The 72089-nt window shown below is 34.9% G+C and overlaps 3 long non-coding RNA genes across 14 annotated transcripts; 2 read left to right on the forward strand and 1 right to left on the reverse strand.

The window, feature by feature from the left end:
• Positions 1–1450: 1450 nt before the first annotated feature.
• Positions 1451–59061, forward strand: LOC141555637 (uncharacterized). Of its 2 annotated transcripts, none has more exons than XR_012486285.1 (4): positions 1451–1517; positions 44217–44309; positions 57731–57827; positions 58985–59061. It is a non-coding gene; the product is annotated as an uncharacterized LOC141555637 (long non-coding RNA). The 2 variants fall into 2 exon arrangements; XR_012486287.1 differs by lacking the exon at positions 1451–1517 and adding an exon at positions 28873–29108.
• On the reverse strand, positions 22502–26564 carry LOC141551408 (uncharacterized). The gene is made up of 2 exons (XR_012484864.1): positions 26505–26564; positions 22502–23085 (listed from the first exon to the last, which is right to left on the reverse strand). It is a non-coding gene; the product is annotated as an uncharacterized LOC141551408 (long non-coding RNA).
• Positions 24341–26581, forward strand: LOC141551407 (uncharacterized). Of its 11 annotated transcripts, none has more exons than XR_012484863.1 (3): positions 24341–25321; positions 25376–25620; positions 25651–26581. It is a non-coding gene; the product is annotated as an uncharacterized LOC141551407 (long non-coding RNA). The 11 variants fall into 11 exon arrangements; XR_012484858.1 differs by having other exon boundaries at positions 25376–25429; positions 25502–26581; XR_012484861.1 differs by having other exon boundaries at positions 25376–25429; positions 25526–26581.
• Positions 59062–72089: the final 13028 nt, after the last annotated feature.

Here is a 72089-nt window from a genome sequence, read left to right on the forward strand (position 1 = left end):
ATTTGGAGTTGCTCTAGGGGAACCACTGCATGGTTGTGATAATAAAGCTATTCACTGTTATAGGGGTAGATAATTCCTTGGAAGCCATACCTCAAAAGGAAGCAGAAAAAGTCAGTTTTGTAAGACTTCCACCAATAATTGTAAAATTACAAAGTCCATCCAAAGACTTTGTTGAACTCGCTGCTATAATGGTGTTATGGAGTTAGTATGTTTCCCTAAGACTCTAGAAAACATCTGCCAGTTCTTCAGCAGGAAATATGGTTATTTCTCAAGGGAAAATGCACTTTATTTCTTCACTTATGCAGTTAATATACTGACTCTTACAATCCATGTGTTCCAAAAGAGTAGTACTTGACTTCTTTAGCATCCTTATATTTTAAATAATTGCTGTTACTTGTATTAAACTCCATATTTTATTTTGTTCTCTATAAGGCAAATTTTTTTCTAGCTTGCCCAGAGGTAACTCTGTTAGGATACACTTTCAGCTATGGATGCCTCACATTTTAAAGAAGACAATGAGCATCTTTCTTGAGTGTCTAAACCTGTGAGACTCTAGTCTCTGCTGTGGCTCACCCTGTTACTTCTATATCTGTTTCTGTATGGTATATACTATTGTTGTTGCTATTGTTGTTATAGTATATCCTAGATGCAATATATGTGTGCAGAACCGAACAGTTCTCTTGTTGCACAGGAAGAACTGGATTCAGAAGGTAAAAATAACCTGAGAAGAAGAACAAAAATGCAAACAGTTCACACTCATTTCCCAGTAGAACTTTGCCTTTTAAGTTCTTTCCCACTCAGTGATTAAAGGTAGGTAAGAAATGAAACAAAGAATGACTTCTTTTATCTAGTCAAAAAAAATCAATTTGGGAGGGGAAGCTCCTCAGGGTTTCTGTCAAACTATATATGGGTGTATATGTTGTTCAAGGGAACATATACACCCATATATACAGTTCTATAGTTCTGAAAAGGGCTTGGCAAGCTCTCATACCAAAGGTGCTAGTTGAGAGCTTACCAAGTCCTTTTCAGAACTGTAGAGCCACCTTTAATGTTCACCTTCATCCAACTCTCACCTGTGGCTTCAAGTAGCTGTAACACGTGTAATGATCACAACCTGACAAAACTGTCTTGGCAGACAAGCTAAACCAGGTTAAGGGTAACTGAAACACCTCAAATACAAATAATTCACGCAAAGTAAAGATGTCACTCCTATCGTTCATCCTTTTTGAAAAAATAAAGGATAAACAACATCACCTTGTAATTGTGGCAGGTGTCTTTAAGAGAGTGAGCTCTGTGTTCCAGGGCAGTGACCAATGAGTAAGAAACAGTCCCATGCCCCACTTTCTGTTTTGGGTACTATGACACGAGTTGTACAATTGTGATATCATGGCAGATCTCATAATTTTACCTTTCCTCCAAATCCATTCCTCTTACAAAGTTCTCTATTACTCTCAAGGATATAGTCCCCGTTTACAACTTCAGTGACATCTTTAACTCTTCTTCATTCCACAACTGCTGTGAGTTGACTTTTTTGGCTATTTCTATTTCCATAACAGCTCTCACATTTGTCTCTTCTCTACTCATAGCCTCCATCTTAGTTTTAGCCAACTTCTTGACTTCTTGGTCTTCTTGCCTAAGTCATGTCTCACCCACACCAATCTGTTTTCCAAAAAAACTGACAAAGTGATTTTAAAAATTAATAGTTATAATTATGTCATTCCCCTACTCAATAAATTCCCTTTTGATTCTAGGATCAAATATTATTGCTTATTTGCTTCAGTTTTTAATTTTATTTTTGTTTTATTATGTTCATAATCATATGTTCACAATCACAATACATATCATTTCTAAATAAGTAACTAATTTACTAAATAAGTAAGTAATCTATATGCATATGGACACATAGAAAAATTTAGAGAGCATGGCCCTTTACAATATCACTTGCAACCCAAACTCAGCAATTATAGTCAGAGAATTAAGTTACTTGCACTTGCTTTCACTTTTATTCACTAGAATAAAAAGGCAATCTAAGTCTGCTATCAGTTTCAGGAAGTATAATACTAAGTACCACTTTGATCTGGTCTTTTCTTCAAACACAACTGATTTTAAAAGGAAGCCCTAGGAAAAATATTCTATTCTATCATTCCAGAACAAGCACCTGGTGTTGGTTAGAAACCCATTGTGAAAAGCTGGCACCAGTTGCCTCTGGAGAGCTGTATTCTTCATAATTCAGATATTATCTGAGGAATAGGAATTATATGGTTTTTCCCCATCCCCCACATCCATTTACTTAATTTCTAGTATCTAAGGTGATCAATCCATCTACAGTTCTGAGTGGAAAGGGAATTTAACTTTTAAAATACATTCATTGCTTTTAACCCTACTCAATCTTTTTGAATGCTGAAGTATCAAATGTTTTTGAAACTTAATCATAGCTCCATTTTAGCACTGGAGGGAATGTCACTTTTCAGACAAAGTTCTATTCCTTAATTCCCTAAAGACAAGTCACTTTTTTGCTACTCTTAGACTGGACCTGTATATAGCCTAGAGAGACTTGACCTGAAGCCATCATCAGCATATTAAGAAACCAAAACATGTCAATCACTTTAGTACCAGATTTCTTTCCATCCAGAAATGGATAGCCATTCAAATATTTGAAGTACAAATTAGTTCTGAGTATCTATAATGCACACAAAACCATGTTAGGTGCTATGGGATAAATTTTTTTAAGCAGGTCTTTTACCAAAGAAAAAAAAGGAGATAATGCTGGAAAAAAGCCATTACACACTGAAATCAGGTCTGGGAGTCATAATTGCCTTAGAATGTTTTGGCCAATGAAAAGTAAAATGATCAGAATCAAGAGAATATTGTATGTAGGAACAGTAATACTGTTTAAGAATGACTTTGAAGTCATTTTGTTATTTTGATTATTGTAATATACAAATTAATCATGAAGGATATATGAAGAAAAATGCTATCTACATTCAGAGAAAGAACTGATAAATAATGTATAGAATAATTTTACACATATACACACCCCATGTATCAGTATGTATATATATATATATATATATATTTATACATATTTGTATATGTAGATCTATATCCAATATATACACATAGACATACACACATACATACCTATTTGTGTCTAATAGAGGCCATTTCAGGGAGAAAGAAAGGAAAGAAGAAAAAAAAAAGAAATTTCCATAATAACTTTTTTGTATATTTAAAAAGAATAGTAAGTTGTACATAAAGAATTATATATTTCACATGCAATCATCTTTTTTATTATACCATGTTATAAAAATACTTGCTTTGTTCCATAAATTAAAAATAAAATAAATTCTAAAATAAACATTAAAATATAAATGTTGAATATTATTTTTACATGAAACTTTTCTCAATTCTTAAAAAGAAAAAGAATGTCTTTACCAAACTCAGGCTGAATATAAAGGAGAGAAATATCTGGAGAGCAACATATTCTTTCTTTCCAGTCCTTCTGTCACCACTGCTCAGTGTCCAGAGTGTCCATTCATTCTCCAAAGCTATTGCAAGCTTTCGAATTTGCTATGGAAAAATAATCCTGTTGTTGGCTGAGCTTTAGATAAATTCAGGGTATCAGACACTTTCCATTGGCTCCTTCTTTGCAGTTTCTTGGCCAAAAAAAGACCTGTACAATTAAGAAGTAAAGAAAATTTTGTTTAGAATCCAAACATGTTAGTATGAATCCAAACTTAGCTTTTTGCAACTGTGCAACTTTGAGTAAGTCACTTAACCCTCTCTCTGCTTTAGTACTTTGATTATAAAATGATGAGATTAGACTAAATTTCCTTTTCATTTTAAATTCCATGTTCCTATCTGGCTCCTTCTTGGCTACTTGGGGCTTCCTGAGATCTCTCTAATTGATGCAGTTGGGTTAGTCTCAATATAGTTTTCCAAGTTTTATTTTTCTTGGGATTTTTGGGGAGGGGTAGTTTCTTTCATAACATGATTAATATAAAAATATGTTTTGCATGACTATATATATAAAAAAGAAAATGGTCATTAGTAATGTGAGAATCAATTTTATCATTTGTGATACCACTTATTATTTACAATAAAGGACAGAAGTTCTACTAATACTAAAATAGGAAGATAATGGACACTAACTTGAATTGTTAAACAAATTTTTGAACAGAAAAATAGAAAATGAATAAAAGAAATGACAGTGAATTTTACCATTTCTTACAGAATTCTAATAAATAAAAAGCAATGACCATAGGGAGAACTGTATAAGCCTCCTCAGCTACCCCAATATGCCACAGGCAACAAATATTTGATCTCCTTTCCAAGCATAGAGACATGAAAACAAAGGACAATGCTGATTTAGAATATAAACCCATTTTCAAAACATCATAGAGAAGGATACTTGCCAAAGTATCTAGTTTTGCAAGCCATATGATTAATTCTTTGGCCACCGAGAGAAAACTAGCATTTGACCTTCCCCTCTGTAGGACGCCTTTTGTCTTCTGCAATGATACCTGCTAATTGGTGAAAATGGGCATAGATAATAACAAGACTCATGTTTTTAAACAGTTTGCAACTTAATGGCTGCTGTGAATATGAAATTCTTGTCCTGGGTCGTTTGGGTAGATTTACTACTGGATGAGCTAAATTAAATCAAGCTTGAATTGTTACTATAAATCAGAAGAGAGAGACAGAGACAGAGACAGAGAGACAGACAGACAGAGACAAAAACAGAGACACAGAGAGAAGCTAAATGGAATGATGGAAATTTTACGGAGAAGAAAATTAAGGCACTGGTGGATATTAGTTTCATTATGTGCTTAAAGGTAACATGAAACATCATTTCACAGGAAATTTGGTCATCTTATATAGTGCTTAGAGTTTCCATGCAGGAACTCCTCCCAGCATTTCTTGGGAAATTTATGTTTTCCCAAATCTCAAGAAAAATTAGTTGAGAAATAAGAAAAAAGTATTATAATTCTCTTACTAATTGTAAAGGCTAACAGTTACTGTAGAAACATTATGGATTCAAAGGAACCCACTTATGTCAAGTTAAAAAGCAAGAGTGGTAAATTATGATAGCATTCATTTAAAAACAAAACCACCATGGATGATATTGCAACTTCTATTCCAACATCTATTGAAGCGATTAATGAAGCAGAATAATTATGAAGAATTTTATAAAACTCTCTTATTTAAATACATATCTTGGTATTTGGTGACTGATGTATAATGGCAGTCATATGAGAAGATGGTAAAAAATGTTTAAAATATGGTTCAGAATTGAGATTTTAAAAGGTCAAAGACATATTAGATACATCTACACAAAAGTATCATACTATATTATAAAGAATTTCCTCAAGAAGGATCCAGAAATGCTCAATATAATGAGAACCAAAGAACATACAAAAGATTAAATCAGCCATAATTTAACAGACAGAAAGCAACTAGTAGTTATTTATGTAGTAATCATTTATGAACTGCTTGTCTGTATAAGTCAAGATCTGGAGTCAGGAAGACATGAATTCAAATATGACCTCAGAAACTTGATATCTTGAGATTCTAAGCAATTCCCTTAATCTCTGTTCATCTTAGTGATTCCTCATCTATAAAACAGGGATGATAATACCTATCTCCTAGTGTTACTAGAAGGATCAAATGAGATATTTATCAAGACTCAGCAAAGTGTCTGACACACTATTAGTGCTATATAAATGTTAATTATAAATTTAAAAACAAAGAGAAGAGTAAATCAGGATGAATTAAAAAACTAAAAGATATGCCATGCAATCTGACCTGTTCAATGAACCAAAAAGTAGAAATGAATAAAAGAACAGACATCAACACACTACTGTAACTTACTAATGAAGTTTAATTAATGAAAATTAAGAATATGAGAGGAACAAAAGAATCTAAAAGCTACTTTAGCCAGGAAACATTTAATCTCCTTCCCAAGCAGGTAGATGTGAAAATAATATTTTATTTGGAATTTAAACCATTTGTCAAAATTTTACAAAGTAGTATGATATAAGACCCACAAGTACTAGCATCTCATAAAATAGCAAATGATAGGAGGAAAAATAATTTTGCAAAAAACTTGCTAAGAAAACAAATTATACCAAGTCATCCCAAGATGCTGAAGAATGAAGCTTGAAATAAAATAAAAATAAAATATCTTTCAAGATTATTAAAATAATTCTTTCTCCATCAGTGATATGTGACCACCAAATTTTGTCTCTGGCATTATAACCTCAACATGCTATGTGAGTATTTGGAAATGACCTTTAAGAAAATGAAACTGGGAAAACAACTGGACTAGATCAAATATATAAAAAAGGCATGTGTGCTAAGGAAGCAACCACATTGGAGAACATCTCAGGATAGGTCATCAAGATATTTGAAAAGCAGAATAAAGAGATAACTAATGGTTAATTAGACCTATAATTTCTGCAGATAGTAGAACTCAAGGAAGACATATAGACATAGACACTATAGATTCCCTGTGGCAAATTAATGGGAGAAAACAGACAAAGGTTATATGAGATGGGCAGGCATGGTTGGTTATAATCATTAGAAGGAGGAATGCCTATTGATGATTGACACATTGAATTTTATTAAAAGAACAGACTTTCAGTCCCATGATGAATTAGTCATTGTTTCACATATGAATCCTTTTTCATCCTTTATGATTTCCTTGGAATATTGGCCCAGGCCATCTATAGTCAAATGAAAAAAATGCTCCAAATTACTATTGATTAGAGAAGTGCAAATTAAAACAACTCTGAGGCAACACCTCAGACTTCTCAGATTGGCTAAGATGACAGGAAAAGATAATGATAAATGTTGGAAGGGATGTGATAAAACTGGGATACTAATGCATAGTTGGTGGAGTTGTAAACTGATCCAACCGGTTCTGGAGATAAATTTGGAACTATGCCCAAAGGGCTATAAAACTAGATATACCCTTTGACCCAGGAGTGCCACTACTTCCAAGGAAATCATAAAGGATGAAAAAGGATTCATATGTGAAACAATGTTTGTAGCAGCTTTTTTGTGGTAGCAAAGAATTGGCCAATGAGTAGATGCCCATTACTTGGGGAATGACTGAATAACCTATGGTATATGAAGGGAATGAATATTATTATTCTATAAAAAAAATGATTATTTTAGAAAAGCCTGGACTTATTTACATGAACTGATGCTAGATGAAACAAGCAGAACCAGGAATACATTGTACACAGTAACAGCAAGATTGTGCTATAATCAACTATGAAAGACTTGGTTCTTCTCAGTGCTTCAGTGATCCAAAGCAATTCTTACAGACTTTGGACAGAAAATGCCATCTGCTAGCAGAAAAAGAACTATGGAGACTGAATGTAAATCAACACATACTGTGTTCACTTCTCTTTTCCTGGTTTTTTTTTTTCCTCTCCCATGGTTTTTTCCTTTTCTTCTGATTTTCCTCTCCCAACATGAATCATAAAGCAATGTATATTAAAATAAATATATTTTTAAAAGGCATACTCATCTCTGTGACTCTAGCAATGTTGCAGAGTGGATAGAGAGCCAGTCTTGAGGACAGGAAGACCTTGTTCAAGTCCTACCTTTGAGATATACTAACCTATGCCCACCTTGTACTTCTCCAAGTTGGAAACTGAAGACTTTCCTGAGAATCCTATATTCTGGGTAACCTGGTGCAATCTATGAATAAAAACCTCATGCCTACAAGAAATTTTCCAGACACACAAAGATCCCTTTCACTGCTAGTTTAAGTAACAATAATACAGATTAATTTTCTTTAATTATCACCATGAGATTCACATCTACATAGTTTGTGAAGCCTCCAAATGTAGAAACTGCCAGATACGTAGATCTCTGATCTTTTAAATTTTTCTACATTCAAAATAGTCACTGATGCATACATGAGTACACATGCACATACACACATTTATACTCTCTGCATTTAAAGACATGCAAAAATCAAAATAAAAATTATTCTTCCCTTTATCTAGAGAAAATTACTTTTGAAGTACTAATTAAATTAGCAAATAAGTAACTTTTAAAATGAATAGAAGAAAATGGATTTAAATATCTGTCCTTTCATATGAAAAAGGGAAAGAGGAGAAAGGAGAAGGAAGCATTTCACTAGCCTCCTGGTTTCCTGGCCAGGCAAAAGTCCTCTAATGACCAATCATTGTCCATATGCTGATCACCTCTGTCCTATAACAGACAAAGTTGCTACCTATCCTTTTCATCATTCCAGTAAAGCCCTCTACTACTAGTAAAGTATTCCTCTTCCACTCAACCTGTGCATTTGCATCCATCTCTGTCCACTCTCCTAAATAGTGATTTAAAATCTCTTACTCCAATATGAAAACTCCACTTCATTGTCCCCTCTATATGCCTGGTCTCTCCCATTTTGGGGAGAGAATGCTCCTCTCTCTCCAGAACTACAAATATGAAGCTCCTTACCTGGCCTCTGGACATTTCTCTCTGAAGAATAATTAATCCTACTCAAAGGTACTATAATGTACACATATAAATAAATACATATATAAATATTAATTTGTTATAAAATTAATCTGCTTCCCCATCTGCACTTCATTTTCTTCTGCATATTTTGGATATTTTTATGCTCTTTTCCATATATTTATCTGTGAACATTAATCTACCTCTCCCCCATATATATTTTTCAATCACTTTAATTTTCCAATGTGGATCACTAAATCTATTTGGTTTGAATTACTATGCATTTCACTGGGGTAACTTTGTGCCATTTAAGAGTTTTGCCCAAATAATGTAAAATCTTATATTAAAAGAAGCATTTAAATCAGTGGTTTTTCCAGCATAGGGCATTATCACCAAAGATATTACTTGCATCCTATCAGATTCTCACATTAGCTCACTTCTACTTTGCTGCCTGTTCTGCTACAGAAGCAAAGAAGATGAAGAGGAACTGGAAAGGGGAAAGAAAAGGAACGGATCTAAAGACCAAATAATGGGAATCCAATTGATAAGGAACCCTTTTTTGTTGTCATTTTACATTATATTTTACTGTGATTCTTCCCAGCAAAAAAAGAGGGGGAAAAAGTTTGAGAATCACTGATTTTAAAAACCTCATCATTTGTAGTTCCCCAAAATATGAATGGATAGCCCTATCATTAATTCACAGAGGAAATGTCAGGATTTCACTTTCATGGCCAACTTGGTTGTGAGATTTAGGTTTGGATTAGGTCATGGCTCCTACTAAAAACTCAGCTGCAATATTAGGTGCTCCATCCAGCACAGGAAGAGAAAAAAAGGGATCTACAAATTGAAGATACATTCCAGAAGCCTAAAAAACTAACCACCTGAACTAGCTGCCAAACATATTTCCAAAAAGTTTGTACTGAAACCATCTTGGTAAAGTAGCCTAAAGCTTTCATAACCAGCAAAGTGAACCCTTTTAAAGGTTAAAAACCTTTAAAGTATTTAACAAACCCTGAGGCCTTTAGATGAGAACTCAGTGTTAAAATGCATTAACATTTTATTACTTCTCATTTAATGAGTTTTCCTTTTATGCTTTAAGTGACCTCTATTTACTTTTCAGATATAAATTGCTTCTAGTACCCTAAAGCTAATACATAGCTAATTGAATACTTACCTAAATTTCAAATATAGAATCTCTGATTAAAGAATAAAAGGAAAGGTCAATACAATTTGTTTTGGAAGTCTCATCCTGAGTTTACAAGTCAACTGTTGATTTACTAAGAGCTATTAAAAGATTCACTCATATATAATGAGTGTCTTAATTGAACTTACCAAAATGAAGCCAAATACATCCACTTTTGAAATAGATTAGGCCATGTGAGTGGTTAAACTTTTAGACTTTTAAAGCAAAGATAATTGATAGTGAGAACATTTCAAAAGTTTTAAAACACTTAAAAGAACTATTAAAAGCAGAACCAGAAATACATTGTACTCAATAACAGCAAGATTGTCTGATGATCAACTTTGAAATATTTGATTCTTCTCAGTGGTTCAGTGATCCAAGACAATCCCAATAGACTTTGGATAGAAAATGCCATCTTCATCCAAAAAAAGAACTACGAAGACTGAATATAAATCAACACAGGACATGTTTACTTATTTTATTCTGTTGTCTTTTTTTCTTTCCCATGATTTTTTCCATTTTGTTCTTATTTTTCTTTTTCAATGTGATTCATAAAGCAATGTGTATTTGAAAAAAAACAAAAAATCTCCCTCCTCTTGTAGTGGAAAGTTAGATGTAGAATTAAAAGAGCTGGTTTCAAGGTCAAACTCTAATGCATCCTAGAAGAGCTTGGGTTTATAACTTACTAATATAACCTACTCTGGCCCATCATGACCTCAACAACTATAAAATGAGGAGCTTAGGCCTAACATCTCCAAAGTCTCTTTCACCTTTAAATTTGATTTCTATATGATCTTATGACTAATAGAAAAATCACTCAGGCTTTCTGAACCCCAGTTTCCTCATACATAAAAATAGTACTAACAAGGTGGTGTATAAAGTACTTATAAACTTTTAAGTCATATATTATGTATATTCATATATCAGATACTAGGAAAAATTATTATGATATGGATAATATTGCACTTGGAGTTAGGAAGATGAGTTTAAATAACTAAATTGACACTTATTATGTGTGTGATCTTGGTCAAGTTACTTAGCTTTATGTTTCTCAAACAATTCCATAGAAAGTAAATAATTCCTAAATAGTCCCAATAGTATAATAACTAAGGATGGATATATTTTTTTCAATTCTTTTTAACCATTTAATTCATTTTAACATTTCAATGCATCTTATTCAAAAGAAGAAATACTTCATTCCTGTCACATTTATGGAAGGTTGAGCTAAATGTACAATTGCCTTTTAAAACTTCTAATAAAGACTAATTTAAATATACTAAGAAAATTCTAGAGAATCAACTTAAAAACTATTTGAAATTGACAACTTTAGCAAAGTTACAGGATACAAAATAAACCTCAGAAAACATCAGCATTTCTATATATTACAACAAAGTTAAGTAGCAAGAAATAAAGAGAAATTCCATTTAAAATAACTATAGACAATATAAAATATTGGGTGTCTAATTTGCCAAGATAAAACTCTAGGAGCTGTATGAAGATAAGCATAAAACATTTTTATGCATATAAATTTAGATCTAAACAATTGTAAAAATAGTGCTCATGGGTAGGTCAAGCCAACAAAATAAAAATGACAATTCTACCTAAATTAATTTATTCAGGACCACCATATCAATGAAACTATTAAAAATGTATAGAGCTAGAAAAAATATCAAAATTGATTTGCAAGATGAAAACAAAATTTTGCTTGAAGATATCAAGGGAATCAACAACAAAAAAAAATGCATAAGAAGGTGCTTCTGATGTAATATAGCATTTGTGGTTTCCTGATTTTGGTGGGGGAGCTTCTGTTCTAACAATAAATCAGTAGTACTAAATCTTCTGGCTTTGGAGTCTGCCTCAAGAAACTCCCACACTCAATCTATCAGATTCTGAATAGACTATTCCTCAATTAGGTAACTTCTGGCTTCAGGATAGTCCCACAGATCCTCTTGAAGCAATAATGAATAGAACATTCATCAGTTCATTGCTGACTGTCAGATCTGTTGGTCAGTAATAATCAAATTACAGAGAATATTCTTCAATGTATTGCTGACTGATAATCTGACCAGAAATATATAATCTGACCAGTAATAACGTGGTCAATAAGAAACAAATTTTGGAGACCACTCCTCTCCTCTATCCTACCTATGGCCCATAGAATTAGCATGTCAATGATAGAAAAGCTGGATAAATGTATCTCTTTGCTTCTGTTTCTTTGCTGAATTCTCTTGGAATTCAGTCCTCTTGTAACGGCATTGCAATTACAATAAACTTTGCCCCTTAACTATCCTGAAAATTCTTTTGAGACATCTCACACCAGTCTGTAATCCCAAACTCTTGGGGTTGCCTTACCAACCTCAACAGTTCTAGCTGTACTAGATCTCAAACTGTATATAAAGCAATAATTATCCAAGAAATCTGGTGCTAAGAAATAAAATGGTGAATCAGTGTAATAGATTACAAACAAATTACATTTTAGCAAATGACTATAGCAGTCTAGTACATAATAAATCCAAAGATAGCTTGTGGAACAAAAATTCAATATTTGACAAAAACTTCTGGCAGAAACCAACATCTTAAACACTATATATCAAGATAATGTCAAAATGGGTACATGATCTAGACCATAAACATATTAACAGAGCATGGAATATTTAATTTTCAGATTTATGGGTAAGGGAAGAATTTAGAGCAAAGAAGATTTGAAGAGCATTACTAAATGTAAAACAGATAATTTTGATTACATATAAAATTTAAAAACTTTTGCACAAAAAAAAAAAAAAAAAACCTAGTGCAACCAAAATTATAAGGAAAGCAAAGTACTAGAGGGGAAAACTTTGCAACAAGTATTTCTGATAAAAACTTCATCTTTCAAATACATAAAGAACTGAGTCAAATTTATATTTAAAAAAACAACTATAAGCTCCCCAATTGATAAAAGTCAAAAGATATGAACAGGCAGTTTTTAGACAAAGAAGTCAAAGCTATCTCTAGTCATATGCAATAATCCTCTAAATCCCTATTGATTAGAGAAATACCAATTAAAGTAACTCTGAGTTACTACCTCATACCTACAGAATGGCTAACATAATAACGAAAGGAAAACATTGGATGTTGGAAAGGATGTAGGAAAACTGGGAAACTAAGAAAAATGATATGTATTGTTGATAGTGTTCTGAACAATTGATCCTACCATTCTAAAGAGAATCTTGGAACTATGCATAAAACTTGTACATATTCATTTGATCCATCAATAACATTGTTAAGGCTATATTCCAACTACATCCAAAAAAAGGGGGAAAAGACATCTTTAAACAAAAATATTTACAATAGGCCTTTTTTTGTGTTGGCTAAGAATTGGAAATCAAAGGAATGTCCATTTAATTAAAGAATGGCTAAACAAGGTGTGGTATATGATTGTAATGGATTATTGTGCTATAAGAAATGACAGAATGATTTCAGAAAACCAATAAGTATTTACACAAATATCATATGGAAGAACAGTGTACACAGTAACAACAATACTGTTTGAGGAAGAACTTGTGAATAACAGTTATTTCTCAGCAATATTGATCCAAGAAGACCAATGATGAAATTTGCCTCCAGAGAAAGAACTTGATATTGATTAAATATAGACGAAAGCTGCTATTTTTCACTTTCATTCTTTCTTTTTTTTCTTTTATTTGAGTCTTCTTGTAGAAAATGGACACGTTTTACATAAAAAATAATAATATAGTTAGATCATAAAGCACTTAAAAGTTTGCCAAGCATTTTACATTTATATTCTCATTTGATCTTCACAATATCCCTAGAAAGAAGGTGCTGTTATGATTCTTATTTTACATACAAGGAAACTGAGGCTCACAAAAGTTAAATTGAAATAATTCAAATTCTTATAGTTAATAAAATTGCTCAAATTATAAATTGTTCAAATTTTTACAACTAGTAAGTGATGGAGGAGGGATTCTATGCAGGTCTTTCTTGTTCCAAAATCTATTAAGCACTTTGTTTATTCACAATGCACAAAAATACAAAAAATAAACATAAGTGAGATCTATAGAGAACATCAGTCATATGACTTTTTTTTCCTATGAGATTGATACCTGTATGAAAGATACATACACAGAATCTACCCATACAATTCACATTACTTTGAAGTTGAGCATTAACAATGAAGTAGGTCAAGAAGTCATGTCATTTCCCCAGCCCTCAGTTATCTTTTCTTTAAAATGGGAAGGTTGGACTAGGTTTATAAGAATCTTTCCAGTTCTAACATCTTATGATGTTGCATCCTGTAACTCTAAGCTATAAGAAATATCTGAGTAATTTTTTCACTTTGCAAACTCCAGTCATATTTCTTAAGGCTGAAATAGTGTAAATGGAAACTGCCAGATTACTTGTGCAAGGTCTTTACCAGAACTAATGGGATGCTATGGGTCCATTTTTCCCCTCTGAAACACGTCTTAGGCAATTTTCCCATTGCCAATAAATTCCTGCAGCCACAGGCAGCTGAGCATAAATCTTCCCTTTAATTTCTTATCATCCCTGCTGAGAAGGGAGTTCCTGGGCATGATTATTCATGATGTATAAAAATGGCAGTGTCCTGATTCCAATTTAAACTCATTTTTTTCTTCCTCTGGACATATGGTAGAGACACCAACTAAGGAAGACCAATTATTGGCCAGGTTTTGACTTAGAACACTGTAATAGCAGTGCTGCCTAAAAGTGCCAGATCTGGAGCTAGGAAGTTCTGAATCAGAATCTTTCCTCTGGTATTTACTAGTTTTGTGAAGATGGAAAGTCATAGAACTCTCTATTCTCGTTTCCTCATATGTAAAATTGGAATAATAAAACCTAGAGTATTTATCCTAAAAGTATGTTAGTCTCAAAGAGGGTATTATATAAGGTGTACAATAACTTAATAAACTCAATAAACTTCTAGGGAAGTTTAAAGCATTAAAGCTTTAAAAGCTTCAAAAGGATTTAAATTTTTAAATCATTTTTTTAACATTTTTAAAATGCATTAATTAATGTTTTTTGGAGCTATAACTTCATATAGTTGTCATATGTTATTATAGCTAAAATCTTCTCTGGAAGCGGATAGTAAGATATTGTCCAGACTTAGGTAGTGTGGGATAGAGTAAAAAGGAAAAGTAATATGGAATTGAGAATAGGAAACTAGCCTCAGAGTTAGGAAGTCCTGGATCCAGATCCAGTCCCTGACACACTGGCTGTGTATGGGAAAATTACTAATCTCTTGCTTTGGAAAATTCTAAAAAGACAAATTGTGGAGTAATTGATGAAGAAGTTTTTTTTCACACAACTTACACCACAAAGGAAATAATCAGGTCCAACACACACAAACACACATACACACACAAAACACAGATGGAAGAGCATCATTGCAGGAGTCAAAACACTAGATTCTAGTCTTGCGCCGCTCTAATTTCATGTTACTCATCCCTGCTATTCCAAGAGGGCTATATTCATTCTAGTGGCTTCTACTCCATCTAGAATGTTATCCCACTGAAATAATACAGTATTTCTCCTTAACTTCCTATTTAGGGGACTCAGAGTTTTTACCTATTAAATAGGAGATTGAGGAAGTAGGATAAAGTTAACTCCTAATTCTAGAATTCTGAGAAAATAAATATGGGAGACAAGTCAATCATATTTATATTCAAAACATATTCAAAAGCTCTACAATTTTTCCAGTGTAGATTTACCCATCCCCACCTCAAATTTCAATGAAAATATCCTGAGATAGGAAGCTAGGTGATTCAAAAGATAGAGGAAAAACTGAGCTCAAATCATATCTCAGCTTATTAGTAGCTAAGGTGAAGCCTGCCTCAGTTTCCTCAAATGGAAAATGGGAATAATAGCACCTAACCTATCTTCCAAAGCAGTTGTGATGACTAAACGACATAATATTCATAAAGCACTTAATACAGTGCGCCTGGTGCACAAAACAGGCTCTTAATAAATGTTTCTTTTTCTTCCTTCTCTTCTTCCCCTCTCTCCTCCCTTCTTCCCTCCATTCCTTCTTTGATTTTTCACTTGTTTCCTTAAGGATTAGTAAAAAAAAGATTGTAGGTCAGTCATTTGTTGATGAATAAGTTCCTTGGAGTTAAATATTTCTTCATCTCTACCTGATTTCTTCCCTTTATAATCATAAACCACTTTATAAAAATTAATCAGTTCTTATTCAATTACATAATTTATTTTCTGGAATATTCTGGAATACATTAAAATCCAGTTTAACTACCTAAAAGCATTATGTTCCTATTTCATGCAGAAGCAACAGGGACACAAAAATGGATTTAAAAAATAGTCTTCATCTACAGGGAGTAGGATGTTATATAAGATATAAAAAGGCAATCATATACGTGATAATTTGATAAGTAAGAGAGCCTAGAAAAGTTTTTTTTATAGAGAATTCACATAAACTGAGTCTGGAAGGAAGATAGAAATTTTGAAAGACCTCCTTTTTTGTAAGGAGGAGAATATTTCAGACCTTGGTGGAGGAGAGGGAAGACAAATCACCTAGGCACGGGCACAGAGAGATGAGAGAAGATGCTAGGTTCAGGGAAGAAAATACCTAGTAAGAGATTGACTAAAATATATATGAAACTGTATCAAAGAAAGAAAAAAATAATAAAGCAATCTGCAAAGATAGGATAGAGTAATATTTGGAAGGTCTCTAATTGCCTAGCTCAGGGGTTCATATGTTATCCCAGAATAGAAGGCCAATGAAAGTTCTTAAGCCAAATGAGGGACATGCATGGTCAGACTCAAATACTTTAGGTTGACAATTTTGGCAGCTGAATTGGGAATGAATTGGAGATAGGAGAAACTAGAAGCAAAGAGAAACCGATTGCTACCATCCAAGCAAGAGTCAATGAGAGCCTGAATCAGGATGGTAGCTTTGAGAACCCATTAAAGAAGATGGGGATTCCCAGACTGTTATTAGTCTTAATTATAATCCTCAAGTACCACCTTTGTATTATTATGAACCTGATTGTTTTAATGTATAGCACCTAAGATTCCTCACTTTTCAAGCCTTATTTTTTATCTCCTTGAGTAAAGAGGATGATATAGAGATATCTATAGATATATAGATATGTAATTAATTACCTGAGTGTGATTGGTAGTTAAAAAGGGAAAAAAAATCAGGCAAAAGAAGAAATGTTTAACTCCAAAGAACTTATTTATCAACAGATAACCCAGGTCTTTTCCTACTAAACTTCTTTAAGGGAACAAATGAGCAATCAAAGATAAAACAATTAAAGAAAGATAAACCAAGACTCTGTGTGTGTGTGAAATCTTTGTTTATTTTTGTCTTGTGCTATTGTATCCAGGAAGCTGCAAAATGCAGTGACATCCAGGAGTTACAGTATCTTTGTGCTTTATAGGAACAAAAAGATATCCTTCCTTTCTGGATGCAAATTGCTCTGTAGTTAAAGAGAATGATCTGATATAGTGTGGCATCTTAATATATTCAAATAATGACTATCATTTAGATCTGGAAATATTTTGTGTGTATTGCCTATGACCCTAGAAGTCTTCTCAAAATAGGTCTGGAAGTGTTGCTGAGAATATTTTGGGGGAATCATGGGAGTCGTATTAATTTTATAGCTTAATATTACCTTTGTCTGGATATTTCAATCATTGATTTTTCTGATGAATTATCAAAACAATGATTTTAATCCTTTCCCACTTCCAAAGCAATAGTAGAAATTTCTTATGACATGCAGTATAGGAATTCCAAAGCCTTGGAGGCACTCAGATAACATCTCTAAGGACTATGTATTTAGGGAGTCTATTAAGTTACCCTGGCAACCACAACTTGTCTATATGGATACTTGTTCTGAGTAATTGAAGGAGACTATCAAGGGTTGCCATATTAGCTGAGCTATCCCTGTGATTAGATGAGAATCTTTCAGCTAAATAGAATTCAGAGGAAAGTCTGTCAAAAGAATTGAGACAGAAGTATACTTAAAAAGCTCCTTTTCCTCCAGAAAGGATTTTTTGGAGTGACAAACAATTGGGGAGAGTAGATTATGAAAACCCGACTCAAATCTGTTTCGGTTGACAGTGTAGAATTTTACTTAAGTGCTTTAAAGAAAAGAATCAGGAAATATGAAAAAGTAGATTCTTCCCAAGACTTGTAGTTTCTGTTATAAATCCAAGAATCTGCAGCATAAGCATCCTTTCCATTTTTATCTGTAATTGGTTAATGGATACACTAAAAAGAAGACCAGAGAACATAACATACACAATTTATTACCTCCAGTTAATTTCATAGAAAGCATGTAGTATGTCTGGCATGCTGTGGAGGAAATATAGCTGTGTGGTATGTTCCCATAGAGATCGATATCACCTAAATCCAATCAGATAAGTGCTCCTAATTCGATTTTGTTAGCTAAGACATTTATTTTATCCATAACTTTGGTAACAACAGCCAATTCAGACACAATTTACAATTAAAAGTCTCACACAAAGTAAGGTGCTGGGAAAAATTACAGGCCCGGCAGTAAAGAATGGAAGATAAAGCGACTATACATTTCCAGTCTAAACTGTTATTACCTCTTTGGAACTCAGTTTACTGATGTGTAAATTGAGAAAGTTAGATTATACAAAATCTAAGAAACCATTTTAATTCTAAAATTCATAAGCAATTATTTTTTCTAACTTTCCAGGCTGCTCTAGACATATCCTCTTCAAATACTTGTCCATCTATGCTGGTTTCCTCTCTCACACTACAACCCCCTTGTCTCTTGATTTGCACCAGAAATGCTCTCCATGCTTTTTATCTCTTAGTTTACTTCAATATTCAGTTTTCAAAGCATACCCTTTTTGCAGGAGGATTTAGGATTTTTCCATCCTTTGCCTAACCATACGACTGGGCCTCACTATCCTCCCTGTTCCTTCTCTCTTAGCTAGATCATCTCCCATATTTTCTCATCTTGTGTATTTGCATGTTTTCTCCCTTTTCCTTTCCTCTCACCAGTCCTTCCCCTCTAAGATCATTTTTTCCTATCTTTTGTATATACATATTTGGTTCTTACTTCCATATTTTCTTCTCATTGTAATGTGAGGTCCCTGATAAGACAGGGCAGGACAATATTTTTGCCTTTTTTTAATCATTCCACATAATAGCACAGTGCACATTACATTTAATAAAATTCTTATTTATTGATTCTGTAAAGTATTTTCTAAAGATATGTTGATAAAAAGACTATTGCTATTCTGATATTATTATCTAATTCTAATGTTATTCTAATATGAATATTTTATCAGGAAATTTAAAAATTGAGTCATCCAACAATTTTTCTTTTCATGTATCTTATGAACTTTCTTTAGTTTTTTGAGCACAAAATGCTCAAATTGCCAACTATTTTTGGAAGATAGTGTTAAGAATTTCTCTGTTTGGTCAAATATACCGTTGTGTCAAATATAGGTAGACATGAATAGACAAGAATCATATATAGGATATGGAAGCATGGACCTGGGGAAGCAAGGATCTGCAATCTGTATAGCTGAAGTAAATGTCATGTTGATGAGAAAATCTTCAAGTATTTATGTGAACTTTTGAATAGACACACGATTTTCTTATATTACAAAGAATTCCTTTCCTCTTTATTAAACTCATTTAGGTATGCCCTAGAACACCATTGGTTACACAACATTTGTTCAATTGTATCTCTTTTACAACTTGTACATTCACATTTACAACTTGCTTGACCTTAAATGAGAAGCTAAGAAAGATGATGAAGATCTAACAAGAGATAAAAACAGACCTTTTTATTAGGTCAATCAGTAACTTTATAAAAAAATTTGTGACAAATTAATATTCTTACAGTAACTTACAGTACAGTTCCTATATTCACCTCATACTCCCTTTATGCTTATAGTAAGAGAAGGAGAATAATAGAAATGAGTCTTCTTCCACATTTGCTATTGTGCTTAATTCTTTAAAAGGCTTAATATTTTTTCCTAGTTGTGTCAGTTTTGTTAATGTCATTTATTTCCTTCTAAGCAGTTAAAATAGCTGAGTATCTTAGGTAAAAGCAAAAACAAAAACAAAACACAAACAAAAAAAAACTGCTTCCCAATTGTCATTGCCCAAATTTTGAGGCTGCCCATAAGTCAATTTGACTAAAACATACTTTGAAAAACAAACAAAAAAATTTTTCCCTTTGCAAAGTAGAAATAAGAACTCGATTTACAAATCCTGACTGTAGTTTTTTCCCCTATAACTCTGGAAAAAAATTAACCTTCTCTGAACCTAGTTTTCCTGATCTATAAAATGAAGGGATCTACAGTGATGTTAACATAGTCTGTATATTATATAAACAGAGTTTCTCAACTCCAAATCATACAAATAAGCAGTTCTTGTTTTCAGTGTCTCCCTTTTGAAGAGGTCACATGCAGTGATAATTACATGATGGCATATTATATAAATGGAGGCTCTCAATTCAAAATCATACAAATAAGCTGTTCTTGTCTTCAATGTCTCCCTATTGCCTACCACATAATGCATGTTTCCTTTACCATATAAATATTGCATTCAAGTCTCCACTGTGCCCAATTTAATCCAATTTCCCTGACCCTATAGTTGCCTTGCCATCTTTTCCTCAGCCAATTCTCCTTTGCTCCATAATTCCTGTATGTCCTTCCAAAAATATAAATCTCTTTCACCTTCCTGATATCAACATGCTTTTTAGGGCTTGGGGTGGGGCACAAAAGCCCTAGTTCACTTCTGCCAATATATTCACCCCACAAGATCAAATCCCCAGAGGCTGTGGATTCTCCTTACTCTCCTTCCTACTAACAACCCCCCACAAGAGGATATATGGGTATATTATCTACTCTCAATAAAATTTGCTGGATTCAATTTAAGACATACTTGTTACACATATATTTTCTGTGGATATTGTATTATATATATGCACATAATGTATACATATAATTATTGAAAGACAAAATACACATATAATTACTAAAAGATAGAGAAGGGAAATGGCAAATCAGTATTTTTGCCAAGAAAACCCCACAAATAAGATCATGAAGAGTTGGACATGACTAAAAAACAACTAAACAAGAGGAGATAAAACCCATTTCATTTCTTTCTATACTTGTTTCTCAGAATAGTGGTTGTGACAGACATTACTCAAGTTAATTTCTGTGTGTATGTGTGTTTTCATATATGTGTGTTTATATGTTAAAAACACACATATATGTGTATATTTACATGTGTGATGAATGTGTGTGTAGATATATGTGGATTTGTGGGCATTATGTTCCTACTGCAGCAAAATTAATGTCTTGGATATCAGGATTGATTCAATTTTGGGAGAACCAGGATTGGTTTCAATTATACTGAAGGTACACAAAAACTGATATGAACTCCAAACAATAGAATCTGGGGCTTTTAAAAATATCATTCAATGCCTATAAAAATTACTGGCCTATTTCATCATCTCAAATCATTTGCCTAAAACCAGGGAAATAATAAACACAATAAAGGTACCAATGCCATGCATTCAGGGCCATAGATAGCAGCTAAGTAGAGAAATAATTACAGCAATAAACTATTGGCACTTGCAAGTTTTACAGAATTTTTATCTTGACCAACACTAGAAAAGAGATAAAGATTTTTTCATGTCTAGCCTTTCTATATGCATTCTTAATTTCTGATATATTACCAGAAGCAGAAAGATTATATGTACATGCTCTGAATTGGGACTGAGAGAGACAGTCCTATCTTTTCTCCCGCAAAAAACATCCTATTTTTCCCTCCCCCTACCATGGAAAAAAGCATATATCCAATTTCCAAAACAATAACCAAGAAGCAGAATATGTTACAAAGCTCAATAAGCAAAATCTTCAAATTGAAAACCATATAGAAAATTTTAGAGAATGAAATTATTTAATATCTTTCTTCTTTTCTTATGACAGCCCTCCTTACTCCTGAATAATGCTAAGAGTTAAGAATGAAGGAAAATCCACAGCTCGTGACCTTGCTATTCTAGCAGGGAATATACCAGATAACAAGTTGATTGGTGTATGGGGGTGTATACACACACACACATACATATAATATTACACATAGATATAAAAATTTGTACATATATAAATATAAAAGATGTATTATATACACATAGGTGTATATTAGGACTTTTACACATACACGTGTACATGCATGGGTATACATATATGTCTATTTTAGCATACATACAACTGCATCTGACAGAATAATTATATAAAGTTATCTTCATGTCAAGAGATAGGGGGCTTGGCTGATGATTTTATGTGTATACATACACAAATACATATAATTTACACAAGATTTTTTAAGCCTCTACTACCTTGCAAGACTCACTATCAATCTTGAATATTTTCACAACTCCCGTCATAAAACTTAAGCTAGATTCTAGCTTCAGAGTTTGGACTTCATCCTAGATTTTAGGACTCCATTGGGTACACATTCCACTAGACCTGCTCATGATGCTCTCCTATTTATTGCAGGTTGCACTTTTATATTGTTGCATTTTTATATTGATGAATCAATTGTTAAGTGTATCATTTTTCCACAAACATCTTTCCATTGCTCAGTCATAGGAAGAGAACTTCTCCAAGAGAGCTCTGTAGTCTAGGAAGGTATGACGAATGCTAGTAATGTATCACAAGCCAGTGTTGCTAGGGTTCAGGACTTGACCCTGGTCTTTCAGGATTGAGAGCTAGTGTTAAAAAAATTGGCTAAAAATTAAATTGGTACTTGGCAAGGTTTTGTAAACAGTTTATTAAATACAAAAATATCACAAAGAGGAACATGTATCAGGATCAGAAACAGTTTATTAAATACAAAAATATCACAAAGAGGAACATGTATCAGGATCAGAAACAGCCAACACCTGGAGAAGGAGTTTGATCTTGATAAGGTCTTTCAAGTGATGAGCAAGCATTCCATGGGAAAGTATATTTTAGGGAAACGTTTGCTGGTCTTGGTCCTTAGTCAAAAATACTTGGATTTAACGGTGTAGAGTATCTTTGGAGAAATCTGAATCCATGCATCCATTCTTCACAAATTGATTTTAATCCTCGAATTTTCATGGTTGAGAATACAGTTGAATATTGACCAATAAATTATTGAGTGGCATTCCAGTGTCCAAGTTAGGTAGAGTAGGTAGATTGAATCAGAGGAATATTGAGTGGTGTTCCAGTGTCCAAGTTAGGCAAAGTAGGTTGAATAAAAGGAATATTGAGTGGCGTTCCAGTGTCCAAGTTAGGCAGAGTAGGTAGATTGAATCATTAAGAGGAATATTGAGTGGCGTTCCAGTGTCCGGCAGAGTAGGTAGGTCCAAGTTAGGCAGAGTAGGTAGATTTTCAAAGAGGAATATTGAGTGGGGTTTTCCAGTGTCCTAAATTAGGCAGAGATGAGATTGAATCAGAGGAATATTGAGTGGGGTTTCCAGTGTCAATACTAAGTTAGGCAGAGTAGGTAGATTGAATCAGAGGAATATTGAGAGGGGTTTCCAGGTCCAAGTTAGGCAGAGTAGGTAGATTGAATCAGAGGAATATTGAGAGGGGTTTCCAGGTCCAAGTTAGGCAGAGTAGGTAGATTGAATCAGAGGAATATTGAGAGGGGTTTCCAGTGTCCAAGTTAGGCAGAGTAGGTAGATTGAATCAGAGGAATATTGAGAGGGGTTTCCAGTGTCCAAGTTAGGCAGAGTAGGTAGATTGAATCAGAGGAATATTGAGAGGGGTTTCCGTGTCCAAGTTAGGCAGAGTAAGTAGATTGAATCAGAGGAATATTGAGAGGGGTTTCAGTGTCCAAGTTAGGCAGAGTAGGTAGATTGAATCAGAGGAATATTGAATGTAGATAGATTGAATCAGAGGAATATTGAGTGGGGTTTCCAGTGTCCAAGTTAGGCAGAGTAGGTAGATTGAATCAGAGGAATATTGAGTGGGGTTTCCAGTGTCCAAGTTAGGCAGAGTAGGTAGATTGAATCAGAGGAATATTGAGAGGGGTTTCCAGTGTCCAAGTTAGGCAGAGTAGGTAGATTGAATCAGAGGAATATTGAGTGGGGTTTCCAGTGTCCAAGTTAGGCAGAGTAGGTAGATTGAATCAGAGGAATATTGAATGGCTTTCCAGTGTCCAAGTTAGGCAGAGTAAGTAGATTGAATCAGAGGAATATTGAGAGGGGTTTCTGTGTCCAAGTTAGGCAGAGTAAGTAGATTGAATCAGAGGAATATTGAGAGGGGTTTCCGTGTCCAAGTTAGGCAGAGTAGGTAGATTGAATCAGAGGAATATTGAGAGGGGTTTTCCGTGTCCAAGTTAGGCAGAGTAGGTAGATTGAATCAGAGGAATATTGAGTGGGGTTTCCGTGTCCAAGTTAGGCAGAGTAGGTAGATTGAATCAGAGGAATATTGAGTGGGATTTCCAGTGTCCAAGTTAGGCAGAGTAGGTAGATTGAATCAGAGGAATATTGAGTGGGGTTTCCAGTGTCCAAGTTAGGCAGAGTAGGTAGATTGAATCAGGAATATTGAGTGGGGTTTCCAGTGTCCAAGTTAGGCAGAGTAGGTAGATTGAATCAGAGGAATATTGAGTGGGGTTTCCAGTGTCCAAGTTAGGCAGAGTAGGTAGATTGAATCAGAGGAATATTGAGTGGGGTTTCCAGTGTCCAAGTTAGGCAGAGTAGGTAGATTGAATCAGAGGAATATTGAGTGGGGTTTCCAGTGTCCAAGTTAGGCAGAGTAGGTAGATTGAATCAGAGGAATATTGAGTGGGGTTTCAGTGTCCAAGTTAGGCAGAGTAGGTAGATTGAATCAGAGGAATATTGAGTGGGGTTTCCAGTGTCCAAGTTAGGCAGAGTAGGTAGATTGAATCAGAGGAATATTGAGAGGGGTTTCCAGTGTCCAAGTTAGGCAGAGTAGGTAGATTGAATCAGAGGAATATTGAGAGGGGTTTCCAGTGTCCAAGTTAGGCAGAGTAGGTAGATTGAATCAGAGGAATATTGAGTGGGGTTTCCAGTGTCCAAGTTAGGCAGAGTAGGTAGATTGAATCAGAGGAATATTGAGAGGGGTTTCCAGTGTCCAAGTTAGGCAGAGTAGGTAGATTGAATCAGAGGAATATTGAGAGGGGTTTCCAGTGTCCAAGTTAGGCAGAGTAGGTAGATTGAATCAGAGGAATATTGAGAGGGGTTTCCAGGTCCAAGTTAGGCAGAGTAGGTAGATTGAAGTCCAAGTTAGGCAGAGTAAGTAGGTCCAAGTTAAGCAGAGTAGGTAGATTGAAGTCCAAGTTAGGCAGAGTAGGTAGATCCAAGTTAGGCAGAGTAGGTAGATTGAAGTCCAAGTTAGGCAGAGTAGGTAGATTGAAGTCCAAGTTAGGCAGAGTAGGTAGATTTTGGTCCAAGTTAGGAGGAGTAGGTAGATTGAAGTCCAAGTTAGGAAGAGTAGGTAGGTCCAAGTTAGGCAGAGTAGGTAGATTGAAGTCCCAAGTTAGGAAGAGTAGGTAGGTCCAAGTTAGGAAGAGTAGGAAGTTAGGCAGAGTAAGTAGGTTCAAGTTAGGCAGAGTAGGTAGGTCCAAGTTAGGCAGAGTAGGTAGGTCCAAGTTAGGCAGAGTAGGTGGATTGAAGTCCAAGTTAGGCAGAGTAGGTAGATTGAAGTCCAAGTTAGGCAGAGTAAGTAGGTCTAAGTTAGGTAGAGTAGGTAGGTCCAAGTTAGGCAGAGTAGGTAGATTGAAGTCCAAGTTAGGAAGAGTAGGTAGGTCCAAGTTAGGCAGAGTAAGTAGGTCCAAGTTAGGCAGAATAGGTAGGTCCAAGTTAGGCAGAATAGGTAGGTCCAAGTTAGGCAGAGTAGGTAGATTGAAGTCCAAGTTAGGAAGAGTAGGAAGTTAGGCAGAGTAAGTAGGTCCAAGTTAGGCAGAGTAGGTAGGTCCAAGTTAGGCAGAGTAGGTAGATTGAAGTCCAAGTTAGGAAGAGTAGGTAGGTCAAAGTTAGGAAGAGTAGGAAGTTAGGCAGAGTAAGTAGGTCCAAGTTAGGCAGAGTAGGTAGATTGAAGTCCAAGTTAGGAAGAGTAGGTAGGTCAAAGTTAGGAAGAGTAGGAAGTTAGGCAGAGTAAGTAGGTCCAAGTTAGGCAGAGTAGGTAGATTGAAGTCCAAGTTAGGAAGAGTAGGTAGGTCAAAGTTAGGAAGAGTAAGAAGTTAGGCAGAGTAAGTAGGTCCAAGTTAGGCAGAGTAGGTAGGTCCAAGTTAGGCAGAGTAGGTAGATTGAAGTCCAAGTTAGGAAGAGTAGGTAGGTCAAAGTTAGGAAGAGTAGGAAGTTAGGCAGAGTAAGTAGGTCCAAGTTAGGCAGAGTAGGTAGATTGAAGTCCAAGTTAGGAAGAGTAGGTAGGTCAAAGTTAGGCAGAGTAGGTAGATTGAAGTCCAAGTTAGGAAGAGTAGGTAGGTCCAAGTTAGGCAGAGTAGGTAGATTGAAGTCCAAGTTAGGCAGAGTAGGTAGATTGAAGTCCAAGTTAGGAAGAGTAGGTAGATTGAAGTCCAAGTTAGGAAGAGTAGGTAGATTGAATCAAAGAGGATATTGAATGGGGTTTCCAGTGTCCAAGTTAGGCAGAGTAGGTAGGTCCAAGTTAGTCAGAGTAGATTGAATCAAAGAGGAAAGTAGGTGGGTGTTTGATGGTAGAAGGAAGGTGGACTCAGGGATGGTGGGGGAAAAAGGTAAACTGAGCAGTTGAGATAGAACCTAATAAAAAACAAACAAAAAGTGTTAGTTGGAGAAGGAGACACAAAAGGCAAGGACAGGGCAAAGTTCAGGGACATGGGGCAAATTTATCTACTTACTTGTGAAGAACTAGGAAACTATTCTAGAAAAAAAGACAAATATATTAATATTCCGCTTACCCCCCACCCTCACCCCCCCCCCCCCATGCTCACAGTTTAGTGACTTCAGGCAGGCATCCTTGACCGATTACAAAACCTTTTCTATTCATTTCTACCACAGGCATTTGCTGTCTTCCACAACCAATCAGGAATGAGGTTCTTTACTATCTCCTATTTTAAGTCTAGAAAAAACAACCCTGGCACAATATATCTTATATATTTCTATTTTAATGTTTTATATAGCCTAGTCATTTGCCAATACAGTTAGGGAAAATAAGTTAACAATCTTGGTAAGAGCTATTAGTTAGATTAGCAAAGTACTTACCACCTAAAAAGAAATGGGCATTAAAATTTCCTGTCATTAGAAAAAAAAAAAGTTTTAAGTCATTACCTACTAGATATCTAAATTATTTTCTATTATAATTTGTATCACTTCACACACGAATCACTTCACACATTCATTTTCTTCTCAATGCTTTCATAAATAAACCATGCTAAGAAAGAGAGAGTCAGTTCCCAATCTTTTGACAACACAAGGATCCAATCTCACACCATTAAAACGAGCAACAAAGACTGCAATCTGAGGAAAGAAAGGAAGGGGACAGGCAATAGGTGATGTGTTCCCAAATAAGCCAGATACTTCCTGAGTCATCTAAATCCCAATTTTTCACCAATTTTTCTGAGGCTCTCCTAGGTTCAGACTCATTGATCCTGATCCTCCTGCAGCTGACATTCAACTCCAGTTCAGTGGTAGATGTTGGCTATTTATACCTTTTTCCCCAGAGCTCCACCCAATCTTGTCTCTGTGACATTTCATTTTGCCGTCTTCATTGTGACTCTTACTCCTAGTAGTCCTGACTCTTACATCATAGAAGATAAAATTAAACTTTACCTTATTAGGGATCAATGCAACTTTTCCATTAGACAGAAAGTGCAAACTTCAGACTATAAGCTAGTAAACTAAAATATCTAGCTAGTCAATTCGCTGATTCCTAATAAAATTCAAGAATATTTATTTAAGGAAATTGTGATTGTGAGTATATATATATATATATATATATATATATATATATATATATATATATATATATATATATGCAGATGGAATTGTTTTGGTATTGACTCAAAGCCAGCATGACTTCATCAAGAAGAATAGTCATACCTAACATAACCTCTTTTCTGGGTTTTTTTGAGAGCATAAATTTAAATAGACTATAGATCAGAGAAATGATAAAGACATAGATAGCATCCTGGGATTTGATAAGAGTATTGCATAATGTTTGATGTCTTACATGCTTATTTTAATGGATAAGATGGAAAACATGCATTAGATTGACAGGTAGATTCTGAATGACTAGAATAATTATTTGTGGATCTATATAAATAGTGAGATGATGAGGAGGTCTTCTTAGCAAAATGACCCATGGATCATCTCCTTGGCCACCTATATATTTGCCCAACATTTTAACTATAATAAGTATGAAAAAGGTATAACATGGCAGATATCAAATTTTCAGATAAAATGCATTGTGTTAGAATTTTTAAAGATGTTGATAGGCTAAAACTATGAGCTGAATCAATTAGATGGAAATTACTACTTAATATGGATAAATGAACTTTGTATAAATACAAGATAAGGGGAAGCTATAAATGGTGTGAAAAAGCTACAGTTTTTAGTGGAGACTTGATCAATTTTTAAAAATTTAATCTCAGACTTCAAAAGATTTATACTATCTACAACAGTAGATTGGTCTTGTCATATTTAATATATTATATTAAATCAGTGACATCCAGTTCAAGGACAGTGAAAGGAACTAGATGTCCATCCAATGGTATGATAGCTGCAGGGCAAGTCAAAAGAGGATTGACCTTAGGTGGAGTTATAGACCCTGAGTTCAAATCCTAGTTCTGCTACTTGCCATCCATGGGATATTGTGGCAAATCATTTAAATTCTCTAAGCCTGAGTTTTCTCACATATGAAATGAGGGGGTAAGCCTAAACACTTCTAAAATTCTGTCCACTTCTATAGCAAGAATCCTATTAGCATCCTATATCTTTTGGGAAGTGTCTTTATATTGAATAAGTTTATTCAGAAAGATAAACTAGAAGGGCAGAGTCAGATTATAGGTTTGGCATAAACAAAAATTATCCCAAAGCACTATGAACTTCTTGGGAGATAATGGGTCCATAGTAGAAATGTTCCCCAAAGAATGTGAATGAATACATCATTGGTATGGCAGAAAGGATTACTTGTTTCTGGTTTGTGGCACACGATATGACCTCTGGGGGCATTGAGGTGACACAGTAGGTAGAGAGCCAGGTCTAAAATCAAGAAAACCTGAGTTCAAATTCAGCCTTGGATACTTATTATTCATATTACTCTGGGCAAGCCACTGAATCTTTTTTGTCTCAGTCTCCTCATCTGTAAAATGAGCTGGAAAAGCAAATGACCAACCACTCCAATATCTCTACCCAGAAAACCTAAAATGAAGTCATGAAGAGTCGGATGTGGCTGAAGACAACTGAATAACAACTATATTCCATCTGAAGTCTTGAAATCTAAGGTACTGAGATTCTGTGATTCTCTAATTTTGAGAACCTTCCAACTAATTGATAATAAAGTGAACTGGAAAGGTAGGGTGAAATAAAAGCAGCCATAAATTATAAGTTCTCTGAGAACAGGAGCTATTTGATTTTTTTCTTGTTATCTATCCCAAGGATCTGACATATAAATGATAAATAAATGTTTGTTTCTTTAAGGATTAGAATCCAAAAATCTCCATGCTTTGATGTTTTATACATTAGGAAATTAAAAAACCTTTGCAGCATATCAGTGATGCTGATAGGACTCTTGTTATTTATTATTTTTGTAAAACCATGAATTCTAAGAGGAGAAGATCTAGAAGGAGAAAATCCTAAGTGGAGGAAACAGTCAATACAAAGGCATAGAGACAAGAGTCAGAGGGAAAGGGATGTGTGAAGAATAGCAAGAAGATAAGTGTGGGTTCTGAAGTCTAGAGAGCAAGATATATAAGGAGAGAGAAAATTCATGAGCAAAGGAATTCTCTTCATCTTCCCAAAATGCTATAGTATCCATGTCACATGGTAGAATCATGAATCCATGTATGACTGATTGTCAGGAAGTATCCAGCTACTTGAGGAGTCTGAAGATTTGATCTGACAATAGGAGAAATATAGACTTACTAAAGTGTATGGTTTACTTCCTGAGAATTCTCATCCTTTGAGTTTTCTATATTAGTTTAATTAAATTCAATTGAAGAAATGATGGGATTATTAAAAAGAGAAACCAAAAACTCATTATGAGTCAACAATGTATGTTATATGGTAACCAAAATTGCTTATATTATCATAGTGTCTTAATGAGCAGCACTTAGCACAGTGCCAGGTACATAATAGTTGTTCAATCGTTTTTCAGTCATGTCTGATTCTTTGGGATCCCATTGGGGGTTTTCTTGTCAGATATACTATAGTGGTTTACCATTTTCTTCTCCAGCTCATTTTACAGATAAGGAAACTTAAGCAAACAGGGTTAAGTGACTTGCTCAGGGTCAAATAGGTAATAAGAACCAGAGGCCAGATGTAAACTCGTGAAAAAAGGTCTTCCTGACTCTGGCCTGACAATTGCCATCTAGCTGTCCCATGTCATCTACTAAACATTTATTGACTAACTAATGGATTTAATAGAGGAGACATAGGGTCTAAGATTAGGAAAATATTAGCTCTGTGTATTCTGTGCTGGATAGACTATAGTTATCACTAAATTCTAAATATCATAATTTAAGAAAGAAATTGATAAGCAGATGAGGCTCTAGAGGAAGTCAACTAAGATGCTTTAGGACCTTTGATCAATGTGATATATTACGACCAGTTGAAATAACTGAGAAGGTTTTATTTGGAGACAAAAATAATTGGGGAGATGAGAGTAAAGAGCAAGAAGATAGGGACTTCAAGTTTTTGAAAGGCTACTATATAATTAATTTTTGTAATTATAACATTTTCTTTGGCAGTACATATACATAGGTAATTTTTTTTACAACATTATCCCTTGTACTCCCTTCTGTTCCTAGTTTTTCCCCTCCTTCCTTCCACTCCCTCCCCTGGATGGCGGGCATTCCCATACATATTAAATATCTTATAGTATATCTTAAGTACAATATATATGTGCAGAACCGAATTTTGTTGTTTTTGTTGTTGCAAAGGAAGGATTGTATTCACAAGGTAAAAATAATCTGGGAAGAGAAGCAAAACAAAAACAAAAACAAAAACAAAAACAAAAACAAAAACAAAAACAAAAAAACAATGCTCACAGTTTACACTCATTTTCCAGTGTTCCTTTTCTGGATGTAGCTAATTCTGTCCATCATTGATCAATTGGAATTGGATTAGTTCTTCTCTATGTTGAAGATATCCATTTCCATCAGCATACATCCTCGTACAGTATCATTGTTGAAGTGTACAATGATCTTCTGGTTCTGCTTGTTTCACTTAGCATCAGTTGATATAAGTCTCTCCAAGCCTCTCTGTATTTCTCCTGCTGGTCATTTCTTACAGAACAATAATAATATTCCATAACCTTCATATACCATAATTTACCCAACCATTCTCCAATTGATGGACATCCATTCATCTTCCAGCTTCTAGCCACTATGAAAAGGTCTGCCACAAACATTTTGGCACATACAGGTCCCTTTCCCTTCTTTAGTATTTCCTTGGGGAAAGGCTACTGTATAGAAGAATAGGTTAAACTTGTTCTCCTTGGCCCCAGATGATAGATCTAGAGGCAATGAGTGGAAATTATCTAGAGGCAGATCTTTGAGTCATGGATAGAAAAAAAAATCTTGACAATGGGAGTCATTGAGTCCCTTCCTTAGAAGGGAGTAGCAAGACCTTTATATAGCTCTTCAAATAAAGATATCTTGTCAATTATATTGTAAAGGGAACTCAGGCATAAGCTAAACTAAAAGGACTTTGAGTTCCCTTCTGACCCTGAAATTCTATGACTCTATATGAGGTTTATTGAGTGACTATTATGGAAAGGGTCTTCAGTGCCATGTGCAAGGGGATATAATGATACTTCTTCCTGCCCTCAAGGATTTTACCAATGTAAAGTAGTAGGAAGAATGAATTATGTACACAACTATAGAATAATATAAATCAGAGATTACAAGAGCATCTTAGAAAGCAAAACATACTAGGGAACTTTGACCCATGAGCTGGGAACTTTGATAGATGAAAATATTTTTAGGAGAGAGAACCAATTTAAGAAATGGGGGGGAAATGAATGAGATTTTTTTAAAAGTCCTACAGGATGGACATTTTATGCTCAAGGAATGGAAAATTGCCATCTCAAGTAGATATTGGACAGGGTGTAAATAAGACTTCAAAATGTTGGATACCTATGCTCAGAAATGACACCCTAGAATCATAAAATGTTCTAGCATAAAATATAGTCCCTTATTCCCTTCTATCACAATCTTCTAGTAATACCAAATTGTACAAGTCTGTAATTTACTGCATTTATTCACTACTCTGAAATTAAATAGTCCAGATATATATGTGGATTTCTCAAATATGTTATATAGAGTATTGACTCTGTTGAAGTATGCTTTCTGAGACAGTTACATTCTCTTGGGAGTCACAGATAATTCTGTCGCCTGGGAACCTAGATGAAAGTTTCCTTTCAGAAGTAAAGGTCATTTTAAATGAAAAGGCCATTAGTACACATGGGTAGGTACCTTCAGTAGCTTTCTTGGAACAAGTATTGTAAATATAAAAATTAAACCCAAGTTCATCCTATAATTCTAGAAATTCATGGCTGTTTAAACCAGAAATCTATATTGGAAAATTTCTTTAAGGTTTAAAAATAAAATAAAATACTTTGAACTATTTTTACATCTAGAAGAAAAACAATATCTACCTATAAAGATAATATAGAAAGATAGTGATTCATATTGAATTCTAAAATGATTATGCCTAACAATTTCTAATTTAGAAAAGCTAATTGATATCAAAGGAGGAAGTATGGAGAAACTGCACTGATCTGAATTAAAAACATTTGGCTAAAAACCAAACAGTTCATTTCCAGGATACTATGCTCATAAAAGTTGAAATCTTACAAGCAAAAAGTTAGGGGTTGAGTAGGTCTAACATTTTTGTGTTAGACTAATGTTAACTAACAACAGGGAATACCTTTGGCCTCTGACCCTTATCCTTTCCAATTGGTAGATTAGCTTTTCTGCCAAAACTACTTCTTCACCTTCTCTACCATCCTCAATTGCTCATCACAAAAGCTAAGAATTGCAGAGTGAAAGAAATTATGGGATTCTTTGAATCATAAACATCATTGTAGAAAACTGTTTGGGGCTTAGAAACCACCTCTCTTCAGGAGCTGAGAGCACAGTATTTCACACAAAGTTAACTCTTAACTAAATGCTTAATAAAATGACTGATTGATCCTAAACTACAGATGGTAGCCCCAGGGTTTGGGAGTTTTATCTTGCTTAATTAGGCTAAAAGTAGGCTAAAAAAATTGGCCTAAACAGTTTCCAAGCCAGAAAAATTTATGACCTACTACATTCCTCAAGGATACTATTTCATATATTAGGAAACCCCAATCAATCAAAAATTTACTTAAAAAAAAAGATTTTTCATAATTACCATTTGGGAAAATTAATCACAATATTCCTGAAGATCTGAAATGGCTCTTAAAATACATAAGTAGGCTTATGATAAGGCAGAGAGAGCACACAGAGAGAAATTCACTAAGCATGTTTGAGGACAGTGAACATACAGTGGCAGCAGTACCAAAAACATATCACCACCCATATGATGGTCCTGGAGACTCTTACACAGCAGACTAAGAATTGGGCCTTTTGGACTTCCTCCAGAACATGGTGGGAAATAAGCAATTCATTTCCTATTCCAGTAGAAAGTAACTTCCTTTTTTTATATTTATTTTTTTATTAATTTTATAATTATAACATTTTTTGACAGTACATATGCATAGGTAATATTTTTTTTACAACATTATCTTTTGTACTCCCTTCTGTTCTGAATTTTTCTCCTCTTTCCCTCTATCCCCTCCCATAGATGGCAAGCATTCCCATACATATTAAATATCTTATAGTATATCCTAGGAATAATATATATGTGTAGAACCGAATTTTGTTGTTGTTGCTGTTGCAAAGGAAGAATTGTATTCGGAAGGTAAGAAAGTAACTTCCTTGAATACAAGACATATTTGCCTTTGTTTTCCCAGAATTTAGCATATTTTCTAACACATAGAAGGTCCTTAATATAATAGCTAATGAATTTAATTGAATGGATAATAATCCAGTTGTTTTCAGCAGATAAATCTCACAGTAAAGTGAAACAGGGAGACTGAAAAATAATGGATAACTCTATGACCCAGGAAATCATTTCAATTATCCTCACCTCAAATTCTTTATTTATAAAATGGAGGAATAATAATAGTACCTACCTGACAGGATTGTCAAGAAAGTAGAATAAAATGACACAAACAAATATCTTGACAAACTATGATGCTATAGAACTAGCTCTTATGTTATAATGATATTTATGATATTTCATTAATCTAGGCATGAGATAATGGAGACCTTAAGTGCTTCAAAAATAAATTGAGGCATATGTCTCCAAGCAAAGTATCATTTTATTAATAAAATCATAAAATAATTAACAACTGCCTCAATTTCCACCAGACTCCAAGCAAGAAAATAGCTCCCTTTCTATATGTGTTTGAGAGGCATTTAACAAAGGAAAGAACAAGGTAGGTGACATATTCAAAAAAGTCAGTTTGGCTGGAACGAGATATTTGTGGAGGAGAATAATACATAATTCAGTCCAGAATAAAAGAGTGGAGCCAGATTGTGAAAGACTTGAAATATAGAAAATTTTGAATTTTAACCGGAGGACCCTGGGGAACCACTGAAGTTTCTTGAGCATCATTTTGCCTTAACTCTGCTAATCGTTAATGTTTGTCATCATAGGAAAAAGGAAATGCTGTTTTCTTCCAAGACTGCAAACTTTTATGCTGTTTCATAATAAAAAAAAGTATATTCAATAAGAGCCTTTAAAGAATACTGTTGTGCTTTTTTGTCAGTAAATAATTATTTGGCAAGTTATTATGTTGGTGCATTCTTGTGACTTGGGTTTTTTTTTTCTTTATTTCAAGGAAGAAATGAAGGAGCTATTTCTTTTAAAGTAGTTTCAAAAAAGTAACTAAAAGAGACAACAAAAAGCTTTCCAAAAGCTTTTATTCCGGCATCGTGCTGAAATGTCAAATTACGCGAACCTGTTTGTAAGTTCTTAAATTTGAAAAGTGCACAAAATAAACTTTCTGGACACATCCAAAGTGATGCAGTATTACCTCTGCATGTGGTCTAGAACAGTAGAATTTAGAATATTTTCTAAGCATTTCAATTGCTTTCAAGTCAGAAGAATCACTGTTTTATCTTAAGTTTCATTCTTTGCACCCCTTTTGCCCATTTTATCTAAAGTGCTTGCAATTTTTACCCATTTTTTCCTCACCATGGGATATTTCATGCTCCCCAAAAATTAGTTGCTAGACTCATAGTTTAAATTACTATTTAAAAAACTTTCAGTCATCCAGAAGAAGTGCTATATGTAGAATAGCTATGTTTCCAAGCAAAAAGTATGTAGTCCCCATGATAATCAGATTTTGTTCTCAGTGTTTCTTTCAGGGTTATAATTGAATGGAGGCAGAAGTTTCCTTACTGTTATACCCTATCCATGGAATTTAAACTGTTCCCGGCTGGAAATATATTCTTAGAGGTTTTCATACAATATTTAGAGATTATGATGCTTTATTAGCTGAGCTTCCAAACCCAATAAGACAGGATACAGTTATTATCTAACCTAATGGCCTTCTTAAATTGTTTGGCAGACTCAATTCATGACTATCTAAATACATCAGAATATGCAGAGATAGGGACCTATGCTGGTGTCATATGTATGCTCCCTGAATGCCCTTTCAAAAGGTGAATTCCTATGGCTATTTGTACCAGTGTCCCTGCAGCTGTGAAGTAATTGGTTAGCAAGAAGCTATTACTTGAGCTCCAGACATTGACTACTAGGGTAAGATATACATTTTTATGTAAATAGTTTGGTTGTTAAAAGGGAGCAGAAAAAAATAACATTTGAATATGGAAAATTATTTTTAAAATCAACTTGAGAAGAAATAAATCTAAATAAAATGCTGAAAAGTAACAGATTATTCTAAGGGACCCATAGTAAACTCTCTCTCAGATGAATTTATGGAGAGGACCTGTTTTAAGACAGCAATGACTAAGATAATGATGGCTATAGAATATTATAGTTTATAAGCATATTTTGGGGGCTATTTTCAAGGTTATAACTGACAAAATTATCAAATAATGAGACTATGAAGAAAATATATAAATACTGCTGGAGTCTTTAATCACAGGAAGAACTGTTGGTTTTTATATCAAATTTTTGAGACAAATTACTGCATATAAGAAGGTTGATTTAAGATTATTGATTTAAGACATTAGAAACTATAGGAGAAAAGCATTAGTAAGACAGAATGAAAGTAATGGGGTATATAGTGTAGAAAGTTACAAGAAATTTTAAGATTGACGTAGAGAAAGCTTCCAGCTGATACAGCTGATCTTGCAGTGGTTTTGCTGGAAGCTAGCTGATCAGAAGAGAGACATTGTATTTTTCAATTGCTTGGAGAAGATTCAAAAGTTTGGTCATCTGACAGCTTTTCCGTTGTGCTATTTTCAGTAGAAAAGAATTATGCTTGTATGAACAGATTGAAATAAGAAAAATGTCTAAAGGGTGAGTGTTTCTAACATTCTTATGGTCTGAGGGAGAGAAACAAATTTTAGGATATTGACAAGCTAGAAAAGAATAGAACTCATGCATAAAATCTGAAAGAACTAAATATTTTTCCTGGAGAAGATTTATATATGATATGGTAACTGTTTTCAGTTGAAATTGCTCATGACAAAGTTACCAGTAACCTCTTAATTGACAAATATAAGGAACTTTTCTTAAACTTTAATCCTTGATCTCTGGAGTATTTAACATTGCTGATCACATGCCCATCCTGGATGCTCTGTCATCTCTGAGTTTTTGTGATTCTGCTCACTCTCTTGGTTCTCCTATCTCTCAGAACTCTCTTCACTGCTAGACCATCTCCCATTTCACACCTTTTAATTGTCACTATATTCCAAGGCCCTCAGTCTGAATACCCTTCTCTTCCCTCTCCCTATATAATCTTTCTTGATGACTTCAATTAGTTTGCAATGGGTTTAGTTGTCATTCTATGCTGAAGGATTCCTTATCTATTTAAACTGTCCTAGGCTTTCTCCCTGATTTGCAAATCTGGATCACAAACTTCTTATTAGACATTTCAAACCAAGTGCTCCATTAGCATTTCAAACTCAACATGTCTAAAATAGTATTCATTGTCTTCCCTCAATCTTACCTTTCTTCCTAACTTGCTTATTTTTGCTCAAGATACCAGAATCCTCCCAGTCTTTTAGGTTCTCAATTTTCATGTCTTCTGTAGCTCTTTATCTCACTAACAGCTCATATCTATTCAATTGTTAATTTATGACTTTTCTATCTCCACCACAAAACCCACATCTGACTTCCCTTTACTCATACAGCCACTATTCTAACCATACCCTTACCTCTTCTTGCCTGGATTGCTACACTTAATTATTCTCCTTGCCTCATCTTTCCATTCTAATCCATCCTCCAAATAACTGAAAAGTTCATTTTATAAAGTAAAATTCAATCTGTAGTGTAGATAAACTAGAAGCTTTCCCTATAAGATCAGGGGTGAAACAAGACTATCTATTATCACCACTATTATTTAGTGTTGTATTAAAAATGTTGTCTAAAGCATTAAGACAAGAAAAATAAAATTTTAAAATTTAAAAGGTAATAAGGAAATAAAATGTATTACTCTTTGCAGACAATAGCATGGTAGAAGCTTCAGCACACAGAAAATCTCTACTAGCACTAAGAAAGGATTCTGTTGCTTTAATACACTAGAATTTACTGTCATTGTGGAGCAGGGACACACCTCAAAGCTCCAGGGCAAAAAAAGGGTACTTGGGGTCATATTCTTGGAAGGATTTCTGAAAATAGCTGCACCAACTCCTGAAGTTTGGGACAGTGCATCTTCCACCCTGGAAATAGAATCCTATTTTAACACAGGCTTAAAAGCTGAGTAATAAATTAGGAAAAGGAACAGACAACACAAAAATATTCTGATCATAGAAACTTACTATGGTGATAGGGAAGATCAAAACACACACTTAGAAGAAAATAACAAAGCTAAAGTTTCTACATCCAAGCCTCCAAGAAAAATAAGACTTAGTCTCAGGCCATAGAAATTCTCAAAAGGAATTTTGATAATCAAGTAAAAGATATAGTGGGAAAAATGGGAAGAGAAAGGAGAGTTTAATTTTCCTGAGATTCTAGACATTCTAGAAGCAGAGGATAAAATAAATATTGAAAGAATCTACTGATCACCTTCTGAAGGATATCCCAAAATGAAAACTCCCAGGAATATTTTAGCCAAATTCTGGAACTTCCAAATCAAGGAGAAAAATATTTCAAGGATCTAGAAAAAAATAAAACAATTCTATTACCTTGGAACCACAGTCAGGCTAACACAAAATCTAGTAGCTTCTTCATTAAAGGATCAGAGGGCTTGCAATATGACATTCCCAAGAGCAGTGGAGCTAAGATTACAACCAAGAATCATCTACCCAGCAAAATTAAATATAATCCTGTAGAAAAAAAAGGTAGATGTTCAATAACATTTCAAGCATATATGATCAAAAGACTGGAGCTGACTAGAAAATCTGATTTTCAAATATAGTACTCAGGAGAAGGAGAATGATATATTCAGAAAATGGATATTATAAGGCACTTAATATGGTTTATGTCTTTAGATTCCTACATGGGAGAATGATGCTTGTAACTCCTAAGAATTTTCTCATTATTATGAAAGTTAGAAGGAGTATGTGTAGACAGAGGACACAGGTGTGAGTTGAAAATGAATTGATAGTATCTTTAAAAAACAAAAGTAAATAGTGAGAGAGGAATATATTGAGAAAATTGGAAAAGGAGAGGTAGAAGTGCATGAATTATATGCCATGAAGGAAGGAAATAAAGACTTTTATAGAGGAGGAGAAGAGAAGAGGGGGAGGAGGAGAGTGAGTGAACCTTACTCTCATCAGAATTGACTCAAAGAAGAAATAGCATACACACTCAATTATAGGTACAGACCTATCTTACCCTGTGGTAAGAAGAGGGAATAGTGGTAGAAGAGAGGGCATATTGGGGGAGAAGGTGGTCAGTAGCAAAATACTTTTAAGGAGGGTCAGGATAAAAGTAGAGAGAGAATAGAATAAAAAGGGGGAAATATAGTTAGCAACAGTAATTGGGAAAATAATTTTGAAGCAAGTTTCTCTGATTAAGGATCAATTCTCAAATATATATATGGAAGTGAGTTAAATTTATATATAAAAAACAACTATTCACCAATTGGTATGATCAAAAGATATGAACTGTGCTCAAAGGGCTATAAAATCATGCATATTCTTTGATATAATAATACCACTATTGCTAGGAATGAATCTCAAAATGAGATTTAAAAAATAAAAAGGACCTATATGTACAAAAATATTTATAGCAGCTCTCTTCTCAGGACAAAGAATCAGAAATTGAGGGGATACTCATCAGTTGGGGAATGGCTGAATAAATCATGGTATATGAAATATTATTGTTCTGTGGGGTTTTTTCCAAAAAAACCTGGAAAGTCCATGAGCTCTAGTAGAGTGGAATGTATTGTGTATATAATAATAACAATGTTGTGGAATGATCAGGTGTGAATGATTCTGCTGTTCTTAGCAATACAATGATGACTACTCTGAAGGACTTTTGATGAAAAATGCTATCCATAATCAGAGAAAAAATTGTGTCTGAATACAGATTGAGGCATACTCTTTTTCCTGAGGGTTTTTTTGAGGGGGGTGAAGATTTATGGCTTTTTTCACAACATGAATTTTATGAAAATGTTTTACATAACTTCACATGTGCCTTCTTAATAGGAAATGGGGATGGGGACAAAGAGAAAGAATCTGGAACTCAAAGTTTTAAAAACAAATGTAAAAAGTTGTTTTACATGTAATTGGGGAAAATAAAAAATATTAAACAATAAAAGAAAGAAAAAAAAATTGTCCTGGAGTTATAGAACAAGAGGGGAAAGTAGAAATGGAAAAAAATCCATTGATCACCACCTCAAAGAGATCCTACATGGAAAACACATAGGAATATTATTGCCAAATTTTGAAACCTCTAGATTAAAGAGGAAATTTTATAAGAAACAAACAAGCAAAAACCAATTCAAATATGCTAGAGCTGCAATTAAAATTGTATAGAATTTATTAGTAGCTACAATAAAAGACCACAGGTCCTGAAGTAATACATATCATCAATCAAAAGAACTATGCCTGTACTCAAAAATATCATATCCAGCAAAACTAAGAATAACAGTGAATGAAAAAAAATGAAGAGTCAATGAACTTCGAGATTCAAGCAAACCCAAACTTAATACAAAATTTAACATGTAAGAACCAACATCAAGGATTAATTTCTAGGGACTCAACGAGGACAAATAGTTTATGTTTTTTACATGGAAATGTATACCATCTGCTTAAGATTGACATCAGTAATTGGGTGGCTCAAAAGAAAGATTGGGACAGAGTTGAGTATGAGCGATTTTTAAAGGCAAAATTGTCTAGGAAAAAGTAAAAATAGTAATTCTGATGTACAAATTAGGTGCAGAGGAAGAACCAACACAGAGGTATTTGGGGGGGGGGAGAGGAAATCTGGTAGTTCTGAAAACTAACACATCAGAAATGGGTTAAATAGGGAATTATATAATATTATTTATATGAACAAACATATATATATATATATGTATGTATTGTATAAAATGTCATGAAAGGTATACTGCCCTCCAAAATCTATAAAGAAAATAGTTTTAAGGGAATTAATGAAAAAAAAATTAAATGACAGTGATCTAGCCGTACCTGATCTAGTACTATATTATAAAGCAACAGTCACCAAAACCATTTGGTATTGGCTAAGAAATAGACTAGTTGATCAGTGGCATAGGTTAGGTTCACAGGGCAAGATAGTGAATAAAAATAGCAATCTAGTGTTTGACATACCCAATGATCCCAACTTTGGAGATAAGAATTCATTATTTGACAAAAACTGCTGGGAAAACTGGAAATTAGTATGGCAGAAACTAGGCATGGACCCACATTTAACACCACATACTAAGATAAGATCAAAATGGGTCCAAGATTTAGGCATAAAGAACGAAATCATAAATAAATTGGAGGAACATGGGATGGTTTACCTCTCAGACTTGTGGAGGAGGAAGGAATTTGTATCCAAGGGAGAACTAGAGACCATTATTGATCACAAAATAGAACATTTTGATTACACCAAATTAAAAAGTTTCTGCACAAACTAATGCAAACAAAATTAGAAGGGAAGTAACAAAATGGGAAAACATTTTTACAGTTAAAGGTTCTGATAAAGGCCTCATCTCCAAAATATACAGAGAATTGACTTTAATTTATAAGAAATCAAGCCATTCTCCAATTGATAAATGGTCAAAGGATGTGAACAGACAATTTTCAGATGATGAAATTGAAATTATATCCACTCATATGAAAGAGTGTTCCAAATCACTATTGATCAGAGAAATGCAAATTAAGTCATCTCTGAGATACCACTACACACCTTTCAGATTGGCTAAGATGACAGGAACAAATAATGATGAACGTTGGAGGGGATGTGGGAAAACTGGGACACTGATGCATTGTTGGTGGAGTTGTGAAAGAATCCAACCATTCTGGAGAGCAATCTGGAATTATGCCCCAAAAGTTATCAAACTGTGCATACCCTTTGATCCAGCATTGCTACTACTGGGCTTATATCCCAAGGAGATACTAAAGAAGGGAAAGGGACCAAAATGTTTGTGGCAGCCCTTTTCATAGTGGCTAGAAACTGGAAAATGAATGGATGTCCATCAATTGGAGAATGGTTGGGTAAATTATGGTATATGAATGTTATGGAATATTATTGTTCTATAAGAAATGACCAACAGGATGAATACAGAGAGGCTTGGAGAGACTTACATGAACTGATGCTGAGTGAAACATGCAGAACTAGGAGATCATTATACACTTCAACAACAATACAATATGAGGATGTATTCTGATGGAAGTGGATATCTTCAACATAGAGAAGAGCTAATCCAATTTCAATTGATCAATGATGGACAGAATCAGGTACACCCAGAAAAGGAGCACTGGGAAATGAGTGTAAACTATTAGCATTTTTTGGTTTTCTCCCCAGATTATTTTTAGCTTCCGAATCCAATTCTTCCTTTGCAACAACAACAACAACAAAATTTGGTTCTGCACATATATATTGTACCTAGGATATACTATAAGATATTTAATATGTATGGTATTGCCTGCCATCTAGGGGAGGGGGTGGAGGGAAGGAGGGGGAAAATTCAGAACAGAAGGGAGTACAAGGGATAATGTTGTAAAAAAAAAATTACCTATGCACATGTACTGTCAAAAATGTTATAATTATAAAATTAATACAAAAAATGCAAAAAAAAAGAAAATAGGAAGGAATAAGAAAAGATGGGGTTTAGAAGGGTTTGTAGATTTATAACAGTGGGACAAGATATATAGATTAATGGCATAAAGAGGGATAGAAAGGGCGAGGAGAGAGGATACGAACAGGCGGAGATTAAGTAATAGCACTGAAAGTTAAGGAGCAGAATTAAAGTAGAAGAGGGATAGGAAAGAAGTAATATACACAAACTTACAAGGAGGATCAGGAGGAGAATTTACTAGAGAAAAAAAGTACGGCATTTGTTGTAATTGCAATAGAGAAGATTTTTCAAGTATAAATTGTACTAACTGGCCTCAGATAGCCCTTCAACCCTGAAAATTGATGATTGCATGATTGCTTGTCCCAGGCCATATTAATTTACCATTCTCATCTGTTTTAATGGGCAGTGAAGAAGCCCAAGACTTATCTCATACCGTGGGAGGATCCTAGAAAATTCCAGGATGCCATGGTGTTTGTTTTAGGATGCCTTCATTATATATAAGATGCAAAGGAAGTCTGTTTGAATATGGGCAAAGCCTTCTCAATGAGGGGGGAAAGAATGGAAAGAGGAAGAGAATTTAAAACTCGAAATTTAAAAGAAAAGCAAATGTTTAAAATGGTTTTTACATGAAATAGAAAAAATAAAATATTTCTAAGAGGAAAAAAATAAACCATCATATCATCAGTGGAAAAAAAAGAAAAAGAAACAGTCATGCTTTCACGATAGGATGCTAGATCATCAAGTGGCCATTTCTCCCTAGAAGCCTGCCCAGATAGACCACCTGAGAAATGAAATTTACTTGGCCTTTCCTGGTTCTCCCATACATATATATTATCATCACGAGTCTTGCTGGTTCTTTCCTTTTGAGATTTCTTTCTATTAACACTATATATCCTGTGGGGACAATTTCTCCATGTGCCTTCTTGCCACCTCTAAATAAACTGTGAGTTCCTTGAAAGCAAGGACAGTATTTTTTCCTTTCTTTATATCCTAGCACTTAGCCTGGTACATAGTAAGCACTTAATGCCTGTTAAATTAATGGGTAGATATTTAAAAAAACAAAACAAAAAAAAACAAACAAACACCTAGCTCTGGGATTTCATTCGTGTAAAGGTTTCTAAAGGACTAAATTTCTTCCTCTCAGTGCATATTGTCATTTTCTCTATAAGATATAATCTAGAGGAGTTGTTTAGGCCACTGATAGGTCAACTAGACCAGGGTCATTCATCCCACATGTGGCAGGGGTGGACTTGAACTCAAAACTTTCTAATTTTTAGACCAGTTCAGATTTTACTCAGCTCAGGATTTACTAAAAATCCTCCTTAAACCATATGTCCTTGCTGTTCCTGTTAAGGTTCAGCAATAGAATGCAGCAATAGGTGGTATCAGAATCCAGTGATCTCCGACTAGCAGGGCCCTTGAACTTCTGACACAGGCATAGCATGAGAAAATAAAGCTCAGAAAAGTACTATCAAGTTGTGCAAGTATTATTGCTGTCACCGACCTTGTGATATAGGATCAGCACAGGACAGTCTTTTGGGGTTCTCTTAGCTTAAGATCTCAGATAATTTTCAGCATGAAGCAGGACACAAGCACTTCATATTTACTTGTGCATCACAGAGGAATAGCAAAAGATGTATAGAAGTGCCAGGTAGCTTACACACACACACACACACACACACACACACACACACAAACACATACACAAACATACAGCTGTTCAAAGCTATACAATATAGTGATCTCTGTAGACATAAGGTAAGGAACACCAATCCAGATATTTGGATCTTTTTGCTATCATCTGCTCATCACAGGCAACCTCAGAGTCAGAGAGAGATTGATGTCCCTTTTAGTGCTATTTGCTGTGTTCTTGTGTCTATTGTTCAACCACTTGTTCTCCTTGTTTAACTCACAGATGGACATTAATTTCATGGATGGAAAACTTGCTCACAAGTGTTAGAAAGTGTTACAACAAGAAGTCCTACAGGGATGCAGTACTTTCAATCAGGTATTTCCTGGATGAAAAGCTTCATTTTAAATGGTCAAAAAAGAAGCGGAGACTTTGCCCTGCAAATAGGAATCTCCTTACCTTTCATTAAGCGAATTCTCAACCCCTAGAAACTGACTCCCAAGACAAATCGTTCTCTTAATGAGCAGAAACTAAAGTAGAAGGGGCTATTTAAAAGATAATTGCCACTGGAATCAAGTAATACAGATTTTTAAAAATGAAATTATGGAATTATGCCCAAAGAATTATTAAACTGCATATACCATTTAACCCAGCAATCCCACTGCTAGGTCTATTTCCCAGGATGATTATGAAAAAAAGGAAAAACATCTGTATGTTTATTGCAGCTTTCTTTGTGGTGGCAAAGAGCAGGAAATTGCAGGGATGCCTGCCAGTTGGGGAATGGCTGAAGAGATTGTAGTGTATGATTGTGAGGTAATACTACTGTGTTATAAGGAATGATGAGTTCAGTGATCTTAGGAAAACACAGATAGACTTGCATGAAACAATGAAAAGTGAAATGAGCAAAACCAAGAGAACATTGCATACAGTAATAGCAATATTGTTTTAAGAACAACTTAGAGCAACTAAGTTATTTTGGCATTATAAATATTCAAATTAACTGTAATGGACCCATGAAGCAAGATGCTATCTTCATACAGACAAAGAACTGACAAATGCAAGTATACATATACCTATTTGTGTCTAATGGCAGCCATTTCTAGAGAGGGATGGGGAGAGAAAAATGAGGGGGACAAGAAATTTACATAATAACTATTATATATTTAAAAGGAATAGGAAGTTACACATAATAGATTTGGAGTTTCATCTGCAATCATCTTTTTACTACACTAAGTTATAAAAAAAAGCTTATTTTATTCCATAAATTAAAAATAAAATTTAAAAAATGAAAATGAAAAGACCAAAAACTAAGAGCATCTTCTCCTGGAAATATGACTCTGAATAGCAGCACAAGTTTTCTCATAATAAACTTTTGCTGGTTATGATGCCCATATTGAAGCCAAATCTTTTTTCTGGATTCTAAGGATGGGATCAACCACAGAGTTTGGAAACCGGTCAGTATTTTGGTATACATAGTAAGTTAGAATTTTGAAATCTAACACCATTTATAATTGCCTTCATGCATAACACCAGAACCACTAGGAAAAGATAATGTAGGACCTTTTGTCAATTCCCTAATTTGCAATAATACAGGAATCTGACTATACTTCTGTGCTATATTCCTTTCATTCACAAGACTGTCTTTACACAGCTTCATTCTCCCACCCCATCCATGAGAAGTAGCCAGTCCCTACAGCCGATTATTCATAATTTTTAGTAAAAGTAGCAAAGGGACTGGCTTTCTACCAAAACTTCAAATGGGGATTTACATTTCTCTATAGTCAAAGAAATACTTTTCAGAACCAAACCAGAAAATCAGTATTTTTACTATAGATTAGATAGATAGATATACAGATGTATAGATAAATTATTAATATAATGAATGTTCATTAAGTGTTTACTATGTATCAGTCATCATGCTAAGCACTGGGAAGAAAAGGAAAGAAACAAACATTTATATAAAATTTACTATATACTAAGTAGTATTCCGAGAAGAAAAGGGGAGAGGAAATCACTTGATCCAAAACACAAAAATTGACCAAGAAACTGAGTCCAGTCCTCTCATTGGACAGAAGAAGAAATTGAAGAACAAAGTAGTTATTTGCCCAATGTCACAAAGAAAGTTAGTAGAGATGGGATACAAACTTAGATTCATTGATGTTAAATTTAGGACTCCTTCCCCTGGACTGTGCTTTATCTTCATCGTTTGGGCCTAGAATTTGAAACATATCGAAAGTAATATCATCCAAGTAACACAACTACTAAACTGGTGCTTGTTTTGTTTTTAAATATAATAATCAAGGAATAACATAAATGGCCCAAAAATATGTTCGCAGAAGTATTCCTATGTCTGTACCCCCTTCTTATCTTTTACAAAATCAATGAATTTCAAAGTTGGAAAGAAGTCCAATGATTCAATCAGAGACTCAGGATCAAGTAAACAGTCTTCTATTTGACTTTTAAAGCCCTTCATAACCTATGCAACCTAGTCATTTTTTTTTAACTTTTCCAGTCTTCATATACTTCTCTCCATGCACTACAAAATCCAGCAGCACTGGTCTTTTTGCTATTCCTTCCACATAATACTCTACTGCTGATACTGACCTTTTCATTAGCTGAAGCACTTGGAGTGCTCTTCCTCTCTACTTCAGCCTCTCGGCTGTTGCTGAGTTCTTGCTCTTTTCAAAATGTGGCTCAAATTCCACCTTCTACAAGACACCTTTCCCACTTTCTTTTTTTTTTTTTTAATATTTATTTATTTTTATTTTATTTTATAATTATAACATTTTTTGACAGTACATATGCATGGGTAATTTTTTACAACATTATCCCTTGCACTTACTTCTATTCAGATTTTTTCCCTTCCTCCCCCAAACCCCTCCCCCAGATGGCAAGCAGTCTTATATATGTTAAATATATTACAGTATAATTTAGATACAATATATGTATGTAGAACCGAATTTTTTGTTGCACAGGAAGAATTGGATTCAGAAGGTAAAAATAACAGTTTACACTCATTTCCCAGTGTTCCTTTTCTGGATGTAGCTGGTTCTTTCCATCATTAATCAATTGGAATTGGATTAGCTCTTCTCTATGTTGAAGAAATCCACTTCCATCAGCATACATCCTCGTACAGTATCATTGTTGAAGTGTATAATGATCTTCTGGTTCTGCTCGTTTCACTCAGCATTAGTTGATGTAAGTCTCTCCAAGCCTCTCTATATTTCTCCTGTTGGTCATTTCTTATAGAACAATAATATTCCATAACATTCATAAACCATAGTTTACCCAACCATTCTCCAATTGATGGACATCCATTCATCTTCCAGCTTCTAGCCACTATGAAAAGGGCTGCCACAAACATTTTGGCACATACAGGACCCTTTCCCTTCTCTAGTAGTTCCTTGGGGTATAAGCCCAGTAGTAGTATGGCTGGGTCAAAGGGTATGCACATTTTGATAACTTTTTGGGCATAATTCCAGATTGCTCTCCAGAATGGTTGGATTCTTTCACAACTCCACCAACAATGCATCAGTGTCCCAGTTTTCCCACAGCGCCTCCAACATTCATCGTTATTTGTTCCTGTCATCTTAGCCAATCTGACAGATGTGTAATGATACCTCAGAGTTGTCTTAATTTGCATTTCTCTGATCAATAGTGATTTGGAACATTCTTTCATATGAGTGGAAATAGTTTTAATTTCATCATCTGAAAATTGTCTGTTCATATCCTTTGACCATTTATCAATTGGAGAATGGCTTGATTTCTTATAGATTAAAGTCAATTCTCTGTATATTTTGGAGATGAGGCCTTTATCAGAACCTTTAACTGTAAAAATTTTTTCCCAATTTGTTACTTCCCTTCTAATCTTGTTTGCATTAGTTTTGTTTGTGCAGAAACTTTTTAATTTGGTGTAATCAAAATGTTCTATTTTGTGATCAATAATGGTCTCTAGTTCTCCCTTGGATACAAACTCCTTCCTCCTCCACAAGTCTGAGAGGTAAACCATCCCATGTTCCTCCAATTTATTTATGATTTCGTTCTTTATGCCTAAATCTTGGACCCATTTTGATCTAATCTTAATATGTGGTGTTAAATGTGGGTCCATGCCTAGTTTCTGCCATACTAATTTCCAGTTTTCCCAGCAGTTTTTGTCAAATAATGAATTCTTATCCCAAAATTTGGGATCTTTGGGTTTGTCAAAGATTAGATTGCTATTTTTATTCACTATCTTGTCCTGTGAACCTAACCTATGCCACTGATCAACTAGTCTATTTCTTAGCCAATACCAAATGGTTTTGGTGACTGTTGCTTTATAATATAGCTTTAAATCAGGTACACTTAGACCACCTTCCTCTGACTTTTTTTTCATTAGTTCCCTTGCAATTCTCGACCTTTTATTCTTCCATATGAATTTTGTTGTTATTTTTTCTAGGTCATTAAAATAGTTTCTTGGGAGTCTGATTGGTATAGCACTAAATAAATAGATTAGTTTGGGGAGTATTGTCATCTTTATTATATTCGCTCGGCCTATCCAAGAGCACTGAATGTCTTTCCAATTATTTAAATCTGATTTATTTTTGTGGCAAGTGTTTTGTAATTTTGCTCATATAATTCCTGACTCTCCTTTGGTAGATATATTCCCAAATATTTGATACTATCGACTGTTATTTTGAATGGAATTTCTCTTTGTATCTCTTGCTGTTGGATTGTGTTGGTAATGTATAAAAATCCTGAGGATTTATGTGGATTTATTTTGTATCCTGCGACTTTGCTAAAATTCTGAATTATTTCTAATAGCTTTTTAGCAGAGTCTTTGGGGTTCTCTAAGTATACCATCATGTCATCTGCGAAAAGTGACAATTTGATTTCTTCATTTCCTACTCTAATTCCTTGGATCTCTTTCTCGGCTCTTATTGCCAAGGCTAGAGTTTCTAGTACTATATTGAATAGTAATGGTGATAGTGGGCAACCTTGTTTCACTCCTGATCTAACAGGGAATACCTTTCCCACTTTCACCTTCTCTGATAGTGTCTTACCTCTGAGAATATTTCTCACCCAATATTTAATACACATACATCGATAAATTGTAGCCTATGGGCTGATACTTCCCTATCACCATCACCATTTCCGTGTGAGCTAAAAATGTTTTTTAAAAAATTCTAAATACAATCAAGTATTAAAATGTAAGAATCATTCTTTGCTCACTTACCTGTTCTAGTCTATCCCATACAAGAAAGAATCTCCAGTATTTCATACTTGACAAGTATTCATCCAATCTTTATTTAAAGACTGTTCTTTACTTGAAGTGAGGAGGAACCTATTATCTCCTGAAGCAGTCCATTCCATTTTTTGATAATCTAATTGCTCCAAATTGTGCCATCTAGGATTAAAAAGAACAAGTCTAAACTCTTCTCCGTGTAACAGCCCTTCAAATTCTTATTCTGCCCATCTGTCTACTCCCAGTCTTCAGGTCAATCATCCCTAGTGACACATCCTTACATAGCATGAATTCAAGGCCATTTTTCTAGACATTATCTCCCTTTTCTAGACATCATCTAGTTGGACAGTGCCCTTTCTAAAGTTAGGAATCCAGATCTGAATACAATTTTCTAGCAGTGTTCTGACCAGGGCAGAGTACAAATAGATGGTTATTTCCTTGTTCCTTTTCTTAATGAAGTTTTATGTCTACCATATCAAGTTGCTGACTCATATCAAGTTTAGAGTCTACTCAAACCTCCAGATCCTTTTCAGACACATTGCTTTCCCACTTGCTTCTCCATCTTGAACTTGAGAAGTCTAGTGGAACACTCTGCTTTTCTCTCTGTTAAATTTCAACTTCTTTAATTCATTCCAATGTTTAGCCTGTCAAAATATTTTTGCATCCTGACTGCCATTCAGTGTGCTTAGCCCTTATTACCCAGTGTGTGGTAATTCAATAAAGATGCTGTCTACACCTTTATGAAAGTTAGTCCTGCTAGTTTCTCTTTTGTCCCTATTCTGTTCCTTTGCCAAAAACGGCATTTTAATTTCCTCTTTTTGTTTTTCCACTTTTTCCATTCCCAAACTCCTGCAGATATGAGAATCATTGCAAGAAATTAGGACTTGACCAAAGTATGATGTTCTATTCAGGAAACACAATCAACTACTTGGATAGTTACCAATTAGTGGAGACAAAATGGGAAGGTAAAAACCAGCTTAAAAGTTTGAGAAATGGTTAAAATAATAATAGGCAGCCAAGTAGCACAGGAATCTGGACTCAGGAACACCTGAGTTCCACCTCTGTCTCAGACCCTTAGTAGCTGTATGAACCTAGGCAAGTCCTTTCCCTGTTTCATCCTCAATCTCCTCATGTATAAAATGGGAATTAAAATAGTACCTACCTCATAGGATTGTTGTGAGGATCAAGTGAGAAAATATGTATAAAGTGCTCTGCAAATGCAAAAGCACTTATAAGTGATGATCATTATTATCATTATATATATATATATACATATATATATATTACATCCCTAAAATGTTGCTTAATTAGACAAGATGACAATATTAATTCACATTTTCTCAGTTTTCTGACTTTGATTCTGATCACAGATTCTCCAAGTGGGAAAGTGTTTCAAAAGTCACATAGTCTCACCTTCATTTAAACAGTAATCCTACATATAATATTGAGACATTAGCCTTTGTGAAATAACCTCCCAAGTCAGTCAATTCTATTTTTCCATAGTTCAGATTGGTAGGAAATTTTTCCTTACATCAAACCTATCATCCATCCTCTTTACTACTTAATACTTCTTGCCCTGCCTTCTATAGCCAAACAGAACAAGTCTTATCTCTCTTTTCTGCCAAATTTTCAGATAATAAAAGTCAGCTATGACATCTACTCCAAAAGTCCTCTCTTTTCTGGAGAGAAACATCTCTAGTTCCTTCAGTTGACTATATTGTAAGACACGTCCCTCACCATCTAGTCCCTTAGCCATCTTCTCTTCTGGTCCCTACCACAAAGAAGCTTATTTCTTGGAAATATTTAAAGCCTTCTGATTCAGGTTATTTTCAACCATATTTTATTTTTATGTAATCTCCTCAAGGACAGAAACTATCTTTTCTTTTCTTTGTATTTCAAGCCTTTAGCATAGTGCCTGGAATATAGTAAGACTCAATAAATGCTTTTATATTAGTTGTTAATCTCTGAAATGCTCTTGTAGATTCCCTACCCCATTTCACTGTATCTTCACAATTCCTATAAAATATACAACAAGTCAGTGCTAACAATAAGAGAAGGCTTTATTAATCAGTGTGAAAAGATAGACCTGGTACAATTAAGCATTATAAATGTATATCTTATATGTCAATTGAGAACATATTTTCCACTTTGAAGACCTAGAGAAATAGGACCATTTTTGCCTTATTTATTTTTTCCATATGGTTGATTGAAGACCAATCACAATATAATAGTAGCTAGACATTTTCACTAAGTCAGTGAGGATATTTCACTAAGTCAGTTGGTTCAACTTATGATTATGTAGTATCCCTTCCACATTGCAAGGGGTAAGGAAAGGCACTCTTGGGATCTGGAAAATTCATGTAATTCTTTTTGGCCCTCCCTTCATAACAGAAGAATTATGAATCTTTTTCTTTTCCTTTTATGTGGTATCTACAATATCTTACTGTAAAATTTGGTTAAATATTAAATTAATAAGGATTAAGTATTTAGTAATAGGCTCTGTGTAATCTGCTGGATCTTTGCATGGTATCTGCAGCTTCTGCAAAACTTGTCCAAATTCCCATTTAATTTCTTATACCAACCTGCTACATATCAAAACTGCAATGAAGTTATGATATACAAAGGATAACTATACACACAATTTTATACTACCCATCTGTGTCTCACATTTCAACAGTGATTATTGATGATTGTTAGTGTACATTAGGCAACTGAATAATTTTAGCTATAGCACATGCTGTCATAGTCATACATCTTCTTACAGATTTTGTGTTTAGTCAAGGGGTAGGAGATAATATGGAAGATTTACTGTAAACCAGTGGTATGTCCTCCCCCAAAAAGAGGTCTGATAGGGACCTAAAATGCTAGCATAAGACACATGGGGCTTTAGATATCAGACTAGATTGAAATGCTTTGGTTTATGCTGTCCAAATAGTCAAGTATAAGAAAGTCAGCTAAGATCCAAAGGGTCCATAAGCCTGGCTAGTCAAGGTAAAAAAGAGTTGGCAAGATCATCACTAGCAGACAAAAAATAGTGCAAGCTATTTGAAATGTCAGGATAAGAGGCTGCTTACTTCAGCTCCCTTTTATGCTTGCTATGGGAATAGATAAGTGGCACAGTCAATAGAGTAGTGGACTTGGAGTCTGGTTGACCTAAATACAATCTCTTCTCAGACCCTTACCATCTGTGTGACCGTAGGCAAGACACTTACCATCTCTCAGCCTCAGTTTCCTCATATGTATATAATACTCACTTTCAGGGTTGTGGTGAGGATCAAATGAAATAGGTAAAGTTCTTTGCAAACGTCAAAGTTCTTTATCAATGCTAGCTATTATTGTATGGGTGGAGCAGGACACACAAATATATCTTCCAAATCAGAGAGAGAAACAGAATCCTGGAATCACAGAAAGGAACAAAAAATCTTCCTAGTTAGTATGCCCCTTCTCCACCTCAGTTTGGGGCCAGATTAGTGGAATGAGCCTGGTAGAAGTATACACTTGCTGCACAAACTCTCTTGGTTCATAGTCCTTCCCCCCCCCCCCCGTAAGAAAGACCAGCAGCCCTTGAAATTTCTTTAAATGAATTATTTTGATTTATTCTTATGCTTAAATTATCATTTGTGTGAGAAGGAAAGGATAGCAGAGAAATGTGGTTTAGAAAGAGGTATCTGAGTGTGCTTTGAGGGTGATATGTCAGATGAGGTGAATCTTATGAAAATTTGGGAGGGTGCTGCATTACATGGAGGGGAAGAAATTTATTTCACAGAAGATAAAGGCCTGTGGATCGGACAAAGAGGAGCCAAGAGATATCCACTATTCATGGGACTCAAGAGACAGCCAACTTTGTCCTCCCCAACAATTACAAATAATGCTCTCTCTCCCTCCTTCCCTCCCTTCCTCTTTCTTTCCTCCCTCCTTCTCTCTCTCTCTCTCTCTCTCTCTCTCTCTCTCTCTCTCTCTCTCTCTCTCTCTCTCTCTCTCTCTCTCTCTCTCCCTAGATAGATATCCTTTAAATACAACCAGTTTTGTGGTTTTCCCCTTCTGACTTTCTGGACTTCAACACCATGCTACCCTCAGTTGTGGTCTCACTCTGTAATATCCCTCCTGCATGGCTCCATTTTGGGAAGGGACCCAAGATGGCCATCTTTCAGAAGTTAGCTATGCTTCTGACTTTCTGGAATTCAACACCATTTTCCCAATATGGGTACCTTTCTTTCTCTGTGATTTGGGTCCCTTTTGTGTATCTTCTCACCTTAGAATATAAAGGTAGGCACTTTTTTGCTTATAATTGTAGTTCCAATACTTAGTACAGTACAGTGACTGACATAAACAACAACTTAACATATATGTTGACTGCTTGTTTAATTCTTCGGAATGAGTAAATGGTACTGGTATTGAATATATGTGAGGAAAGACAAATCACTAAGTAAGATAATAAATAACTAAGGATGGACCTAAAGAATTTCAATAAGGGTCAGTTAGAAGGCACAGTGGATAGAACCCTAGCCCTAAAATCAGGAGGACCTAAGTTCAAATCTGGCCTCAGATACCTAATATGTTGTAGCTGTGTGACCCTGGGCAAGTCACTTAACCCCAATTGCCTCAGGAGGAAAAAAGCACCACAATGGCCAATTTATTGTTGTTCTGATTCTGCTGCATGCCTACATAAAGTAGGTAAATTCAGACCAATTGAATGAGCATTTAATGAGCACCTATCAAGATGTCAGGTACTATTTCAGAACCAAAAAAAAATAATAAATATGTATGAGACTTCCAAGAAGAGATGGCACCTGGGTTTTGAAGGAAGCCATGGATTTTATAAGGCAGAGTTGAGAAGAGAGATTATACTTGGCATGGTGGACAGCTTGTCCAAAGACATGGAGGCAGGATATAGCCACTTTGGCTAAAATGTATAATAAGGGGAGATGATATGCAAAAGACATAAAAAGAGAAGTTGGAATCAAATTACAAAGGTCTTTAAATGCCGGACAGAAAGAAGCGGTTGTATTCCATCCTAGAAGGAAGCTTATAAAGCTTTTTTTTCTTTCTTTTTTTTTTTTTAACAGAGGACTGGCCTTGTTGAACCCAAACATTATGAATATGAATCTGGCAGCTGTGAGCTGGATGAGTTGCCATATTTGTGTTGCTTTGTAAAAGCTATGGCTGCTATTCTAAGTCTCACCTTTAATGTATAATGTGATCCTGTGAAATTAAAAATATTTCAACAAATTTTATGGGTTTTAATAGAGTTGAAATGAATTGATCTTATTCAGCTCTAGCCTGTGTAGAGAATAATAAATATTTGTTGAATGGAGTAAAACTGTATACCACAAAGAGCAAAGGCAAATGAAACAATGATAGAGAGAACTGCTTTCATTTTTATTGGGCTTGATTGTTTCCTTTGAGCTGGGAAACTTACATTCCCCATAGACCTAAAAATGAATGACACTTCCAAAGTCATCAGCCACCCTGAAACACATTACACCTCTTGTTGATCAGCTGATGGCACTTTCACTTCCTCCTGGCCTTCTGACTAAGGGCAGAGTAGGCATTTTAACACCTCAATGCACACACATTGAAAAAACCCTGGCTTCTGTTCTGGGTCACCACACTGACAAGCCTGGGCTCTTGCTTTGCTTTCTGAATCCTACTGGCAGAACTTGTGTCAGCTGGAGAAGACTGGAGACTGACATACAGAATGAATGTGTGTTTAAGGTGAGAGACTGCTAAATCAGAGTGTTTGAGTACCATGGAGAGGGAAATAAAAGCAAGAAGAAAGAAGAAGGAAGGAAGGAAGGAAGGAAGGAAGGAAGGAAGGAAGGAAGGAAGGAAGGAAGGAAGGAAGGAAGGAAGGAAGGAAGGAAGGAAGGAAGGAAGGAAGGAAGGAAGGAAGGAAGGAAGGAAGGAAGGAAGGAAGGAAGGAAGGAAGGAAGGAAGGAAGGAAGGAAGGAAGAAAGAAGAAAAGGACAAAAGGAAGGAAGGAAGGAAGGAAGGAAGGAAGGAAGGAAGGAAGGAAGGAAGGAAGGAAGGAAGGAAGGAAGGAAGGAAGGAAGAAGAAAAGGACAAAAGGAAGGAAGGAAGGAAGGAAGGAAGGAAGGAAGGAAGGAAGGAAGGAAGGAAGGAAGGAAGGAAGGAAGGAAGGAAGGAAGGAAGGAAGGAAGGAAGGAAGGAAGGAAGGAAAGAAGAAGAAAAGGACAAAAGGAAGGAAGGACAGCAGGAAGGAAGAAGGAAGGGAGGGAGGGAGAGAGGAAGGAAAGGGGAGAATGCCAGGTACTGTGCTTAGTACTGGGGATATAAATATATACAGAAAGAAAAATAATCCCTGTCCTAAAGAAGTTCTCTTCTAAAGGGATGATATAGTTATAATTCCAGAGAAAAATCAGGAATAGAGGAAAATAAATTCAGGTGGGCCTGAGCCTTTGCACAAAATGGGGGCTTCAAAAATAAACAAACACAAAACTTCACCTATGGGAAAAGGGAGGAAACAGGCTTTGCAGAGTGACCAGGTGAACTCAGGAGTGATAGACTACTCCAGGGTGAGGTAACACTAGGTATTGAGGGTACATCCAAAATGAGCCAGCATTAGGAGAGCTTTAAAAAAAAACTTTCATTTATTTTAAATTTAAATGGAAAATATAAAAAGAAATATTGAAAAATTGTCATGTGCATAGAACATAAGAGAAGATTCAAAATATAAACTAATAAATTTCCATTTCAAGAAAACCTATATAAAAAATATTGCACATTGTGTTCAGAGCTGCCCATCTTTTCTTTGCTTCTTGATAGGGTTTCTTTTGTTCTCTGCTGTGCACTTTTTACTTTATTCTCTTTTTTCTCCCATCCTCCCTGTCCTCTCCCAAGTACAATAAAGTACAAATATGCAAATACACACACAAATATGTACATACATACACCTAGAGATCTATACACATATCCATTCATATGCCTCCAAATAAAACTGTACTATGCTTGCTTGTCATATTTCTCTGAAGTTGGATAACTTCTTCCATCAAACCCAGGTCTTTCCATATTTTTCTAACTATCAACTCATCATTTCTCTATACTACAGCAATATTCCAACCTTATGTTGTCTAGTTATTTTAAATAGTATAAAATAATACTGATTAACATCATTGACATATAGTATAGTTCCCTTATTTTTCTTTTTTAATTAAATCTATTTTAGTCTTAATTTTTATTGAGACCATGATTATTACCCTTGTTTATTTTACATAATAAATTCTACTACTGATCTTCTTTATTTCATTTTTGTGTCTCTCTTCTTATCTTTCCTTCCTCTGATTTATTTCTACCTACTACCTTGTCTCTCCTACCCTAACCTAGCCTCCCAGCTCCATGGCTCCCTTTCTTATCCTTCCCCCATTCCTCTTTATTCCATTCCCATTAATCTACACACCTTCGATACCCACCCTTTTAACTTATTCACTCATTCTTTTATTTCTTTATAAATTTAGAAGATTCTCATTCCCTTCTAAATGTATATATTGTTCTCTCCTTAACCTTGATATGATGGGAGTAGTGTTTGCCCTAAAAATCCCTCCCTTATCTTCTTCTGCCTCCCTTTCCCCTTACCTTTTTATTTCTTTCTGAATTTAAAACTTTTATACCCTTTTAGATAGATATGTATTGTTCCTTCTTCAACCCATTTACAATGGGAGGAGGGTTTCAGAACTAACAACCCTTTTCTCCTATTCCTCTGTGTCAGTTCTTCCTCTTGCACCTCATTTGTATAAGATATTCTTTTTACCTTTTTCTACAGTTTTGCCTTTTAGAATCATATCATATTCAAATCTAACCCAACCTTTGTTTCAAATTATTCAATTACTAATGTCAGTCTTAGATATAGGTTTATATTCCCACAAATAAAACTAAATTTTCCCTCACTGAGTGCCTTGTAATTTGTCTTTGTTATTTACCTTTTATTTCTTTTGGATCTTATAGGTCAAATTTTCTATGAAGTTTAGGATTTTTTGCAACAAAATCCTAAAAGTCTGACAATTCACTGAATATCCATTTTATTTTCCATTCAGGATTATACTTAACTTTACTGGATATGATATTTTCAGCTGCAATTCCAGTTCTTTTGCTCTTTGACATATGATGTTCCAAGACTTGTGGTCTTTTAAGATAGCCATAAAAGGTTTTATATGATTTTAATTATGACTACCATATTTGAAATTTTTTCTTGTTTCTTGTAATATTTCTTTTTGAGCTGGGGGTTTCCAAATTTGGCTGTGATGTTCCTATCACTTTATTATCCTCCTTTAAAAATGGACCCTAGTCTTCTTTATTCTCCTGATAACATTTTATGGTTAGGTTATTTCTCTTTTGCCTGTTCATTTTTAAAAATTATTTATAGCAACTTATCAGTGGGATCAACTTGTAGAGTTTGGGGATTGGTGCCTCTGGCCTCAGGTGTTGCTTTTGTTCTCCATTCTGACCTGGAATTGAAACCAAGAATTCTGCCTTCCTCTAAGTGCCTATAGCCAAAAGGTCCCTACCCTACTGTTTCTGCACTCACCCAGCATCTGGCTCATTCTGCCTTCTTCTTCTCCAGGATTGTATCTACACATCACATCTGGGCCTGGTGTTATCAGCAGAAGTGTCCTCAATCTTCTCTGCTGAGATGACCAACTCCCCACACAGTCAAAGAGGTAAAAATACCTGTTGTTGGGGCCAAAGCTACCTCCCAACCCAGATATCCCCAGGGCTAGCTGTTTGCTGTTTCAGTGAAACTAACCTTGAGATGTTTATATTTCCCATGGGACAAATATCAGTCCAGGTATATTTCTTCGGATCTTCTCCAGTTGATCCAAAAGGACTCTTCTTTATTTTTGCCACTCTATGTTCATGCTGAGATGTTCATTTGTCTTGTTTGTGTGGGAAGTCTGGAGAGCTTAGATTTTTTCTGACATACTGTAAGGGCATGGTTTTAATGTTCTGAAAAAGTCTCAGAGTGGGTGCAGAGAATGAGTTAAGAATTGGAAAGGAAGAGACCTTAGAAAGCATTTCATATGATTCCCTCACTTTATACATAAGAACCTATGGCTTAGAGAGGTGAAATAATTTTACTAAGGTTCACCTAGCTGCTATTTGGATACTTTAATGACATGGAGTTTATTGCGTAATGAGGCAGCCCCTTTCACTTTTTTAGATCAGGTCTAAAATCAACTATATTACCTTCCTAAAACTACTTAAAGCCCTGAAGTATTTTTGAAAATAATCTTTCCTAAGTTTTCAGAAAATGGAATCTTAAAACACCCACATACTGTACTAAAGAATACTTTCCTCAATGTTCTCATTTTATCTGTGGGTTTCAGTGCATGTTTTTCTAGAATGCAACAAAGAATTCCAGCATTTTATGAGCTACAAGGGAACATAGCATTTCACTAAGCATCCTTTAAATACTATTTTGAAAAAGGCACTGGGTTAGGCACAGAGAATACAAAGAAGAAGAAAAAAATACTTCCTGTCGTTGTGGATCTTAGAAATTATATAGCCATTACTACCCCTTCCCCTGCACATTTTTCAAGAGTGGAAACTGAGACCCAGAGAAATAAAAGAACTTACAAATCATCCCCCAGGATCATAGTATTTAAAATTAGAAGGATTACTACATTGACAAGACTGTCCTTTAGTTTTGTTGTCTGAATTGTTCTATTGGAGTCAGATTGTAGAAGATAGTATACAAGCTTCAAATCCTATCATTGTAGTCCAAATCCTGTGCTCTCAACCGCATGGTAGATAAAACTAAACATGATCCATGTTTCCTTGTGCATGTGTCCTATAACCAGGGATTTCTTTGCCTAAGGTGGGGAAAGGATGGAGACAGAGAAAGGGATGGGAGCAGACGACAGTCTTAACATACGAGGAAGAACTCTGGGAGAGATGAACCCAGGATGAAAGAAAGAAGATAGCAATAGGCTGCTGAGTATAGTAAAACAGGCCCAGGAAAAATTACAAGAAAGGGCTAAGAGCAGCAGTTTCTTCAGGGAGAAGGTATACCTTGCCCTTCCATAAAAGCAGCACCATGGAGTAATATACCATTAACTCTGCATTGATTATAGTTTTGTCCTCGTGTTACTAACCTTGGCAATAACTGGTCAAATGATTGTAAAAACTTAATCATATGCATATTATGGGCTTGAAAGTAGGAATTGAATTTCCCCCCAAAAAAAATTGGATTATTTATAAAACACGAGTTCAATCTCTAGTCTTATTCTCAGAATTTATCAGAAGCTGAACTGCTCACATCTTTTCCTAAACCACACTTGTAGCATCTATGTTGAGGTTACATACTGCTAATAGATACTTTGTATAAAAGGAAGTTGGTGCTTTCTAATGACATGATCCAACTTCTTCAGTCTATATTCACATTTCCTTAGGAACAGGGCCACACTGCATAGTCCATCAGGGTTCTTTTTAGCATGGGTGAGAGGAGGAGATACCATTGCCAAAGTCTTTTAGCCTTTGGGCTCTGCTTCCCAGTTGTACATAGATACACAATGTCCATGCTCAAACAAGGAGGCACCTTTGAAAACAAGACTTTTATTTCAGGATCAAAATCTTATATTTTCAAAGAAACAAAGGAGGGAAGAAGAGTGAGATGACCAGTAAGGAGTGCTAACCTCCTTACCAACTAGAAAAATCATAGCCCCTTTCCCCAATCATGCTTTTTGGACAATCCAAGGTTTTCTGCTTTAATGGATTCCTTTTTTCCTCCACACCTTGCATTTTTTTTTTTTTTTTTTTTGCATAGCAGGAGGTTATTTATTACCATCTAGAAAGTATAATGAGTTTCTCCCAAATATATTCATGTTTTCAATGTAAAAAATTTACATAATCATTTTTCATTGCATGCCTCCTTTTTTCCTTTCTAGGGGCAATCCAGTTTAAAGGGTGTGACCTGTTTGGGAAAGGGATCTCTGTTTGCCCCAATGTAATAATATCTGTCTGTCAGATTATCTTTGTTATTCTTGTCCCTCAACAAAACTTTAAATTCCAGGAGAGTAAGAGCTATGTTTTATCTTACTTTTATCCTATCAGAATTTGCCGAAGTGAAAAGAACAATGGATTTTGAGTGATGAACTCAAAGTTAAAATCCCATTCCCACTACTTTTTATAAAACCTTGAGTAAATCAGTTAGCCTCTCAGGGAACTAAAGGTAAATCTAAGTTTCCTCACCGATAGTATGAGAAGCTTGGACAAGATTACCTCTAAAGTCCTTTCCAATTCTAAAGCTCTATAATGCCAGTGTATTGGACACTAAATAAGTGGTGTTATTCTTGAACAAAACCTATATTTCTCAAAAATCATTTAATACCTTTTGGACATTCTGCAAAATGCCTTCACCAGGGGGACATCTCAGGTAAATATCAACTGTAGTCACAGGTATTTGATGAGTAACCTAAGTTCCTGTTTACACAGTAGAAATTTGTATGCATATTAGCAAACTGCAAACAATTTGCAAACTGCTAGTATATTCCTAAATTATTTTTCTAAGCTTCTACATGTCAATCATATTCAATTAAACCTCCTTTTTATTTAGGGATCAGAGCTATTTGTTGCGCATCTTTCTTAATAATGTCTGGGGCTAAAGATAAACCCAATTTATAACTGAGATTTCCTCAGACTACATTTAATGAAATCTGTAAGCAATTTATTTAATGAGAAAACAAAGTCACTTTAGCCAGGAGTCAAGCTCCCTATTTAGATACTTCCCAGTTTTCAGCAAACTTAGCTGGTAAAGTGATTAAGAACTGTTCAAACCTCAATTTCCAAGTGAAGAAAAGTATTACTTTATAGCAAACAATATTAATACATGATTTATAAATGTAGTGGACTTGATGACATATCACCACTAGGTGGTGGCAAGTCAAAGGTTAATGACCAGCAGTTATAGCCAGGCTGGATCCCTGAAGTGAACCATTACTTGTCTTTCATCAAATAGAGCTGAGTCCCAGAATCTGGAGCATAAATGAAGTCAAAATTGGCAAGCACCAAATTACATTCAATTGTAGAGATCAGGGGCAAGGATATCAAGCCAAAGGTCACATGAAGCAAAAGTCAGGGAGCACTGAGTCTTGGCCAAACCAAGAGTCAGAGAAAAAGACATGGGTGAAAAATCAGGATATTCCCAAACTAAAATGAATTTTTGATTATTCAGAAATGAGCAGGACCTGAAGAATATTTAGAGCTAAGAGTAACCAGTAATGAAAGTATCAGAGGAATAGTTTAGATGTGAAGTTAGGCAGATAAGAAGGATGCCAGTTTCCTGGGATTCAAACAGTCTTGTATAGAGAGGGAGGAGGAAATTATAGCATATTCTCTAGTGTTACCCACATATATGTACTCATACTCTTAGGCTGAGGTCTCAGAGTGGCAGCTATTATCTTGTGTTTTGAGGATAATCCTTGATGGTGACTAAAATCTTAACATTGTAATTCCTGAGAACCCCACCTTTGTGCTTCTTCCACGAAATATCTTCTTTTTCTTTCTTCTCCTTCTTGCTTGAAATTCCATAAACAAAGGCAAATTTTTTCATTTCACATTTAGAGGATTAAAATGCAAATGTATATGGGAGAGATAATATTTTGAATTAAATTTATACTATACTGAAAATGATTTCAACTCCCAGTGTCTTAATTTTTTCCAACTGCATGTAAAAAACATTTTAAACATTCATTTCTTTAAAATGTTGAGTTTTTAATTCTCTCCCTCTCTCCTACCTCTAACCTTCCCCAATACAGCAAGAAATTTGATTTAAGTTATACAAGTGCCATCATGCAAAACATATTTTCATACTAGTCATGTTGTGAAAGAAAACACAACACTCCCCAAAAGAAAGCCATGTAAAAATAAAGTAAAAAATAGTATGTTTCAATTTCCATGCAAATTACATCATTTCTTTTTTTGGAAGTAAATAGCATTTTCATAAATCCTTTGGAATTATCTTGGATTACTGATAAAGAGAACTAAGTCATTTGTAGTTGATCATCATGCAGTACTGCTGTTACTGTACACAATATTCCCCTGGTTCTGCTGACTTTACTTTGTATCAGTTCATTTAAGTCTTTGCAGGGTTTTTTCTAAAAGCATCATTCTCATCATTTTTATAGCATCACAGTTAAATGCCACAATTTGTTCAACCATTTAACCATTCCCCAATTGATAAGCATCCCCTCAATTTTCAGTTCTTTGCCACCAAAAAAAAAAGAGCTGCTACAAATATTTTTATACATATAACTCCTTTCTTTTTCTTTCTGATATATAAATCTAGTAGTGCTATTGCTGGGTAAATGGGTATACCCTTTGGAGAATTTATAGCCCTTTGGAGAATCCCAGTTTTTATGAAAGTAGGGAACTAAGATCTTAAAAATGGCAAAAGAAGGGACCACAAAACTAGGGAAAAAATAAAAAAATGATGAGTTGAAGGATGTCGAATACATACTTTAAAATATTGCCTTTATTCTGGTCCCATGTGGGCATTTTAAACAAAAATGATAATTTTTTTAGTAACCTGAGAATCTTGTAAATATAATAGAAGGTGAAAAAATCCAAGGTAAAGAAAGGATCCATTTTCAATTACTGACCAAAAAGAAAAAGGAGACTGACCTAGCCTGATGAGAAGCACTTTGTACAGAACAAAGAATGTCTGTGTCAGGTGAGATACACAAATTCTGAGGGGTATAATTCGAAAGGGGCCATTCCAAGCTGTTGCAAAGTTGAGAGCAGAGTTATGAGGCTCACACACAGTGTTTGAAGCCTGATGGTTGCCATGGTTACTTTTGCATGGGGAGGCTTATTTATAGCCCTGCACTATCTTCAGTGAATTCCTCAACAGGCAGAGAAAAATCCAACTGTGGAGGAATCCGAGTATGTTGAGAGCATTCGGAAAAAGAAAAATCCAATTAAATAGACACCACAGAATCACCAAATACTGTGGAGAGCAGTTTTTTGACAACTGTTTTGTGAATATTGTTGTCTTTTCCCTTCTGCATAGAATAAAAAAGATTTTTAAAGGGGTAGCACCTGCCAAAACACAATAATTTAAAATGCTCCCTGCTGGTTTAGGCCCAACAGGTGTCAACTATGGTTTTTAGAAGTGTTGGCAGATAGAAATGGAGTTTGGATTCCTGAAGAGTTAGGGAAATGATGTCACTAGAATACCAAAGAACCATATTTTTATCAGCTGTGGGCAAAAGAAAAACAAGAATAAATTTTTGGATGCATAGAAAATTTATACTTCTAGTGAGAATGCATTTCAAGAAAATAAAATATGCAAAAAAATAAAATATGCAAAAATAAGAACTTACCCCCCAATAGTAGTTGTTGTTCATCCTTCACACTTAAAGAGGATCAAAATGTCATCGCCAGGTTGCGGTCAAAGTGCAGTTTATTTGAATGTGGCTAAGGACACCAATATGATAACTCTACCACATATTAGGCACAAATAGTCCTTATGAACATTTGGGATGGAGATGTCTCTAAATTTGTACATCTCCTATTTCTTTTTAGCTACTATGATTCTTCATTGCCCATAGAGCACAGTACATTTTTTAATGCAGGCTTTCTTAGAAAATACACTGTCAAGGTAAATGGATTTAACCATATCATTCAAAATTTCTCCATTTGCTATAACAAAGATTCCACATATGGAGGGTGCCATATTAATTGGTAGAGAATCTCTGTTTTCTTGTTAATTGTCAGACCAAAATTAACACAAGCAGCAGAGAATCATCCATATCCTATTGTATTTCAGGCCAAGAGACTGCAAAATAGTTTGCACAAAAAAATATGCATCAACTCTTTCTCTACTTTAGTCTTGGCTTATAGCCTTTTCAAGATAAATTGCCATCAATAGCTTACTTTGACGTCATTGTCATTCTTCTTAAAAATATCTGACAACATTCAGAAAACATCATGCTAAAAGCATGGAAGTAAGCATATAACCCTGCTTCACTCCATTGGTGACTGGTAAAGCACAAAAGGCACCAACTTGTGTAGCATGTCATCATGAAACTGATGTGCAATATTGATGGACTTCTCCAGGCAACTAAATTTTGCCATGATCTTCCACAAGCACTCCTGGCTGACAGTATCAAAGGTATTGTTCAGATCAATGAACATTCTATACAGACTTGGTTTTGCTACTGGTATTTTTCTTAAGAGTTGTTGGGCAGCAAACACCATATCAATTGTTTCTTAACTCTTTCTGATGCCACACTAGCTCTTGAACAAATGACCATTCTTCCAAGTAAAGCATCAAGTGATTTAGATGGACTCTGGAAAGAATCCTGCTGGCAGTGAGTGAGAGAGACTTCATCACATATACCCATGATTGTCACAAGACAATCTGGTTCCTTTTTCTTTATAGAAATGGAGGCATCCTTAATTCCTAAGGGATAAACTCTTCTTGCTATATAACCAGAAGATTTCAGTCAACTTATACATAAGCAGTGGAACCTCTATCTTGTTGAATTCTGCTGAAATGGAATCATCACCAGGCACTTGGCTCCAGGAGAAGATCCTCATAGTATTAAATACTTCTTTTGCAGTTCAAAGTTCAGCTAGAGAGGAATTGAGATGCACAGGCAATGGTTTTTAGCATTAGTTAATGACAGTCCATTGAGAATAAATATGAAAGTGTTCCATCTGGGCTCATGTTCTTATTACTGTTCAGTGATGTTTCATTAATGATGGGTAGGTGAGATGTGCCATAGGTTTTTGGCCCATAACTAGTATTCATGGCACCACAACAATACTTTGGGTTATTGCTTTGATAGAAAACGGAATCTCATCTTTCTTCCTACTGAGCCAAGAATTCTGCATCTCCCCAAGCTTAGCTTGTACTTCACTTTTTATAGAGCTAAACACTTCTTCTTAGGAATGAATAAACTCTCCCATAGTAAAACCTATGGAGCACTCATTTTTTCTTTAAGAGCTTCTGAATTTCCCCATCATTTTCATCAAACAAATTCTAACATTTGCAAGAATTTTGACTGTATACCAAATCTCTGCTCCACTTTTGTTAATCATGGTTTAGTTTTCTCTCCAGGTCAGCAATAAACTATTCATGCATAAATCAACACTGTAATCTGTGGATGCTGAGTTTTCTGCCACTCATCTTGCTTTGAGGCCAATGCTTTTGTTGAATGGGAATATTTGGCTTAGTGAGGATAAGTCTATGATCAGTTCAGCACTCTGCGCCACATATTGCCTTCATCACTCTCACATCTTGTCTCTTCTTCTTACAGTGACATAGAGTTTGCTGTGGGAATGTATCCCTGACATTTTGTTGTATTTAGATAAATAGTTTCAGTGATGAGGTTATGAGATACACAAGACTTCACTAATAAGTGACTGCTGCTATTGTTCCTGACTCCATTCCTCCCAATGATTCCCTGATCAGTCTATGGTTACTGTGGCACTAAAGTCAACCAGAACTACAAGCTTATCCCCTTTTGGCACATTGATGATTAGGGTCTTCAAGTCTTCAAGTCTTCATAAAATTTTTATTTGATCTCATTAGAGTTTATCATAATAGGAACATAATGTCACAGTTGTCTTTCCTTCAAGTGGCAATCAAATTGTCACAAGACTGACATTCACTCCTTTTGAAAGGCACACGAACATGCTGGCTAGTGAGATTTCATTATAAAATCTATACCAACTTCATGGCATTCCTTACCACAAGAAACACTCCCAAAAAACATATATTCAACTCTGATTTCAATAAACCGGCTTTCATTTGCCAGTCTTGTTTCACTCAGGGCTGTTATTTGGATGTATGCCCACTAAATTCTCTTACAACAAGATGTTTGTCCTTCAAGTCTACTGAATTTCATATTATATATGAGCTTGTGCATATTACATGTACAAATGATTAGTGGAATCATCTTTGCAAAAAAAATTCTTTACTTTTTTTTTGTATTTTAACTTCAGGATGGAATGCTTTTCTGATACAGTAAACAGACCTGTCTGGATAAAGCAGACAATTTTTAGGACATCTTTTCTAGCCCCTTCCTAACACCAGAAAGTGAGTAATGTCCCTTTAAAAAGCAGCTCAGACCCCCAGGGGTCTGCCAAATCCCAGTGCTGCTTTAGTTCAGTGAGAAGACAATCTTATGCCCTGGACCATTTGTGAGCAAGTTTGTGACTACAACTATCAGTGTATCCATACCTGTTGATTCATTGCTCATCTTTTATCACAGGACTTCAAGGTAGGTAAAATAGAAAAATTATAAAATAATTAAATAGTTAAATCATCTAGGTGATGTTTTGACTTACATGAATTGGATTTAAATGAGATAGATTTACTTAAAATCATTAGACACACTATGTCTCCCAGAATCACTGGAGTCCAATAGCAAGGCAAAGGTCAAGATGAATGATTGCAGCCTGGGATGATTTCTTCATATTCAGTGTCTCACAAAGCTTTTTCTTCTGTTTCCTTCATACTTCTTTGAAACAAATTGTTCTCTTTCCACCAGGAAGTCTTCACATGCTTGGTGTAGACAGTACACTAACTCACCAATGGGTTTGCACTTCATTGGCTACCCTCAACCCTATTTAGTCTGTCTGCTGAGACAGTCTATGGGATTATGGCTGCTGCAAGTGCTACAGTTTCTTGGAGCCACAGATAAGAATAGGGTAAGAGAGAACACCAAAGGTGTTCTGCAAGCCATCAACCCAGAAGTACTAGTCTTCCCTAAATAGTCTATACATTCTACCAAAAAAAAAGTGTAAATTAGAGGGATGACTATTCACATTATAAAAGCCTCTTGAGCTTTTGTATGGGGAAAAATGAAAGGAAACCTTATTTTCCTCACCTATAAACTCATAGGGTTTAAGAAACTTCTGCTAGGTCTTAGCTGAGGCTGTATTAGAATTAAATTCTCCTAGTTCTCACTCCAGCATTTTTTCCACACTATCAATAAGATCTGAATGATTTAAAGCCAAGAGAAAGCAATTTCTCCCATTCAGACATAAAACAAGTTCCACAGTCAAAAGGAAGGTACTATGTCAACTCACAGTAATGTGGCAAAAATTCTAGATTTGTATTGGTATCCCTAGTACATACCTGACACGTGGTAGTTATTTAATTCAATGCTTGATTGTTTCCTTTTCTAAATCCTTACAGACCAATCCTTGAATAATATGCTCAAGGACTTTTTCCAGAAGCAAAGTCAAGCTCATTTGAATGTAGTGTGTGTTGACTCCTCTTTTTCTGAAGCTCAAGAGCACAGTTGCTTTTCTTCAGTGATATAGCACCTCCCTCATTCTTCAATATTTTTCAAAGATCACTGACAGATGTTTTGCACTCACAAATATCTGTTCAGTCTCAATTCATAAGATTTAAAATAGGGTCTTCTGAGGGATAAACATCTGTTTGGGCTCCAAGGAATGGTAATATAGACCCATAATTTCCAACAGAAGGACCTTGGAGAGAATATATTCAAGTCTAATTTTACAGGTAAGGAAAATATAGCTTATAATGGTTACATGGCTTCTCAAGGATATGCTGGTAGTAAGCAGCAGATTAAAATTCAGGTTGTCTGGCTCCAAATTTAAACTTTTCCCACACTACTTTGAATTGATACCATGCTTCCTTTGGACTGTGGAACTTGTCTAGTGTCTGAGAGGAGGGGAAAAAAGCAAAACAAAGTCATATAGGATGCCTTTTATCTTGAATTCAGTCTGTCTGATGATATATACAGAGACCCATCCTCTTCCCATAAAAAGTACTCTTGCTGGGGGAACAAAAACATAATAATATACATTTTAAAGGTAGAAATTCTAAGATTTTTAAAATATCTTTAGTTGTTCTGTATTTTCAAATGCGATAAATATCAAAATTATTGAAATTCATACAGTAACTGAGAGCATAGTTACAAAGGACAATACTATAAAACTAGATACACACACATATATAAAATATTTGATAATTTAAAATAATCTGTCACAAAAATAGAATGACTGACCAAAACAAGAATTAATAAGTAAGAAAAACAGGTAAATTATTTAAAAACACTGGAGATTTGTGAACAATAGCAGGTTGTGTCAAAGTGATGGATAAAAAACAATCTGTCACAGTCTTTCTCAGATCTGATAACAGTTCATATAAAAACTTCTGCAATTAACATGACTTTGAAAACTGCACTTAGATAGTTCCCACAATCTGAATGGTTGAATGAGAATTTCTCAAAACCTATTTCATTAGAAATCACAGGATCTAAATTAAAAGGTAGGAGGAGGAAGAGGAGAAGAAGGAAGAGAAAGAGGAGAAGGAGGAGGGAGGGGAATGAAAGAAAAGAAAAGAAAAGAAAAGAAAAGAAAGAAAGAAAGAAAGAAAGAAAGAAAGAAAGAGAGAGAGAGAGAGAGAGAAAGAAAGAAAGAAAGAAAGAAAGAAAGAAAGAAAGAAAGAAAGAAAGAAAGAGAGAGAAAGAAAGAGAGAAAGAGAGAAAGAGAGAAAGAAAGAAAGAGAGAAAGAAAGAAAGAAAGAAAGAAAGAAAGAAAGAAAAGAAAGAAAGAAAGAAAGAAAGAAAGAAAGAAAGAAAGAGAGTAAGAGAGAAAGAGAGAAAGAGAGAGAAAGAGAAAAAGGAAGGAAGGGAGGAAGGAAGGAAGGAAGGAAGGAAGGAAGGAAGGAAGGAAGGAAGGAAGGAAGGAAGGAAGGAAGGAAGGAAGGAAGGAAGGAAGGAAGGAAGGAAGGAAGGAGAGAGGGAGGGAGGGGAGGGAGGGGAGGGAGGGAAGGGAGGGAGGAAGGAAGGAAGGAAGGAAGGAAGGAAGGAAGGAAGGAAGGAAGGAAGGAAGGAAGGAAGGAAGGAAGGAAGGAAGGAGGGAGGGAGGGAGGGAGGGAGGGAGGGAGGGAGGGAGGAGGGAGGGAAGGAAGGAAGGAAGGAAGGAAGGAAGGAAGGAAGGAAGGAAGGAAGGAAGGAGGAAGGAAGGAAGGAAGGAAGGAAGGAAGGAAGGAAGGAAGGAAGGAAGGAAGGAAGGAAGGAAGGAAGGAAGGAAGGAAGGAAGGAAGGAAGGAAGGAAAGGAAGGAAAGGAAGGAAGGAAGGAAGAGAATGTTATTCTTAAATGATCACATCATGTGTCTATTTATTTTGATCTGTCTGCTTTTACTTCCATAGTCTTCTTTGTCTTTCATAAATCTAAGATGGTTGATAAGTCCCCTGTCCATTCATACCATTCTCTTTAAATGACATGAACTTCTCTTCCTCATCACAATCTCTCGTCTTCTAATTTTCCCAATTCCATTCTTAAGTGATTGCTATGTCTCTTGGGCTGACTTCCTTTATAGAACTTTAAATCACAAGATCCCACCTATTGCTTAATTCTTTGACATTTATATTTTCCAAGTCTAAGTTGCATGTTGAAACCTGATTTTATTTTTTTAATTTATTCTAAACTTAAATAGAAAAAAAGGAAAACAGCCTTGCCACTGGCACAGCATAATACAAGAGAAGATTCAAAATATAAAGCAATAAATTTCCATTTCAAGAAAGCTTATACAGTAAATACTACACTTCATGTTCAGAGCTGTCCACCTTTTTCTTTGCTTCCTTGAAGGTTTTCTTTTGTTCTCTGCTGTGCACTTTTTTACTTTATTCCTTTTTTCCCCCTTCTTTTCCCCTGTTCTCATAAAGTTATAATTAAGTATGGATTAGATATAGTTAGATACATACCCATACATATACATATGTGTATGTGTGGGCATAAATACAACCACATATATACACAAAATATATGTGTACATACATATACACATACAGATTCATATACATGGATATCTATAATCATACACATATTTACATACACATTCACATTCATCTATGTAAAACTATATTATGCTTATTTGTCTTGTTTCTTTAAAAGTATATAACATCTTCCATCATAAGTTCAAGTATTTTTATATTTTTCTAACTAACAATTCATTTCCTGCATCATAATATTCTAACCTTATACTGTCTAGTTATTTTAAATAGTCAAAAACAATATTGATTAATATTGCTGACATACAGTACAGTTTTCCTATTTTTTTCTCTTTTGACTAAATCTATTTTAGCTTATTATTTTAGCTTTAACTTTGTCTGAGATCATGCTTCTTATTCCTGATTTTTAAATATATTATATATTCCTCCTATTTTAATTTTATATTTGTATATAATCTCTTATTTCCTATTCCTCTGATTCCTCTGCATCACTTCCACCACTGCATTTCCCTCCTATTATTTAACCTATTCCACCTCAAAGATACCGCCCTTGTCCTGTTCCCCCCCAACCCTACCTCTCTTCATCCCATTCCCATTAATCTTCATATCTTCTACTCCCCAACCCTTATTCTATTCCCTTATCCTCCTCTTTATAAATTAGAAGACTTCTATTTCTTTCTAAATATATATGTTGTTCTCCTTTAACCATGACTTGAGGAGAATAGAGTTCACTCTAAAAATCCCTCCATTATCTTCTTCCCCTCTCTATTCCCTTACCCTCTTATTTCTTTTGAATTTAGGAGAATTTTATACATAGATGGATAGATAGATACATACATACATACATATATGTGTATATATTTCTCTAACTTATATAAATTGGTATATTAAATGGTATATATATATATAATTTTATTATTATAGACAGACATAGATATTGTTCTCTAACTTATTCTCAATGATGATAGAGTTCTAGAAATACCAGCCCTCCTCCCCAATCTAATTCTCCATATCAGTTCTCCCTCTTACACCTCATTTGTATAAGATAATTGCTCATTTTATCTTTTTCTATAGTTTTGCTTTTTAGCATCACATAATACAGTCTTTCTTGCAAACTACACAATCACTAATGACAATCTTACACATAAGGTTATATATCCACATATAAATCATAAAGTGCTTGTCCTTATTGGGTCCCTTGTAATTAATCTTTGATGCTTACTTTATATTTCTTATGGCTCTTGTATGTCAAATTTTCTATTAAGTTCAGGTCTTTTTGCTACAACATCCAGAAAAATCTGCAAATTCATTAAATATCTTTTTTTAGGATTTGTGCTTAACTTTGCTGGATATGATATTTTCAGCTTCAACCCCGCTTGTTTTCCTCTTCAATATATAATATCCTAAAACCTATGAGCTTTTAGTATAACCACTGCTAAGTGTGATTCTAATTATGGGTCCACTGTATTTGAATTGCTTTTTTTTCTATAGTTGCTCAATTTTTTTTTTCCTTGATCTAGGGATTTCAGAATTTGGCTATGATATTCTTATATGTTTTCCTCATAAGATGTCTTTCAGGTTGTAGTCGATGGATTTTTTTGAGTCCCCCTTTCCTCTTTTTTTTAAATACTTCAGGACAATTTTCTTTAATTATTTCTTGTATTATTATATATTATTTTTTCATTATAATGTTTAGGTTGTCTGATTGTTCTTAATGTTTTCTCTTCTTCTATTTCCCAGATCAGTTTTTTCTTTTGAAATGTCTCACATTCTCTATTTTTTCATGCCTTCTCCTTCATATAGACATATATATATATAAACATTTATCTTATTTTATTTTATCATTTTTTCATCTCTTATAACTTCCCTGACTTCCTTTGCCCGATTCTAGTTTTCAAGGAGTTGTTTTCTAAAGAGTATGCATCTCCTTTTCTATTTAGTTGACTTCTTTGTATAATCTTGTTTTTCTTGGATTGATCATATATTTTTGTAAAAATTTCCTTGATTTCTCTCATTTGATTTTTAAAGTCTTTTCTGAGTTCTATGAAGTCTTTTGAGGTAGGTGACCATTTGACATTATTCTTTGAAGTATCTCTCTAAAGATGGACCCTAGTCTTCTCAATTCCCATAGTAATTTTCTATGGTTAAGTTCTTTCTCCTTTTCCTGCTCATTTTTAAAAATAGCTGCTAGTTAGTGCAAT

This window comes from Sminthopsis crassicaudata, chromosome 1 (genome assembly GCF_048593235.1).
Source record: "Sminthopsis crassicaudata isolate SCR6 chromosome 1, ASM4859323v1, whole genome shotgun sequence".
Lineage (NCBI taxonomy): Eukaryota > Metazoa > Chordata > Mammalia > Dasyuromorphia > Dasyuridae > Sminthopsis > Sminthopsis crassicaudata.